The 72,089-nt window shown below is 34.9% G+C and overlaps 4 protein-coding genes across 7 annotated transcripts; 3 read left to right on the top strand and 1 right to left on the bottom strand.

Annotated features, from left to right (window-relative positions):
* Positions 1–15,575: 15,575 nt before the first annotated feature.
* Positions 15,576–33,219, top strand: LOC112771099 (alpha-N-acetylglucosaminidase). 2 transcript variants are annotated; one of them, XM_025815717.3, is made up of 19 exons: positions 15,576–16,024; positions 17,339–17,412; positions 18,142–18,353; positions 18,924–19,045; positions 20,013–20,098; positions 20,625–20,719; positions 20,870–20,951; positions 21,147–21,253; positions 21,345–21,375; positions 21,939–22,056; positions 22,518–22,568; positions 25,339–25,448; positions 25,542–25,644; positions 25,896–25,994; positions 29,717–29,827; positions 30,685–30,929; positions 31,165–31,402; positions 32,531–32,609; positions 32,751–33,219. In XM_025815717.3, exons 1-19 carry the CDS (start codon positions 15,809–15,811, stop codon positions 32,987–32,989), a joined length of 2,418 nt encoding a protein of 805 aa, XP_025671502.1. In that variant the 5' UTR covers positions 15,576–15,808; the 3' UTR covers positions 32,990–33,219. The 2 variants fall into 2 exon arrangements, with proteins under 2 accessions (XP_025671502.1, XP_025671503.1); XM_025815718.3 differs by having other exon boundaries at positions 15,596–16,024; positions 17,332–17,412.
* Positions 33,220–39,756: 6,537 nt separating this feature from the next.
* On the top strand, positions 39,757–46,253 carry LOC112771296 (peptidyl-prolyl cis-trans isomerase CYP22). Its single transcript, XM_025815989.2, has 7 exons — positions 39,757–40,167; positions 40,764–40,787; positions 41,926–42,013; positions 43,947–44,039; positions 44,826–44,858; positions 44,965–45,021; positions 45,856–46,253. Exons 1-7 carry the CDS (start codon positions 39,989–39,991, stop codon positions 45,964–45,966), a joined length of 585 nt encoding a protein of 194 aa, XP_025671774.1. The 5' UTR covers positions 39,757–39,988; the 3' UTR covers positions 45,967–46,253.
* A 997-nt stretch (positions 46,254–47,250) lies between these two features.
* Positions 47,251–52,451, top strand: LOC112772649 (NADH dehydrogenase [ubiquinone] 1 alpha subcomplex subunit 6). The gene is made up of 2 exons (XM_025817616.2): positions 47,251–47,763; positions 52,112–52,451. Exons 1-2 carry the CDS (start codon positions 47,551–47,553, stop codon positions 52,295–52,297), a joined length of 399 nt encoding a protein of 132 aa, XP_025673401.1. The 5' UTR covers positions 47,251–47,550; the 3' UTR covers positions 52,298–52,451.
* Positions 52,452–54,125: 1,674 nt separating this feature from the next.
* LOC112772646 (transcription factor TGAL1) lies at positions 54,126–62,864 on the bottom strand. 3 transcript variants are annotated; one of them, XM_025817612.3, is made up of 10 exons: positions 62,290–62,864; positions 61,531–61,607; positions 61,225–61,423; positions 60,914–60,985; positions 60,747–60,806; positions 59,521–59,598; positions 59,342–59,393; positions 56,954–57,225; positions 55,027–55,275; positions 54,126–54,560 (listed from the first exon to the last, which is right to left on the bottom strand). In XM_025817612.3, exons 3-10 carry the CDS (start codon positions 61,288–61,290, stop codon positions 54,414–54,416), a joined length of 996 nt encoding a protein of 331 aa, XP_025673397.1. In that variant the 5' UTR covers positions 61,291–61,423; positions 61,531–61,607; positions 62,290–62,864; the 3' UTR covers positions 54,126–54,413. The 3 variants fall into 3 exon arrangements, with proteins under 3 accessions (XP_025673397.1, XP_025673398.1, XP_025673399.1); XM_025817613.2 differs by having other exon boundaries at positions 61,531–61,589; positions 62,290–62,827; XM_025817614.3 differs by having other exon boundaries at positions 61,531–61,601; positions 62,290–62,740.
* Positions 62,865–72,089: the final 9,225 nt, after the last annotated feature.

Raw genomic sequence — 72,089 nt, 5'->3', positions numbered from 1 at the left:
CTTGATAACTGAACACCAAGTGTTTGAGAAAATGCACGAATGCCATTTTGGTTTATTTTAATCATGTACCTTCAATTTGGTGCTTCTTCCTCACTCACTTGCTTTCTTCTAAATGTATTGAGTCTACTTTGCTTGCTTAGAGTGTATGCTTGCTAATTAGATACTTATTGAACATGACTTGCTCTTTGTCATGGATGCTTGAGATCATTCTTCTCATGCCATATTGCATGCTTTACTCCCTCTTGTATCCTATGCGAAGTGTTGTGACCCATGTCTCTATGATCACCTTGTTGCACTATTTCTTTTGAGCACTACCTTTCACTTGCATGTTTTTGTTGAGATGATTCTTTGGGTTTAATGCTTTCCTTCTTTCCCTTCCTTTTTCAGGATGGCCACCAAGAAAGGCAAGGAGAAAGCTTCAAGGAAACCAGCCGCAAAGAGGGCACCCCAAAAGTCAAACTCTAAGGCACACTCTTCATTAGGAGCCAAACCCCTATCTAAGAAGGCGAATGCACCCGCTCCTATTGATGAAAAAGAGAAGAGCAAACCGGCAAAGGATTCTTCAAGGTTCCCCAACCGCTTCTGTGAACTTGTGTTCCCCGCCATGGTTGAAAGGAACTATCATGCCGAGCATCTACTCGCCCCACCGGACAAGGTTGTAATGACCAAAAAAAAAAGAAAAAGGAAAGGAAAGCACGTGGGGGGCACATGCCCCCACTTAAATTTCTTTCCCTATTTCCCCTCCCCTCCTTCGAAGACCCCGTCCCCCGTCCCCCTTTCTTTCTTTCACTTTCTTTTATTTCCTTCCAACAAAACCTAAAACCTTCTCTTCTTCTTCCATTCTCATTCAACTTTTCCATCTTCTCATCTCTTCTTGCAATTTCACACCATTATCAAACTCATCTTCATCATCTTACTTTCCTTTCTTTTTCTACTCTATCTCTATTCATTCAAAATCTCATTTTCTCAAAATCCTAAATCATGGAATGTCAACTTAATGAGTGAAAGAAGCATTCAACTTTGAGTTCCAATTATTATTGAGGCTTCAAGGTAACTCTTTGACTCAATAATTAGCCATATCCCTAATTTTTGTCATCTCTATATTTATGGGTATATATAAATCCGAATTTAGGATTATTAGGATTAGGAAATTTGGGACTTTTGGTCAAGATGAGTTAGATTATGTTAATTGACAATGTTAGCAGCTCACAAACATCATTATTGTCATATTTTTAGAGTTGTAGAGTTATTGGACATCATTTGGTAGCTCGTTGGCGCGCTCAGAGTTGCTTCCGATTCTTTGAAATCAAGTTGTGAGTGGATATTATATCTATAATTGTTTTTAAATATATTATTATCAATATTTTGTTGAATCATTAATTTTGGAGTTTGAAAATATTTTACTATTGTGATTTTTGAATTCTTGAAATAAATAATGATTCATGAAACTCACAATTTTATAAAAATACACACGAGACGATATTTATATATTTTGTAAAGCATACATGTTTTTTTTATTTGACTTTATTAAATTTTAATTAAATTTTAGTATGCATTCTTAATATATTTTTGATTTAATATGACAATTTAGTAATATGTTATAATTGTTAGAGATTTGTTATAAATGATTTCGTTTGGATTGGTTTGGGAGACTCTGACTAGAAAACCGTAGTTAACAGCGGTTATGACGTTAACTTAGATGCATCTAACTCAGACCTCAGCTAGCAGGGGCGTTGCTAGCCCAACGTGTAGGCCACACGTTGGATCTGTTATACCGTACGGGCACACTAGAGGAAAGGGCTACCCTTAGAGGTGAAGCCGCCCTAAGTGTGTAATATTTGATTTGATTTGACTTCTGGAATGAGAACTCCCATTTCAGTTCATCCGCTTAACTACCTATCTTTTTGTTTGCATAATTAATTAATATAAATTTCTCATCTCTGAAAGGAAATATAATTTTCAAGATAAACTCTGTATTGTCTCGTGTGGGTTATAGATGTAATGTTTGCTCACTGAGTTGTAAAACTCACCCTATTATATTCCCATATTTTTCAGATACAGGAGTCATTCCCGATTCTATTCCACCTACCCCTCAGTAGATCTTAGTCATTTTGGTGAGCCCTTCTTCTTTCCAAGGGCTAAGTAATTATGTAATGGAACCTTTACTCAAAATTTAGATTATGTCAATGCTCCATATATCACAGGCAGGATCCTCGTGTGGGTTATGTTATTTTGAATCTTGAACTGTTTAGGTAGTAATTATGATTTGGTTATGTATGACTTATAAATTTAACCATATACTCTAGTTATCAACTTGATATATATATATATATATATATATGATGCGTATTTTTGATATACTTGATGGTGGATATGATTGGAATGTGTTGTTGTTGTTGTCCTTGGAAATGGATGTTTATTATTGATACAGGGAGTTAATATTTATGTTGGTAAGGTCCTAGAAATATAGGAGATTCTGTCTGTTTTTCTAAAAATTTGGTCGTTTGGCTTGCTGAGGGATTTATCCCTTGAGCGTCAGTCATGGCTTGGTCCGAGCCTTGACAAAGTGGTATCAGAGCCTTAGGTTTTCCTGTGTAATATGGAGCAAGTGTTCTTTAGTAAGATCACAATTGTGTAAATGGAAGCCGGCCCATTTTCACAAAGTGTGATGTTACTAGAGGCCTATAGAAAGTTGTCCTCAATCTTTTGGTCTCATAATTCTTTCTGTCTGTCCTATTGTTTTTTAACTCCATATACATATGTCGTTGGTGATCCAATCGCTTTATTTACTCAATAGGTAGAAGATGCCACCTAAGAAAAGACGTGGTGGAGCTGTTAATGCTCCTGATACTGCTGAGTCCAATAGGGCAGTTTTTTCGCCACTTGGAGCGCTTCGACAAAGGCCAAGGAGCCAAAGGATAGCTGATAGGCGCGAAAGAGAGAACCCCGCAGTAAGAGAGGCTCAACCGGACTTAGCGGCTGAATTAAGGGGAATGAATCAAACCCTTAATGCGGTATTACAGGCCCTAACAAATCAAAATAGGGGCGGAGCAGGCATTCCTAGTATGCCAAATCCTCAGCCTCATAGAGTTCATCAATTGTTTGGGGATCAAGAGCCACCAATTGAGAAGTATTTAAAGTTGAATTCGTCCACTTTCAATGAAGATTCATTGGATGAAGATCCACAACAATATCTAGAGGACGCAAAGAAAGCTATTCGAGCTCTCAAGTGCACCAAGGAATGGGCTGTTGAGTTAGTATCCTACAACTTGCGTGGTTCGGCAAGATATTGGTATGAGTCTCTTCTTGAGAGCAAAGAAGCAACCGGACTTCCTCCTCCTTCTTGGGAAGAGTTCACTGAAGAGTTTCTCGCTCGATTTTATCCAGCTAACAAGCAAGCAGAAGATGCAATTGCCTTTGAAAGATTAAGGCAAGAGAATATGACAGTGACTGAGTATGCTAAGGAGTTTACTAGACTTTCTAAGAGTGCTCCATACTTGGTGAATTCAGAAGAGATGAAAGTTCGTCGTTTCGTTCATGGATTGGCAGAACCTATGTTCACTACTCTTATGCCTGAAGTCAGACGCATGTCTTTTAAGGATGTCCTAAACTCTGCTTATGGAATTGAAGCTGGGATAGCGGAGAGAAATGCTTTTAAGGATGTTGGTAAGAAGCCTAAGATGAAGGGACAATTTTCTGGTGGAGCTAGTTCAGGAGGATTTCAGTCTCATCATGGTCAGACTAATCAGCAAGGTTATTCGGGGTATCGAGCTCGTCCTCAAACATCTTTCGGTGGGGTTGCTTCTTCTGGATCTGTTCCTATGAGTGTTTCGAGTCCAAGACCTTTTGTTGGGGGCACCCTTCAATCTAGCGGACATGGTTTTAATCAGACAAGACCAACTAAATCTTACTGCCAGAAGTGTGGGATCTACCATTCTGGTATATGTTTCAAGGCTACTGGTGCATGTTTTGGTTGTGGTCAATCTGGTCATCTTAGGAGGGATTGTCCAAATCCTAGAGGAGGCTTTGCTCCAGGTATTGCACGTCCTACAACACCAATGCCATCATCTTTAGCTATGTCTATTGGAAATTCTTTTGGTCCTAGTGGCAGCGGAGCAGGTGGCAAGGGTCAGACTTATAACAGAGGAGAGAGCCAAAGAGGAAGAGGTCAGGCACGTGTGTACGCTTTAACACATCAAGATGCTCAAGCTTCTAATGCTGTGGTGGCAGGTACTTTACAAGTTTGTTCTTTAGATGCTCGAGTGCTATTTGATACGGGTTCTCATTATTCATATGTATCTCCACATCTTGCATCTCATTTCAATAAACAACCTGAACTGTTATCCCACCCATTTCATGTTGGCACTCCACTTGGAGTCTCCACGGTGGTTCGAGTCGTGTTTCGGTCTTGTGTTGTTAAAATTAATACGGTTGAAACCTTAGCTGATTTGATTCTTTTAGAACCAATGAAAGATATTGATGTCATCTTAGGCATGGATTGGTTAGCAGCTTGTCATGCTGATGTGGGCTGTTACTCCAAAACTGTGAAGTTTGACATACCGGGTATCTCACCTTTTGTTTTTAAGAGTGATGACTGTCCCACTTTAGCTAGCATCATCTCATCTATGAGTGCTATGCAATTGATGGATAAGGGAAACCAAGGATTTCTAGCAGTTGTTAGGGATGTTGATGCCAAAGTGCCTAGTCTTGATCAGGTTCCTATTGTTAGAGAATTCCCTGACGTGTTCCCTGATGAGCTACTGGGGATGCTGCCTGACCGTGAAGTTGAGTTTTCCATAGATTTGGCTTCGGGAGTCCAACCTGTGTCCATTCCTCCCTATCGTATGGCTCCAACTGAGTTACGAGAATTAAAAGTTCAATTGGAAGATATGCTAGAGACAGGATTCATTCGTCCTAGTACTTCTCCGTGGGGAGCTCCTGCTCTATTTGTAAAGAAGAAGGATGGAACGATGCGACTATGTGTGGATTATCGTCAGCTCAATAAGATAACTGTTCGCAACAAGTATCCATTGCCAAGGATTGATGATTTGTTTGATCAACTTCAAGGAGCTACCTGTTTCTCAAAAATCGACCTGCGTTCAGGGTACCATCAATTGAAGATAAAAGAGGAAGACATTCCAAAAACTGCTTTTCGTACTCGCTATAGGCACTATGAGTTCTTAGTAATGTCCTTTGGTTTGACGAATGCGCCTGCAGCTTTCATGGACTTAATGAATCGAGTCTTCAAACCTTTCTTAGATCGCTTTGTTATCGTCTTCATCGATGATATCTTGGTGTATTCGAAAAATGCTACGGAGCATGAGTATCATTTGAGGATTGTGTTACAAACCTTAAGGGATCACAAGCTTTATGCTAAGTTTTCTAAATGTGAGTTTTGGCTTGATCAAGTGACATTTTTGGGGCATGTGGTATCAAAAGATGGAATCATGGTGGATCCAAAGAAAGTGGAAGCCATTCAGAAGTGGCCAATGCCTACTACAGTGACGGAAATTCGTAGCTTTCTAGGATTGGCCGGTTACTATCGGCGATTCATCAAGGACTTCTCGAGAATTTCGGCACCATTAACCAAGTTAACTCAGAAAAATGTGAAGTTTCAATGGTCAGAAGCTTGTGAGGAAAGTTTTCAGACACTTAAGGCTTGTCTAACCTCAGTACCAGTTCTTGTTTTACCTTCTGGGTCTGGGGGATTCTCAGTCTTTTGTGATGCATCTCGGATAGGACTGGGTTGTGTATTGATGCAGCATGGCTGCGTTATTGCCTATGCCTCACGAAAACTCAAGAGGCATAAGCAGAATTATCCAACTCATGACCTGAAAATGGCAGCAGTCATTTTTGCTTTGAAGATTTGGAGACACTACCTTTATGGTGAGACCTGTGAGATCTATACAGATCACAAGAGTTTGAAGTATATATTTCAACAAAAAGATTTAAATTTGAGACAACGGAGATGGATGGAGTTGCTAAAAGATTACGATTGTACTATTTTGTATCATCCTGGAAAGGCAAATGTTGTAGCAGATGCCCTCAGTAGAAAATCTATGGGTAGCTTGGCCCATATCACTCTTGCAAGGAGACCAATTGTTGAAGAAGTCCATCAATTGGAGGCTGGTGAAATTCAATTTGACCTTGGAGAATCAGGAGTTTTCTTAGCACATGTTCGAGCCCAATCTTCCCTAATAGAACAGATCAAGGCTGCACAACGTGATGACCCAAAACTAAGAAAGCTTATAGAAGATGTTCGCAATGGGAGGAACTCAAACTTTTCTCTTGATCAAGATGTCTTGCGTTGTGGTCAACGCTTATGTGTGCCAGATAACCATGACTTGAAGAAAGCTATTTTGGAGGAGGCTCACAATTCTAAGTATACCGTTCATCTAGGCTCCAATAAGATGTATCAAGATTTGAAACAATTGTTTTGGTGGGAAGGCATGAAAAAAGACATAGGAGTTTTTGTTTCTCATTGCTTAACTTGCCAACAGGTTAAAGCTAAACATCAAAGACCTGCTGGGTTATTGCAACAAATTGAGATACCTGAATGGAAGTGGGAAAGGATTACGATGGATTTTGTAACAGGTTTACCTCGTAGCTTTAAAGGTTTTGATTCAATTTGGGTAATTGTGGATAGAATGACAAAGTCAGCTCACTTTCTTCCGGTAAAAATAACTTTTAGTGCAGCTCGATATGCTCAACTTTATGTTGATGAGATAGTTAAGCTACATGGAATTCCAGTGTCCATTATTTCAGATTGCGGGCCCCAGTTTACCTCTCATTTTTGGAAATCTTTTCAAAAAGCGTTAGGAACTCGTCTGGATCTTAGCACAGCTTTTCACCCTCAAACCGATGGACAATCAGAGAGGACGATCCAGATATTGGAAGACATATTAAGGTGTTGTGTTCTAGATTTTGGTGAAAATTGGGACAGCTATCTACCTTTGATCAAGTTCTCTCATAATAATAGTTATCAAGCCAGCATTCAAATGGCACCTTTTGAGGCTCTTTATGGGAGAAGATGCAGGTCACCTGTTGGGTGGTTTGAGGTTGGTGAGGTTAAGCTTTTGGGGCCAAATTTGGTACAAGATGCAGTTGAGAAGGTTCGCATAATAAGAGAACGTTTATTAGCAACTCAGAGTAGGCAGAAGGCTTATGTTGATAATAGAAGGCGTAACTTAGAGTTTTCAGTGGGTGATCAGGTATTTCTTAGAGTGTCGCCTATGAAGGGAGTGATGAGGTTTGGGAAAAGAGGCAAGCTTAGTCCTTGATACATTGGTCCATTTGAGATACTGGACAGAATAGGTGCAGTTGCTTACCGCTTGGCATTGCCGCCTGAGTTATCTATGATTCATCCAGTCTTTCACGTATCAATGTTGCGCAAATACCTTCATGACTCATCTCATGTGCTTGCACCACAAGCCATAGAGCTTAAGGAAGATTTATCATTTGAAGAGGAACCAGTGGCTATAGTTGATCGCCAAGTAAAGAAACTACGTTCTAATGAGATAGCGTCTGTGAAGGTTGTTTGGAAGAATCATTAGGTAGAAGAAGCAACTTGGGAAGTAGAGGACGCTATGCGCAACAAATATCCGTATTTGTTTGAGTCCGAAGGTAACTATCACACTTATCACCATATATGAATTCGAAATTCGGGGACCGAATTTCTTAAGGGGGAGAGAATGTAATGACCAAAAAAAAAAAGAAAAAGGAAAGGAAAGCACGTGGGGGGCACATGCCCCCACTTAAATTTCTTTCCCTATTTCCCCTCCCCTCCTTCGAAGACCCCGTCCCCCGTCCCCCTTTCTTTCTTTCACTTTCTTTTATTTCCTTCCAACAAAACCTAAAACCTTCTCTTCTTCTTCCCTTCTCATTCAACTCTTCCATCTTCTCATCTCTTCTTGTAATTTCACACTATTATCAAACTCATCTTCATCATCTTACCTTTCTTTCTTTTTCTATTCTATCTCTATTCATTCAAAATCTCATTTTCTCAAAATCCCAAATCATGGAATGTTAACTTAATGAGTGAAAGAAGCATTCAACTTTGAGTTCCAATTATTATTGAGGCTTCAAGGTAACTCTTTGACTCAATAATTAGCCATATCTCCAATTTTTGTCATCTCTATATTTATGGGTATATATAAATCCGAATTTAGGGTTATTAGGATTAGGAAATTTGGGACTTTTGGTCAAGATGAGTTAGATTATGTTAATTGACAATGTTAGCAGCTCACAAACATCATTATTGTCATATTTTTAGAGTTGTAGAGTTATTGGACATCATTTGGTAGCTCGTTGGCGCGCTCAGAGTTGCTTCCGATTCTTTGAAATCAAGTTGTGAGTGGATATTATATCTATAATTGTTTTTAAATATATTATTATCAATATTTTGTTGAATCATTAATTTTGGAGTTTGAAAATATTTTACTATTGTGATTTTTGAATTCTTGAAATAAATAATGATTCATGAAACTCACAATTTTATAAAAATACACACGAGACGATATTTATATATTTTGTAAAGCATACATGTTTTTTTTATTTGACTTTATTAAATTTTAATTAAATTTTAGTATGCATTCTTAATATATTTTTGATTTAATATGACAATTTAGTAATATGTTATAATTATTAGAGATTTGTTATAAATGATTTGGTTTGGATTGGTTTGGGAGACTCTGACTAGAAAACCGTAGTTAACGGCGGTTATGACGTTAACTTAGATGCATCTAACTCAGACCTCAGCTAGCAGGGGCGTTGCTAGCCCAACGTGTAGGCCACACGTTGGATCTGTTATACCGTACGGGAACACTAGAGGAAAGGGCTACCCTTAGAGGTGGAGCCGCCCTAAGTGTGTAATATTTGATTTGATTTGACTTCTGGAATGAGAACTCCCATTTCAGTTCATCCGCTTAACTACCTATCTTTTTGTTTGCATAATTAATTAATATAAATTTCTCATCTCTGAAAGGAAATATAATTTTCAAGGTAAACTCTGTATTGTCTCGTGTGGGTTATAGATGTAATGTTTGCTCACTGAGTTGTAAAACTCACCCTATTATATTCCCATATTTTTCAGATACAGGAGTCATTCCCGGTTCCATTCCACCTGCCCCTCAGTAGATCTTAGTCATTTTGGTGAGCCCTTCTTCTTTCCAAGGGCTAAGTAATTATGTAATGGAACCTTTACTCAAAATTTAGATTATGTCAATGCTCCATATATCACAGGCAGGATCCTCGTGTGGGTTATGTTATTTTGAATCTTGAACTGTTTAGGTAGTAATTATGATTTGGTTATGTATGACTTATAAATTTAACCATATACTCTAGTTATCAACTTGATATATATATATGATGCGTATTTTGGATATACTTGATGGTGGATATGATTGGAATGTGTTGTTGTTGTTGTCCTTGGAAATGGATGTTTATTATTGATACAGGGAGTTAATATTTATGTTGGTAAGGTCCTAGAAATATAGGAGATTCTGTCTGTTTTTCTGAAAATTTGGTCGTTTGGCTTGCTGAGGGACTTGTCCCTTGAGCGTCAGTCATGGCTTGGTCCGAGCCTTGACAAAGTTGGCTCCTTGCATTCTACCCCGCATTGAACGGCGAGGATGGGAGTTTCTTCTGAGAAAACCATAGGAGGTCAACCTCTCATGGGTGGTAGAATTCTACACTAACTACCATCTTCCCTTTCTTCAATCGGTATACATGCGCCGGAAGCAAGTCTCAGTTTCAGAAGAGGCTATCCAGCAAGTACTTAATGTCTTACCAGTACCAAGTGACATGGATGGCTACTAAGAGGTCTTACATCAGTGAGAAAAGTTTGGATTTGATTGGGACTCGATCCTCTGAGTCATTGCTGAACCAGAGACATTTTGGACCCATGGTCGACTCCGGATGCGGCCCAAGTGCATTGATGCACGTTTCCTCACTGTAGAAGCTAGAGTTTAGGCCCAGATCCTATCCCACTATGTGTTACCTAGCACCCACAAGTCGTCCTTCACGGCGGATCTCGCCTTGCTTGTTTGGTGCGTTCTCACGGAGAGACCGGTGAGCATTCCGCTTCTTATCAAGCAAGCGATGGGTCAAGTCCACGCCTGGGGTAATTTGCCATTTTCAGCATTGGTATCTGATTTAGTTGCTGTTGCGGGTGTTCCTTGGGAAGCCATGGACACGAAGGCTATAATTCCAGCTAAGGGCGATGTGGTCCCAAGCGGGAAATACTTACAGCTTCCTATGAACAACCCAAGCCTTGATATATCCCTCCCATCTACTATTCCTTCCACCTCATCATCACCACCACGACAAAGATCCATCCATCAAAGGATAGAAGATCTACACTGGAAGATTGATAGATATGAGCAGCGCAACCAACGCCGATACACTTACATCAAGAAGCTGCTGCGTTGTGTTACCCCTAGCATGGAGGAATACGAAATATTCACATCCATCCCAAACCCAAGTGATGGGAGCTCTGATGAAGGGGATAGTGAAGGTTCTGATCCCGACCGTCCTTTGCGCATTGTTGATAGCACAGAGGACCGTGCTAAATTCTAAGTGTGGGGAGGTCGTTCGACCGATCTCCATGGGTAACAATCTCTTCCTTTCAACACCCATGGATTTATCTTTTGCTTAGTAGTTAGTACATTGCATCTGTAGTTAGTGTTGCATGTAAATACCCTTTGCATGATAGTTAGTCTCTATAGAGTTACTTGGTCAAAATAATGACTTCTTCCCCAAGAAACTATAATTTCAGGGTACCCTACCAATTTTGAAAAAAAATTTTGCGGTGAACTTGCTTCAAGAATGTATTTTGGAACATACTGATTGAGCTAAGAACACAAGCATGTGAGGTTTGAGCCTATTGTGTGGTTATATCTTCTAACCACTATTTCCCATTCTTGTGTGCATTATTTTCTCTCTATGATTGCAATCCTTGCTTTGTCTGATTCTATATGTCCATTACTTTGTGTATGAATGCATTTACATGATTGAGGCCATCATTTCAATAGTCACTTTTTCCAAACGGTCTTAACCCTTTTATCTACCATTGCTAACCAATTTTGAGCCCATGATAAACCCTTTTTGTTCTTAATAGAGTACATCAACAATCCTAAGTGAAAAACAATGAATGTCCCTAGATTTGGATCATTGATTAGCTTAGGTAAGTGAAGGTATGTATCATTCAAATGGGAGGGTGTACTTGGAAACTTGGGTAGATATAAAGGTGTGTATTTGTAGTTGTAATCGGAGATTTTGGGAATTGGGAACATACTCATGTATTGAATGATTGAACCATATGCATTGAAACTTTTGTACATGAAACCCCAAGAAAAAGGGGACAAAAAAAAATTATTTTGTGTATATATGAGAATGTAAGAAAAAGAAATAGAAAAAAAAATAGAAGAAACAAAAATATGAAAAAAAAGAGAAAGCAATGAAAGGGGACAAAAATGCCCCAAGACAAAGTAATAATAACAATGCATATGGGATGTGAATTGAAAAGAATGCATGAGTATGCAAAAAAGTGAAACGCATGGGTAGCTAGGTATTGTATTATAGTTGTATAGGTTGTTCTATGTGTCTAGTGGGATCTTAGGTTAATCAAGGATTCAAATTTTAAGCTCACTTGACCATATACATCCTTACCTTCACCCTAACCCCATTACAACCCATGAATAAGATCTCATGATACTTGTAAGCATGCATTAAGTAATTATTGATTGTTAGATGAAAGACAAATCTTGGAAAGCATGATTAGGAAAGGATTGAGTGACGAACCCTATACACTCGAGCGAATAGAGCGGATACACTTCCGGTGAGGGTTCGATGCTCAACTCCTTGTTCCCAGCTTTCACAAGCATTCATCTAGCAAGTTATATGCACTTCATAGTAATGTTCAAATTGGTAGGATTTATGCACTATATATCATTTTCACCCCGTATGCTCATATGTGTTCTTGGAGGATAGATTTACCCTTGACCAAGTAGATAGATGATTTTACATTAGTTGCATGCATTCATTTAGGAAATTCGCACTTCATAAACCCTTTCTTACCATGATCTTTGGTCTTTTTATTTTTTAAGCATGAGGACATGCTTGGTTTAAGTGTGGGAGATTTGATAAACCCCAATTTTGTGGTTTATATTGTGTAGAATTTGGGGGTTTTGTCAATATTTTTCACACTTATCCACAAGAATTGCATGATGTTGTGTTCTCTTCCTAATATTGCTCCATGATGGAAAATACGCTTCTTTTGCCTTAGAATTGCTATATTTTGATCTTCTTTTATTACCATTCGATGTCGTGACGTGTTTGTTGAGTGATTTCAGAATTTATAGGGCAAGAATGGCCTATAAGAGAGAAAGAAAGCATGCATAAGAGGAAGGAACATGAAGATTTAGATTTTTAGGAACTTCAGCATGGGCGCGCACGTGCACCTCGCGTGCACGCGTGGGTATGGACAGCTGGAAGCGCGCGCGCAAAGATCGGCGCATCCGCGCAGATTAGGAAAATCCACACCGGCGCGCACGCGTACATGGCGCGCACGCATGGATAACAAAATCAATCGGCGCGCACGCACGCATGGCGCGTACGCGCGACAAGCTGCACGTGACCTCATTAAAGGAAATCGTACATGGCGATTTCTGAGGCTCAAGAGGCCCGAATTCAAGCTGGTTCTGTATGGAAAAGACCCAAGGATGCTAGGGAAAAAGGGGGGATCATTCATTGACACTTAGACATAATTTTTAGCTAGTTTTTTGTTTTTGTTATTCTAGAGAGAGAACTCTTGTTCCTCTCTAGATCTAGTTTGATTTGATCTTCCCTTGTTGAATTCTGAATTGGATCTTGTTAATTACTAGTTTTGATTGCTTAATTTGAATTCTTTAGCATAATTTTGTTTAGATCTTGTGTTAGTTTTATGTTTTCTTGTCAATTGTCATTTTATACCCATTTCATGAATCTTGTGAATTTTGGATTGTTAATGTTACATTGATTATTTTCATGGTTAATTGTGTTGTTTGAGTGATTATATGTTGATAATTGTTAGTGGGTACTTGTTAATTTCAATTTAATTGCAATTTGAATATGTCTTTTAGTAATGCTTACCATGTGTTTGATGAAATGTTTCCTTTGATTATGGAGTAGTTCTCTTTACTCTTGGTCTAGGTTAAGGGAATTGAATAAACTTGAGTCATTGGGTCTAATGGATTTGATGATTTGGGAACCCTTAGTGGTCAATTTGATAGCCATTGATACTAGCCTACTACTAAGTCAATTAGTAGCTAGGTTGGACCTTATGGGTTGATGTTGACTAAACCATTTAACGTACTTCAAGTATAGAAGTAGACTTAATGAGTTTGGTTCCTCATAATTGTCAAGATATGGTTATTAGACAAGGATAGTGATCCCAATTCCCATGTCTAGCCAAGAGTTGCTTTATTATTCATATTTGAAAACTCCAAAAATCCTAATTGCTTTGTCTTGGTCATAGTTATTTGGTTAGTCTTAGAGTAGAATTATATTGGATGTTATCTTATTAGTTTGGAATTGCTCACATATTGCTTTAGTTGTTTGAATTAGTTTCTTGCACTTCAAGATTACTTGCTTGTTAGGATTCTTAGTTTAATTTCTTGCTCATGACTTGCAACCCCGGAATTCTAACCAATGTTAAAGCATATGTTTGCCCATTCCTTGTGAGACGACCCGAGGTTTGAATACTTCGGTTATTTTTATTGGGGTTGAACTTGTGACAACCAATTCCTTCGAAATTTGATTCGCGGATTATTTGCCGGTTGAGGGCTATACTTGCAATGTGAAAATCTTGTGAAATTCCTTACCGACGGTATTCCGTGGCCATCAACGACCCAATATATCATTTGCAGTGAATTTACTAGCAAGGTATAGTTTCTCTCCAACCAGAAGACATTGGAATGGAATCAAACAAATCTTTCGATATCTTCATAGAACGATTGATATGGGATTGTGTTATCCATATGAATCCAAGTCACAATTAGTTGGCTATGCAGATGTTGGATACTTGTCTGATCCACAAAAAGGGAGATCTCAAACAGGATATTTGTTCACACATGGTGGTACAGCTATATCATGGAGATCCACGAAACAGACAATTGTAGCAATATCCTCTAATCATGCTGAAATACTAGCGATTCATGAAGCAAGTCGCGAATGTTTTTGGCTTAGGAGTTTGATCCAATATATTCTGTCATCAAGTGGACTGGTTGATCATAAGATAGCTCCAACTATCTGTTTGAAGATAATACAGCATGCATTGCTCAACTTAAGGGTGGATACATCAAAGGTGATAGAACAAAGCATATTTCTTCCAAATTCTTCTCCACTCATGATTAGGGGTGTCCGCGGATCGGATCGGATCGGATATGGCCGAAAATTCGATTCGATCCGCATAATTTCCATCGGATCGGATCAGATATGATATCCGCATTTTTTAGTGCCGGATCCGATCCGATCCTATCCGCACATTTGCGGATCGGATCGGATCGGATATCGGATATATCCGCATAATTAAATCTTTTCTTTTTAATTATATTTCTATGTAAAAGAATTCGATAAAAATATTTCTTTCATACTTTTAAACTTATTTATTCCTAAAATATTTTTAATCAAACTCTCTCTAAATAACAAAATTAAAATAATACAATATATGAATAATAATTACTAACTAAAACATACAAACAAGTAAATATAATACCAAACATATATATTTTTTTATTTTTTAATTATTATAGTGAGGATCTGCGGATCCGCGGATCGGATCCGATCCGATCCGATCAATTTGCGGATCGGATCGTATCCGCAATTTTCGGATCGGATGCAGATATTTACCGCAGATCTGCGGATACGATCCGATCCATGGACACCCCTACTCATGATCTTCAGAATCAAGGAACAATTGATGTCCAACAGATCTACTTAAATGACAATTTGGCAGATTTATTCACAAAGTTACTCCCAAAATCCTCCTTTGAAAGATTGATACATGAGATTGGGATGCGCCGATTTCGAGATATTAAATGATGTCGACAAGAAGGGGAGACTGTACTCTTTTTTCCTTGGTTAGGTTTTTTTCCATTGGATTTTTCTTGACAAGGTTTTTAATGAGACAGTCCCCATCACAAAGAATTTTGTATTCTTTTTCCTTCACTAAAGTTTTTTTTTCTATTTGGTTTTTCTTTAGTAAGGTTTTAACGAGACATAATCCTAAATGGACATCCAAGGGGAGTGTTGTGATAAGATTAGTGACGTAGATGCCTATTTATGATGGACGGTTCAGTATTCTCAAGAAATAGTACATTTAATAAGAATTTGATGTACGTATATAAATAGAGGCTTAAGTCTATGATAGTTACACACAATCAATAAAAACACCTTTCTCTCTCTTTATTCTCTACTAAATTACTAATAGTTTCTCTCTCTCTCTTTCTTTTGTTACTACTTATAAATATATGAATAATTTTTATTGAGATAATTAATACTAGAGTCTTCTATTTACACATCTTTATTTTATATTTAGTATATCTTTTATTTATTTTACAACACCAATCATGCTTTATTTTCATTATCAAATAGTCAAAATACCAAAGCAATCAGCTCTAAGTGTTGACTTGTTGCGACTTTCTCTCTTCCCGTCGCTGCCCCTGTCCGTTGCCGCCGTGTCCGCCTGCGTCGCCTTCGTCCTTCACCCTTCTTGCCGTCTCCGTCGTGTCACCTCTCGCCGTCTCTGTGGCGCCGCCATCGCAGAAAAAAAATGTTCAACGAGTTCAATTTTCTGTTTCTGATTTTGGTTCCATCATTTCTGCTGCTTCCTCTGTCACTGTCCGAGTTTGACTCCATAGGACCTCTGCTCCAGCGCTTGGACTTCAAAAGGGCGCCTCCATCTGTTCAAGAAGCTGCTGCTAAAGGTGTTTTGAGTAGATTGCTTCCTACTCATTTGTCCAGTTTCGAGTTCAAAATTGTGTCTAAGGTGATCTCTCTTTTCCCCTCGGAGTTTCCATGTCTTAATTTCAATGTTGGTTGAGTTTGTGAGTGGTAGTAATTTATTTATTTATTTTAGTGATCAGTGGTACGGTATCTTCTTGTTAAACCATCAATTGATATTTTGTTAAATCATAAATGTAAAAGTTGATACTAATTTCTTTATGCAGATTTTTCTTTTTTAATTTTAACTTTTTAGGTAAAGAAAAAAGGTTGCAATACTTTTAACATTTCTTTTAAAAGCTAGGTTATGTTCTTATTGAGAGCTGCATGAAGTGATATTCAAATTACTGCTGTTTATTGAAAGAGAAAGTGTAGATTATCAACAACTTTTTAGCCAACAATCTCATTTCACCTTCCCACAAGAGAGAGAGAGAGAGAGCAGAGAGCATAGAGCATAGAGCATACTTGTATAGTTGATTTTTTGGTTGTTCTTTATATCTGGCTAGATATTTGGCTATAAAACTGTTGGCCATACAGCATGACTCTTCTTAAAATTTAGAGGCTAATATAATCCAAAAGGTTAATGCTGACTTTAGTTCCTGTAGGTATATTCATGAGTCGTTTAACTTGACTTATGTTTACTACTTAGAGGGACATTTTGATTCATTGAAACTTACAGGGACCAAAAATGATTTACACATGTATCTACTCAACCAAAGTGAGCATTAACCCATAATTCTTAAATTTGAATAGAAGACTAACTTATCAATTTTTTTTTATTAGTGACACAGGAAGTAAAATTCTGTTTTAGATAACGGTAACGTTATAAATACTACTCTTGTGATTTTTGCTTATTAAAAGCAATGTTTTTATAAGATTACCAAACAATGCTGACCATGATGCTTTGAGAGTTTTGAAAGAGCTCAGTAGCTCTTTATAAAGGCATCTACCAAATCAAGCCTTTTACTACAGATTTATTGTTTAGAAGTTTCATTGTTGACAACATGGTACTTGTTTTTTACTCCATAGTTCATTAAATAAAGTGAGCTTTTATTTTATTTCATTTTTTTGTCGCCCCTTTTGGCCTTGTTTACCTGGAATTTTGTTTACATGTATCCTAAGATGTATACTTCTCTTTGCCTCCTGACCTTTTGTACAAAGATGTATTATAATTCAATCAGTCATTTATGTGAGAATTTTGTTTGAAGCAACAAGGACTAGATTTATTTATTTAGTTCCAATTTTCTAATGGATGTTTTCACTTAATATATGATATCCTTATACTAACCTTCAGAATTAGTTAGGATCTGCATCTACTCTTATATGATTTGATGTGAAATATGGTTTCCATAGTTTTCAGGATGCATGTGGTGGAGACAGTTGTTTTCTGATAAATAATTACAATCAGTTGAGACAGAGCGGGCCTGAGATAATGTATGTCAACTGAAATTTATGCTGACAATGCTTTCTTTTTCTTTACCTACAAGTTTACAGCTTGTCTTATTTCTTATTCTGTTATTTTTTATGCCTTAGATCTTTATTTCCTTTTAAAAAATGCTATTGAACTTCTTCACATTGTTGTTTGAAAATATTAAATTGGTCAAATTTCAGTATATAATCTGTATATAAAGTGTAATGAAAATTCTACCATTTGTAGTTCACTGATGGTGTGGTTAAATGTAGTTACAATTATATAAGATTCTGAAGTTTCCAGTTTTTCAATGTCATTAGTTGTCTGCTCTTGAATGAGATCAGGTGATCTATAGTAGGACAGAAATATAGAATGATAGGTGCCAAGAAGAGAAGGAAGTTCCATAATGTATTACTGAGATTTCATTTAACCTTATTTAATTTCACTATTACCCGCTTTGCTGGTTACTTGATCTCATGCTTTCTTTAGTATCCAAGTACATGCATGCCTCAGTGGCAGAATGGAACTCATCTGCTGTTGAAGATGTGATTTGGAAAATACATGACATCAGCTTAATTAGATCTCATTTTCTTTTTTACTTTTCAGGCAGAAAATTATTCTTATAACATTTTCCTTGAGTTACTGCTATTGTATTAGATTATGACACAAAGTATTGAATATTTTGATATGGTATGGGGCAAAGAAAGGTTTTTTTCCTACATTCTAACATTGTTAATGTGTATATTTCTCAGTATTAGAGGAACCACAGCTGTTGAGATTGCATCTGGCCTTCATTGGTATCTAAAGTATTGGTGTGGAGCTCACATCTCATGGGCAAAGACAGGTGGAATTCAGATAGCTTCAGTCCCAAAGCCAGGATCACTTCCCCTTTTGAAAGATGAGGGACTAATAGTTAAACGCCCAGTTCCATGGAACTATTACCAAAATGTTGTGACTTCAAGCTGTGAGTACTGAAATCAGCTTTCCATCGAATTACACATTTTCCTGAAACTTTTTGTACTGAGCCACTTATTGAGAATGTGAACCGACGTTAGTTCAGTCGATGGCTAGTGTGGATGGTTAAAACTTTGATCTCTGTCAAAATATAGATACTCTTTAGTCACTTATTCCAAAGAAGTTGAATTAATAAACATTTGTATGCATAACCTATACAAAGTCAGTTAGAAGGTACTAGTGTTCCTCTATCCCAAAATTTAAAAAAAAAAAAGCAGTAATTGATCTTCTAGGACTTTATAAAATTTATGAGAAGCAAATATTTTATTAATGGCTAGCGGTACGTAGTCCAATACAAATAAACACTTAAGTCCTATTGCCAAACGTAATACTATCGAGTTGAGTGAGTTTTCTCAAGTCATTCTGGTCAGGAAGTGTTGAACTTTGGGGTTCCTATCTTATCACATTCAAGGATCATAAGGTTACTGTTAGGAACAATGCATAGTTGCAGAACAAATACACAACCACTGGTTCCTTGTTCAAGGGTATACAATATCACATTCTTTGTGATTCCTTGTAGATTCGTATGTTTGGTGGGACTGGGAAAAGTGGGAAAAGGAGGTAGACTGGATGGCACTTCAGGGGGTGAACTTACCCTTGGCATTCACTGGGCAAGAAGCAATATGGCAAAAGGTTTTTAAGGTAAGGTGCGGTTTAAGACGAACCTTAGTCTAAGTAAAGATATTTCTCGTGTTGAGGGAATTACCTCTGAAAATCAGTGCACAGAAACAAGTTTTTCACTAGAAGATCATTACTTCAGTGATGGTGTTACTTCTTCAGAATGCAAAGTTTGTCATCATGTTTTTATTATTTTTGTTTCTTTCTATCAGCCATTCTTTCAAACTTACGCTGCTCGAAGTAAAGTGTGCATAATGTTTCTATTTGGATTATGTTAATAACTGTTCTGCATATTATTGGCTATGCTAGATATGTTTATACTTTGACAGATATAAGGCCTGGGTATTTCATTTTATGCCTTTTGATTAATGAATATTTGGTGGTTTAAATGGAGATATTTGGTGTCTTATTGCTTCCATAGGCAAAAATGTCAATGCACTCAAATCATTGGGTTTATAACCATTTATAAAATGCTAGAAGTTCCAAGTATTCACTTATTTGGATAAAGTCCTGTTAGCATTTTAGTGGTAGTCATCTAGCATAGTGACTATTTTAGACGGTCTTTCTTGATTGATATGTTAGAGAGATCTGGATGCATTGCTCAATTGTTATGCTTTTTCTCTTTATTTTAGAGGGGTAGCAATGGTGAAGTTTTTTTTGAAACAAACACAAGATATCTTCTTATCGGTTTCTCCTAGGCTTACTTTATGTCTACTCTAACCTAATGAAGACTTTTTCTTATACATTTTAAAGTAGTCTATAATCTACATGCTATATTTATACCACATTGGAATTATATGACATCATTCTGGGCATTTGCCAATGTTTAGATGCATGTGGCTCTGTGATGGGCTTGAAGATGACAACATGTTGTTTTAGCTACCAATGTTAGATGCACTTTTCATTCTTATTGATGTCATTTTATACTCATTAATTAAACATAATGTATTTTCTCTCTCCATAGTGATTTGACTAGTATTTTCATTTGTAGGATTTTAACATTAGTTCGGAAGATCTGAATAATTTCTTTGGTGGACCTGCTTTTCTTGCATGGGCTCGCATGGGAAATTTACATGGGTAGGTAAAGTAAATATTTAAACCCTATCGTTGATTTTTTGTGCTTATAAAGCCATGGAGATGGCATTGTTAGTTGGGTAATCATGTGGTCTGTGTACTTTTGTACTTCTGAAAGTCGAGGCACCCATGTTGGATAATTGATATAATGAGAATATTTTCTGATTATTTTATGAATAATCCTTTATTGTGATGGAATTTTGGTATTATCTCTTTTGCTTTTCACCTGTCTTCTTGATTTACAGCATGGAGGTGAGGGTACAGTTGCAACATTCTTAGTGTCTATGATGTGTAGTCATGGATTCACATTGCAATATGTTAAAATATATTCCGTACATAGTCCACATGGTGGTGGTGCTAGTAGTAATAATAACTTTTTTCATCCTTCTCTATCCATTTTTTCATGATACTAAGGGTGTATCTTTGGTACTATAGAGGCTTTTTGTTGCATTCACTGGTTATTTCAAATAAAAGGTAACTGTTATCATAGCATGTTCTCTGGTATAAAATGAGATCTATCATTTCACAGATGGGGTGGCCCTTTATCTCAAAATTGGCTAGATCATCAATTGGCCTTGCAGAAACAGATTATCACTCGAATGTTGGAGCTAGGCATGACCCCAGGTAAACTTGCATGATTATATAGATTTTATTTGAGTGTCATATTGTTTGATGTCGGTACCTATGTCAGTACCTGTATTTAATTCTCAAATTTGTATGCTACATTTCGTAAAACCAGTGCTGTCATGTAACATTTGATCTTTTATATTCTAGTGTTACCATCCTTCTCGGGGAATGCTCCAGCTTCTTTGACAAAGATATTCCCTTCAGCAAAAATAACTAGACTTGGTGACTGGTATTTCTCTTCCCTTTTATGGTGATACTTTTGTGTACCTAATGCATGACTTTTTATAACCAAGGTGAAAAATTCCCTATCAAGTGGCATATCTTAGATTTGTGCTCATATTCCAGTTTCAAACTTCTTTTGAGCTTTAGAGCTTTGTGCTTCCATGTATGTATCATTGATGTGTTTAATTACTGTTCTGTATAGGAACACTGTTGATGGGGATCCTCGTTGGTGCTGTACATATCTTCTTGATCCCTCAGATCCTCTATTTGTTGAAATTGGGGAAGCTTTTATCAGGAAACAAATCAAAGGTGATTCTCCAAATTCTGAGTTATATTTCATTCTTTTAATCCTCACTATCTTTGTCAATTTTGCATATTATCTAATTTCTGCTTTTTACAGAATATGGGGATGTAACAGACATCTATAACTGGTATGTTTATTTGTACTCCATATGTTATATTCTTTATTTTCCTGCTGACTTTTCCTTGCAAAGTGATGATATAGTCTAGCAGTATGTCGAACCATTTTTCTCGTGTGAGGATTTTCCATTTTATGAAACAGTCATATTTGAGTGAGCATGTTCACTTGTTGATATCTATTGGTTTGAGTCTTGTACATATGTTATTGTGATTTGATTGGAGTGGTTTTTTAAGCTTGATTACTATTAGTTCTGGCATACATATTGTATTTCTATTCTCATGAATCATATCTTCCAAAGGCCTTGTTTGTTAGATAGAGGGTCATAAATGATTTTATATCTAACCCACTATAGTCGTACTGCCCATTGAGCTTGAAGAATTATACTTGAGTCTAGTTTAGCATTTGCTCAAATTAACTTTTTCTCTATAGAAGGATGGACACGTCGTCTAAATTCTTGATCTTTTGGTTATAAGTACTTTGCTATTATGTCATAAACCAACTCTTTTAAAAGTTTAACTTGTTAGATAAAGGCACATAAATGATTTTATGTCTAACATATACCATTGACTGTAGTGACACATTTAATGAAAACTCCCCACCTACCGGTGATCCAGAATATATCTCAAATCTTGGAGCCTCTATATTTAAAGCAATGTCGAAAGGTGACAAGGATGCTGTGTGGCTTATGCAAGTATGTTTCAAATGACTCTGGATCTTTCCATCAGTTTTTACTCCTCCTATATCAAAATTATCTACAATATCTTCTCTAATTATAAGCATCTGAATCCCTATAGATAATCTTTTTGAAATGTATATTATGCATTAGTTTCTTGTAAGTATTTGTTGTCATCTTCTTATATTCTTTAGTCAAATTCACTCTGAGCCATGGATAGTCTCCTTGGTGTATAGTTTCCTCAATATTTTATTTATTTTTCACCCCCTTCTTTGTGTATTTTGTCCTATGTTTTCAAATGTAGAAAAATATGTTTCCAGTAACACCTTACTTCTATCATTGAGTTTGGTCTGCTGTGAATTCTTTTTCCTTGTTGCTTTTCATTGTTAGCGAGTTCCATTTACCTATTTCTTCTAGTATTTTGATGCCATTTGTAATGCATACTGATTTGTAGATGACAAATATCAATGAATCTGCAGGGTTGGCTCTTCTACTCTGACTCATCATTCTGGAAGCCACCTCAAATGAAAGTATGTAAAGTCAAAACAGGCTAAACATCATGTCTTTTTGAGGATTTGCATTTTTTATTTTTTGAATTTTATTATTATTGTTTATTTTCATTTTTCATCCACTGGTTAGACTATGAAACCACATAGAGATCCTCCCTTTTTTGTCAAAATGATTCTTTGAAAAAGAATTAGATAATGCCTTTTTTTCTTGCAGTTGACAACCTTAGCTTAATAAGCTTTCAAGGTTCTCATTTGTGTAGTCTCAAACAGATGGCTTTGTCTAGTTCTTAATGAATATATTAGCAGAATCAATATACCTCTTATCGTTGTGTTAGGATTTTGGCTTCATGGATTATATCAGTGCTATTATGGAAACTAGAGCCTTTTCTTATGTCAGGATTTTGGCTTCTAAGAAAGTCAGTTGCTAATGTTCATTTTTTTCCCTGTATGATCTATATGTATTGTAACAAGCTCCAGGGATTATTGTAGATTATCTACTTCCATGAATTTAGTCAGAGATTATTATGGATTTCTTAAATGATTTTTACTTCCTACAAGTTTGAAATAGTAATTGCTTCATATGTTTGACTGAATTCATGTTTTGTAGCCTATGACATTGCAATTTTTTCCTTTTTCCTTTCTTTTCTTTCTTTTTATTATTTTTTATTTATGTTTGTAGTTCTAACTGGGGTATATAGTATAATAGGGAAGGAAAGGTTGGGGAAATGGTTAGAAAGTTCTGGGCATGGACTGGACGAGAAGTTAGTGATCTGTCAACTGACCTGTGTTATCTTTTCTTTTCTTTCTCCTTTCGCTTAGCTTTTATTTTCTAGTTTAGCCTATAGGAGGTTTCTTGCAAGATATTCAATAAAATCAGATATTCAGTAGGAGTTTCCAATCACATACCAATGAAAAAGCTTGGATGTTCTGATTTTTGGTTTTGCCCATGATAATATCTTGTTCCTTCGATCATGGAATCGAATTCTTCTCTGTGCTCACGGATATTTTATTGTTTAGTTTCTTGAGCCGCTTTCATCTTTCTTGGCTTCCTTCCAGAACTAGAGCACCTCTATTCCCTTATGCTTCCTGAAGTCCTGATCACCACCTGACCTTAATGTTTAGATTGCACTGCTGCTCCAAGTCTGAAATTGTAGATCCCTTGTTCAGTTGTTTGTACATTATTAATGTTTATATTTGCTAAAGCAATTTGAAAAAGTGATTTTAGATATCTAATTGTGATAGTTCTGGAGTTGTATGAAGATCTCAGACAAAACAACAACAACAAAGTCCTGTCTCACTATCTCACTAGGTGGGGTCGGCTACATGGATCAAATGATGCCATTGAGTTTTATCATGTATCATGTCTACAGAGAGATTGTTTACATGTAGATCTCATTTGACCACCTCATGGATGGTCTTCTTCTGTCTTTCACCCCTTGTCCATCTTCCATCTCATCCACCCATCTGACTGGGTGCTTTGTTGGTCTTCTTCTCACATGTCCAAACCACCCGAGACGTAATTCTACCATCCACAATAGGTGCTACTTCAACTCTTTCTCTCTTATATCTTCGTTCCTTATTCTATCTAATCACGTATGACCACTTATCCATCTCATCATCTTTATCTCTGTCACACGTAACTTATGTTTGTGCTCTCCTTTAGTCGCCCAACACTCTGTACCATAAAACATAGACGGTCTGATAGCAGTGCGATATAATTTACCTTTAAGTTTTAAAGGTACTTTTTTGTCACATATAAAACTAGATGCGCTTCGCCATTTGGACCAACCTGTTTAGATCCTATGATTTACATCCTATTTAATCTCTCCATTATCCTGTATGATGTACCTAAGATATATAAAACTTTCAATTTTTTGTAGGTTGTTTTCTCCAATCTTCACCTTTGTATTAGGACTTTCCCCTCGGCGGCCGAACTTATATTCCATATATTCCGTCTTGCTATGACTTATGCGCATAGCATACACTTCTAGAGCTTCTCTCTATAAATCCAACTACTTATTTAGGCCTTCATTGACTCTCCCATAAGAACGATATCATCAGCAAAAAGCATGCACCATGACACAGGCTTTTGGATATGTTCTGTGAGTACTTCCAAGACTAATGTGAAAAAGGTATGGACTTAAGGATGATCCTTGGTGTAATCATATACCAATAGAAAATTTCTCTGTCACACCACATTGAGTCTTCACATTAGTTGTAACCCCATCATACATGTCTTTAATTGCACGAATATATGCGATCCTTGCTCTCTTCCTTTCCAAAACCTTTCCATAAGACCTCCCTTGGCACTCTATCGTACGCTTTTTCCAAATCAATAAACACCATATGTAAATATCTTTTATTACTATGATACCTTTCTATCATCCTTCTTAACAGGTATGTAGCTTCAGTGGTGGATCTGTCTGACATAAAACCAAATTGGTTCTTTGTTACTTGTGTCTCTTGTCTCAGCCTCCGTTCTATCACTCTTTCCCATAACTTCATAGTTTGGCTCATGAGCTTGATCCCTGATATAGTTTTCGCAACTCTGTATATCCCCCCTTATTCTTGTAGATAGGTACTAAGATGTTCTTTCTCGACTCATCTGGCATACCTTAAAACACTGAAATAAAATTCTTTAGCATTATGGGTCTTTGTTATGCAACTTTAGTCCTGCAATGGTGTATGAGCTAAAGCTAGTTCAGTTTAATGCAAATGCTGCTTCTTTGTATTGATGTTTTCTTTTAATATATATTTTTCCTTTCCGGACTATGCATGTCAATAATTGCAGGCACTTCTACAATCAGTTCCATCTGGGAAGATGATTGTTCTTGATCTGTTTGCTGATGTTAAACCAATATGGAAATCTTCCTTTCAGTTTTATGGTACTCCTTATATCTGGTAATTATCTTTTTGGTAGCTCATATTACTAGTTTTGAAAAACTTTGATATTGTCAATAGCAATTATTCTTTCTCACTCTTACTCTGCTTCAGGTGCATGCTACATAATTTTGGTGGTAATATTGAAATGTATGGTATTTTGGATGCAATTTCTTCGGGGCCTGTTGAGGCTCATATCAGTGCAAACTCAACAATGGTACCACAAATTTTCACATATTGCATATTGCCAATTATGATACATAAGTTAGAAGTTTTTATTTCTTAGAAGCCTACATCGCACCTGCTTCATTCAACTTTGATCATATGCGGCTGATGTTTTATCTATTCTTCGTTTTGTTGGAAAATAAGTATTGATAGCATTAAATTAAAGATAATTATTTAGTAAATTTTTTAATTTATAGCTTCTGCATTCTAGTTTTTAAACTTATGCAGCTAAATTTTTTGTAGGTTGGTGTTGGTATGTGCATGGAAGGAATAGAGCAGAATCCTGTTGTTTACGAACTAATGTCTGAAATGGCATTTCGGGAGAAAAAAGTGCAAGTTCCGGTAATGTTGTTCAAAAGCGTATTGCTTATACAATTATTGACACTTGTTTTTACTTGTTTGTTTTAACGTTCTTCTCATCTAATTTTTAATTCTGGTGTTAAGCTTAATTTTAAATTCAAATTTCACAAATCTAACTTCTCATTTAAATTTTCCCTTGATTCTCCCATAGTTGATCTTTTGATAATCCACTTGAAACTTTTTCAACCCTCTTTATTTTACAAGTAGAATTTTCACATATATATATTGAAGCATCTTACGAATAACAAGTGTTGCACAAAACATATATCAAGAATGCTCTAATATTTCAAAAGAGGCTTAGAAAGTAGTTAATATTGATAGCTTAAAATGTACGAGTTGTAAGTAGATCTTAATATGCATGCAATGACCATGTGCAACAAATTAAGAATTCAGTTCTATTCTTGTAAGGGTTTATGTTTAATAATATCTCAATTAATATTGCATTATAGGGACATTATGCCCTCTATATCACGTGATTAGAATATCATATTGTCATGTCAGGGTATAGCGCTCTTTAAATTATGTATTAGAAGTGCCACGATACTTATAAATATGACCATGATATCCTTTATAAGTGTTTGACTATCCTCACCAATTGAGCTAGCTTTTGGTATTGGAGCCTGTCCTATGTTTGTTAGTTGGCCCTCTGTATATGTCCGGTAATCAGGTAAGAGGGTATTATAAAAGTCTCACATTTATTGGGGATATGACCATGATAGTCTTTATAAGTGCTTGCCAATCCTCACATCTTGAGCTAGTTTTTCGGATTGAGTTAGGCCTACTCAACTCTAATATCATGAAATGTGGTAAGTATTGTAAGTGCTAGTCTGTCTAAAAACTTGTTAAGGGGATTCATACCTCTAATGAAGAATAAATTACCATTTGTACCCATAAAAAAATACAGATGCTGACAAATGTACCTACATAAAAAACGTTATATAAACTAGATTTATTCCTCTAATGAATATAAACTAGATTAAGACGCGATGCGCGGAGAACTAAATTAATTATATTATATAGTATAAATTAAAATGTTATATATATTGCTTAGGGATATATTAGATCATATGTAAATTAATATTAAACTTAGAAGTTAATTTGTAAAAAATATTGTTCATTATATTTATTTAATTTGGCAATTTATATATGATTTAATAATATTATTATTCAACAAAAAAGAAATACAAAGAAAAAATATACCGTTTTAATATAGATAATAATTGTGCTTAATCATTACTTTGTAATTCAAATGAATATGGATTAAATTTAATTGATTAAGAAGTTTAAAATTTTGTTTAGTAGCATATCAAAATTAATTTAAATTTTATAACGGTTCATGATAAATGACAATTTAAAATTAAAAAATACATTCAAAATTTAATAATTATAAAAAATAAAATTATACATAAATTAGACTATAAGTAATAAAAACATTGAAGTTTATTCACTATAATTATTTTTTATTTTTATTTTTTAAATAGTTACTTTTGTTAGGTTATATTTAAATACTATGGTACAATAATGAAACTATTAGATAAAATACAAATATGAATATTATTAATGTTTTGATAATTAAAAACGAACGTTCAATTTTCTAATTTTATTTTTCATGAATCATGACAACATGTGTTTTCAACAATATTATTACAACTAAATGATATTTAAAAAATGTAAATTGTTGAAAAAAAAAAGGGATATATATACGATTTAGACACTATATAACTCATGAATACAATTACACAAAGAAATAGAAAAATTAATGAATGCAATCACACAATACGTTTAGCAAATTAAAAAAAAACTATGGTCATCAACCAAATTCTAGTTGTGCAAAAAATTAGCAAGAATGGAGAGGGAGAAAGAGAAAGAAGTATGAAATTATGTTAGAGGAGATAAAGAAAATGTGTAAAGTGAATATTGATTTATATAGTAAATATTATTAATGTTTTGATAATTAAAAACGAGATTTAATTTTCTAATTTTAATTTTAATGAATTATGACAACATGTATTTTCAACAATATTATTACAACTAAATGATTTTAAAAAAATGTAAATTGTTGAAAGGAAAAAGAAGTGATATATAAGCGACAAAGACACTATATAACTCATGAATACAATTAAACAAAGAAATAGAAAAATTAATGAATACAATCACAAAATTACTTAATACATACGTTTAGCAAATTAAAAAGATAAAAATAAAATCTATGGTCATTAACCAAATTCCAGTTGTGCAAAAAATTAGTAAGAATGGAGAGGGAGAAGGAGAAAGAGAAAGAGATATGAGATTATGTGAGATGAGATAAAGAAAATATGTGAAGTGAATATTGATTTATATAGTAAATATAAGAATGGGTATGAAAGGAGAAGAGAAGAAATTAGATTTTAATTAGATTTATACCTATTTAAAAGAATTAACATTAACATTGAAAGCAATAGTGTAATAACCTACATAAAAATAAAGGGTAAGAGAATATGAAAAGTTAAGGTTAAAGAAGAATCTTTTAACATTATATAAAAATAGGTTTTATAAGGAGATAAAAATACAATGAGAATCCTATAGCATAATGCAAAGATAGAAGATTGTGCTCTAGTTGTGTGAATTAGCCACTTAAGCTGAGGTGGCACAATAGTAAAAAGCTAACAATGCATCTAGAGACTACCTTGAGCTCTAGATAGATTCGTTATACATGACCTAGTTCATTATGGTTGAATGACATGTTCAGAAGAAAAGAGAAGAGAAAGTGAAACAACCTTGCGTATAGAAAAATAGTAAATGGATTCTAAGAAATTGGGTTATCCCTACACCAAAGCAAAGCTAACAAAAGAAAATTTAATCTAAAAAACATTGCTTTCCAATCTCTCGATAAGTTTGAGAAGGAAAATTCCTGGAAAATATTATGAACTTTACACCAAATAGATTCTAGGAGTCTAATAAAACATGCTTGTTAGAGAATCTGCTTTGAAAATACATGGATTTCGCTCCAACCAAATAGTCCAAAAAGTGAAAGAAGGAATTCAGCTAAAACTACCAGAGGAGTCAAGAAATCACAAAAGGTCTAAGAGCATATAGTAGTCAAAGAGAAATCATCAGGAGGTTAAGAGCATCAAGAACTGAGTGGCTTTCCTATCCTTAAGGTTACAAAGAAGGTGAAGATTCCAAGATGGAGAAGAACCCTGTGCAATACAAAAGGATTGAATAGGAGAATTATTCAAGGAAGGTAAGTGGTATAGACTAGGAAAAGCTAGGTCAAATGAAGTATCTCCTATCTAGTAGTCTTATTAAAAGTTAAAACGAGACCTTCACCTACCTTCGAAGAAATCAATGGTTGAAAGTACTACAACCTTGAGATATTAATCACAGGGCAGCTACACATTCCTTTGGCAAGCACCTCCATGACATGATAGCTACACATTCTAATTTCTGATGGCACATGTACATGCATAATTTTAATTCCTGAAACCAAGATTTCAACTCCATTTTCAATGCATGATTCAGTACTCTGAAGAGAGTACTTTTTGTTAACATCTGACGTTCATGCATTTCATGATCAGTCCTTTCTTTCCTCCTCCTATTTTCCTGTGGGTGTGAATCAGACTACAATATGATAGTAAAGTTGTGTATCTAGAATCTTTGATATCATCAAAACCTCGATCCAATGGGTTGTACTTTATTTTATTTATTTATTTATTTTTTTGCAGGAATGGATCAAGAGTTATTCCCATAGGCGATATGGTAAAGCAGTTCATCAAGTTGAGGAGGCCTGGGAGATACTGTATCACACAATTTACAATTGTACCGATGGAATTGCTGTATGTATTTTGATACATTGAATTCGTTGGATATTTATGATAATATATTTTACGCCATACTAGTTTCTGTGTGGCTTTTCTTTTTTCAATTTAAATAGGGATCTTTATACCTAAACAACCACACCGAGTGAGAGTCACTCTTCTTTCTCTATTACTTAGTCTTTTAACAGAGTGGACAGGAACTCTGGACACTAGGAGTATGTATTGTTTTCATTTGATAGGTATGATGACAATACACTATCCTTATTTAGAATTATTGGTCATCCTAAATAAGCAATTAAATCATGAAATACAGGGAGATGAGACGTTATTTTAACAGATTGTGTACAATAAGGTATTTTAAGACATGATTAGGATAATATCAGAACCTCAAAAACTTACTAAGATTTAAATTTGGCACTAATAAACTTTTATGCTTAACTATACCAAAATATAAAGTCAACTCCTTGAAACTTGGCTGGTAATATAAATCAAGCATGATGTTGATTTTGACTAAAGAGTTGGGTTGATTGGTTGAATGTTGCAAAAGAAGAAGAGATTCCACTAAAATGATTGACAGTGACAACAAGGTTTGAACAATGCCATGGTGTCTTGAAAATCATGTCCATGTTTAAACTATTGGAATTCAAATCTCTGTTAATGGTTTTACCTATATTTTTTCTATATCTCTATATATTGGACTACCTCCATTTCATTAACTCTCATTACTGGTTTTATGATCTTGTCCTTGATCATATATGATTTCGGCTGATTATTAGTAAATTTTGGTCTAGTTGCTTTGCAAGATCTATTGTTGATATAATTGTTGAAACCTGGGTACTGATTTGGAAAACTTTGTGAATTACCAATCACCGCAGGACCATAACCATGATTTTATTGTAATGTTTCCTGATTGGGACCCATCAACAAATTTTGGATCCAGTGTGGCGAACGATCAGAAGAAAATTTACTTCTTGCCACCTGGAAATAGAAGATACTTGTCCCAGGAAACAAACTCCGATATGCCACAGGCACATTTGTGGTATCGTCCCAATGATGTAATCAAGGCATTGCAACTATTCGTTGCTGGTGGAAAGGATCTTGCTGGAAGTCTCACATATAGGTAACCTGTTGAGTTTGGTATATCCAAAATTTTTTTCCTGTATCACTCACTTTCCATTTCCATAGAGCATACTATTCTTCTTAAATTGTTCTTTCACTTGGTTTTGGGTTAGCCCAATGGTGCTCTTCCAAGTCGATCCTTATACGGACATGTTAGATAATAGCAAATGGACAGTGTACCGAATTGATTAGGGGGAAAAAATTGTTAATCAAAAGTGCCATTTTCTTTTTGACAGGTATGACCTGGTTGACTTAACACGTCAGGTATTGTCGAAGTTGGCAAATGAAGAATACATCAAGGCGGTTACTTCTTTTCAGAAGAAGGATATTGATGCCTTGCACTTTCATAGCAATAAGTTCCTTCAATTGATTAAGGATATTGAAATATTGCTGGCATCCGATGACAACTTTCTTCTTGGAACATGGCTTGAGAGTGCTAAGAAACTTGCAAGTAATCCAAGTGAGAAGAAGCAGGTAACTAGTTAACTATATATATATATATATTGCTCACAGCATGATCTGTGATCCGATATTGCTGCTGCTAACAAACATATGCATATTAACAGAATTAATATTACTTGTAATATGATTAATTATTTATGGCAACTAATAAGTGGTATATATTTTTAGGGTAAAAGTTATTGAAAAATAGTTTTTCACATTTTCAATACGTTGGATACATAAAAAATTTAGAAAATTTTTATTATTATACTCTTATAGCTAAATCCATATTTTTAATATGTTTTATCTATGATGCATAGACACTGACATGGACACGGGACACGACACGACACGGGACACGTCGACACGCGAATTTTAAAATCTTACATGACACGGGGACACGCATTCATATAAAATATAAAGTATTTTTTAGATAAATCGTAATGATATTTTGATATTTTATTGATATTAAAATATAAATTAAAATTTTTAATTATTTTTAATGTCTTATTTTAATTATATCAAGTATTTAAAATATTTTTTTGTTTTAATAAATAATAATATATACTATATCTAAATTTATTTTAAAAATATATGTTAAGAATAAAACAGGACACGCTGACACGTGATGGTATTTAGGTGTGTCTAGGTGTGTCGGGAGAAGAATTTTTTATTAAGACACGGTCGGACACAGCAGACACGCGTGTCGGACGAGTGTCGGTGAGTGTCGTGTCCAAATTGTGTCCGACACGCGGACACGACAACTCAACGAAGTGTCCGTGCTTCATAGTGTTTTATGCATGTATAACTCATCTTTCTTTTCTTCTCTGCATATAGTTTATTGTTTTACAGTAATGGTATCTTTGGCCGTTGAAACAAATTTATAATATATCATATGCCTTTATAATTCATCGTTTATACGGTTATGTGATAATTGTATCCTTGGGCCAGTGGGATGAAATTGATATGAAACCTGTCATGTGGTTCGCAAAATGTTTTTACATTCTTAGAGATTTTATATTAGAAATGTCATATTCAAATGTTTTTCCAAGGTAAAATTCCCAGAAATTTGAAAACATTCAGGCGAGTCACACGTCAATGGAACCTACAAATACACCATAATTAGATGATTTAATGCCATTTTTACCTTTATATGGCCAGTATGAATGGAATGCTAGGACACAAGTGACCATGTGGTATGATACGAATGAAACTACACAGAGCAAGCTCCATGATTATGGTAAAATACGTTAATAAACTTTGATTTTTTTTTATCTTTTTTGGTGTCTTATTTAACTTTGATATGCCTATTTCATATCAAATTTTGCTATACAATAGCAATTGTGTTGAAGTTTTCTGTTTTACCATGCTTCTTGATCAGCTAACAAATTTTGGAGTGGTCTCTTTGAAAGCTACTATCTCCCACGAGCTTCAACCTATTTCAGCTATTTGTCTGAAAGCTTGAGGAGGAATGAGAAGTTCAAGTTGATTGAGTGGCGAAAACAATGGATTTTGCAGTCAAACAAGTGGCAAGAAGGCAATGAGCTCTACCCAGTAAAGGCCAACGGAAATTCTCTTGCCATCTCCCAAGCTCTCTATGAAAAGTATTTTGCAAAATAATTTGGTTGACAAACCCTAAGATTTGATGTCAGAAATGCAGAGAATAATAAGTAATATACATTATTGCTTTTTATTTATACTCAAGTAATATACGTTATTGCTTTTTATTTATTTTTGTTCTATGAAGGCTTGTTGCTTTTCAGCTGAACTATCTCTAATCATTTGATACTACCCTTGTATTTTTCTTTCTCTTTCTTTTTGATGGTTAAGAAATGTTTAATTCTAAGAAATGAGAAGTTACATAATCACAAAGACTTCAAATGAAAAATAACACACAAGGCAAGAAACAGAAGAAAGAAGCATCCAAAGCAGGAAGGCATATCAAATAAATCTCATCATTCATCACAATCATAATTATCTTTATCATACATGTGATTATTGCATTTTTATTCTCCATTCACCGGGTGATAGTAATTTAAATAAAAAAATAAGTCTTTGATCTTTTATGTCGGTACAAATAAGTTTAATATCTTTGTTACTTTGTCTCTCAAATAACAACCGGAAGCCATTGACGAGATTCTTAGAATGATGATTTGTCCGTTAGATGCCAAGCTGGAGGTGCAAAATAGTAGTTAGACAAGTTAGTCCTCCACCCTCACAAAAATGACATATTTAGTGTTTGTTTTGAGATACTAAGACAGAGACTGAGAGACTGAAATTCAATATCATGTTTGTTAGTTCAGAGGTTGGTACTAAAATTTCTATCTCTGTCTCTAAAATTTCAATATTTCAGTACCTCTAAAAAGTAGAGATACATGGGACTAAAATTTTTAGAGATGGAGATTGAAATTTTAATAACATTTTATATCTAAAATATCTTCATTTCAATTAATTAATTTTAATTTTACCTTTTGTACAAATTAAATTAGAGTTTCATTCTTATTTCAATTTCTGTCTTCTACTTTATAGCAAACAGAATAATGAGATTTATTTCAATCTCTGTCTCTTAGTCTCTGTCTCTCAGTCAGTCTTTCCGTCTCTATCTCTCCACCAAATGCTACCTTAAAGTTAGCAGTCCTAGTTCTTAAAAGAAGATGAAGCTATACCAAGAAGCTCATGTTGTTTGCAGATTTGTGTACGCTCCAAACATGGCTAGTGATGAAAGCTCTTCAAGCACTACATAGATTCGGAATTATTGGAATAAATTTTTACAATAGTCCCGAAATTTATGCAATTATTCAAAATGATCCTCAAGATCTAAATTTCCCTATAATGGTCCCTCATATAGAGCTCTGGACACCATAATGGCCCCTAAATAATTTCTAGTGCTGAGTCAGTTGTTGGAATGCTGATGTGGCTATATTTTGCCACGCTAGATAGTCCCGACGGTTAGGTGATAAAGAGAATTTATCGTTGATCTAAATTTTCACAAAATAGAATTCCGTCGTTGAAAGTATAGTCTAGACCAACAATTAATTCCCAAATCAAATGTTAAATTCAAATCAAAACAAATAAACCGAGAGTCTTTCAACCTCGAGTCGTTCTCCCTAGGACGCAATTGAAGTGTTGCTCTTTCGGTTGTTAGGGGGACAAAAGGGGTTTTGTAATCAAAGAACTAAATATTAAAAGAACTAAGAAATTAAATAACCAAGAAATGATCAAAATTAAAAGTAATGCAAGCAACAAGGAATAAGATCAAAACTAGTGAAAATGCTATAAATGCAATAAAAGGGGCTTGGCTTGGGAATGAAGATCCAAGGAATCCTATCATCGCCATAACCACAACTATGGTAATTATGATGAGTCAATCTCGTCTAGTCAACCCCAACCATCGAGGAGTAAGTCAAGCAAGTATAATTGACCTTAATCCATAAGTCCTAACCAGCTTACCAAACTAGTTGATAAAAGGCTAGCGTTAATGGAAACAAGAGTCAACTAACTACCCAAGAATTACCACTAAGGCTGCGTTTGTTTACAGAGACAGGACACTGGGACAGGGACACAAAGACACAAAATCGTATTTGACAGAGAAGACATGGACAGAAATAATGTGTCCAGAGACACAAAATTAGTGTATTTTGTGTCCATCCTGACAGGAAGAACACGGAGACACTAACAAGGGACACAACTTATTTTTCATTTTTTCTTTCATTATTCTTGTTATTTTTTTCTAATTATATTTTTTATTATTATATTTTTCATCTCAAATTTTTTGAATGAAAAAAAATGAGAATAAATTGGATTTTCATAATTTGTTCTAGTTTATCACCAAACAGAATATAAGAACACAAAATTTTGTGTCTCTGTCCATCAGTGTCTTGTCCTATCCTGTTCTCAGTGTCTTGTCCTGTCCTGTTCTCAGAAACAAACGCAGCCTAAATGTCGGACATTATGACTCTAGTATCCTAGGAACTCAAACCACAAGCCAAGGTGGGAAGATCTACTCAAAATTCATAATTGGCATTTTCACAAACACCTTGTGTGCATAAAAATAAAACATAAAAAATTGCAAGAGAAATGAGAAGCAATAACCAACTATGCACAAAATCAACAATAAACATCCAATCAAGCATAAAGAAAGCATAAAACATTAAATTCATCTATCAAAATTCCAAGGTACCAAAATTGCAATTATAAACAAGTAACTTGAATCAAGGCAAATGAAAGTAAATGTGCTATAATTAAAGAGGAAATTGAGAGTACTTACAATAAAGATGAGCAAAATCAAAGATCAAAGCTTCTATAAAATGCTACAATTGAGATTGATAAACCCTAATTAAAACCCTAAGAGAGCATTTTCTACTCTACTCCTACTCCTACTCCTAATGCATTCTATACCTAATCTAACCTAATGGAAGCCTCTCATTCATATGTGTTGAATTCCCCTTATATAGCACTCCAAAATCAGCATCCAAGCCTTCTAAAATGGGCCAAAAGGCCTCAGAAAACGCACAGCACGCGTTTCATTAATAAAATCACATGCAGGGACCTGTGCGGACGCGTCGCACACTTGGCTGAATGTTGACCTGTGCGTACGCACAGGTGTTCGTGCGCACGCACACTTCGTTGTGTGTGCTTTTCATTGTTTTCTTTATGTTTTCTCTCTTGTACATGCTTTCTTCCACTTTTGGCTATTCATTCTTGCCGCCAAGGCCTGAAATCACTCAGCAAGTATGTCATGGCATCAAATGGAATAAAAGTGGAATTAAATTGCTCATTTCAAGCACAAAATTGCATATTTTCACATTTAGGTTTAATTTAGGGGCAAAACACAAAAGTATGCTATTTTGGTGCTTAAGTGTAAGTTCATGTGCTAGAATCCATCCAAATTAAGTCAAAATATATCATCAAACACGGACTCATCACTAGGCATGTGTTTCATCTCCTTCGTTTCTTTTTTTTTTTTTTCTTATTCTCCATCTCTTTAGTTCAGGTACTCACCCTTGTACTAGTTGCTCTTTTAAGCTGCTTCATAAACCCCTAGCTGCCAATCACTAACTCACTATTTGTTTCCGATTTATTTGTATGTTCCCCTTCATTTGTCTCTATTGGAATATTTTTTCCATCTACTTCTGTTTTTTTGGTGACTACCATCTACTTCTGTTGCATGTTGCGTTGGGCTTACTTCAATTTGTGAGTTGAGCTTTCAAATTGGACTCGCTTTATTTTATTTTATTTATTTCAATTCCTGGCTTCCGAATTGATTTATTTGTGAACATGAGCTATCGTTTAGTTCTTCATATCGTTTGGTTGCAATGCTGCAATGCTGCAATGCTATGAGATGCATTGAAAATGTTGTTCACTTCTATTAAGGATGTCTCTAGTAGTTTCGAATTGATTTAACGGAAAAATGTTATTTAATTAGAACTATACATTTGCTATGTAAATAAAAAGAGATGGAGAAGAAGAAAAAAAAAATGAAAAAGATGAAAAATGTACTCTGCACATTTGGGATTAGGGTTATAAAATGGGAAAGAGATCAAATTGGGTCCAAATTATAATGAATTTACGTCACCTAGCGGTTGGGACTGTTTAGCGTGGCAAAAATGGCTACATCAGCACTTCAACAATTGACTTAACGCTAAAAATGACGCAGGGACCACTATAGTACCCAAGGCTCTATCTAAGAGACCGCTATAGAAAAATTTGAATCTCAATGACCATTTTGAATAACAGTCCTGCTATACATAGAAGTTTTATTGGTAACCAAGTCCAATAAAGTTGGCTCAAACCCAACAAAAACCAACCTTAGATTAGAGTGCGTGTAAACAAGCGCTCATGCAACTATTCAATAGCGCGAACGTTATTATGAAAAACGGTTCTTCTTCCTCGATCAAAATTGCAACTCTCAAAATTCAAATGATGTTTAAAATCTCTCAAAAATAGCTCAAAATCATCGCGAAAACTAAACAAAATTTGAAAGTTAAGTTCGAAATCTTCACCAATAAACACAGAAAGAAAAGAAAAAAGATTATTGAAGGTACTGTTCACTCGTCTAGTTTTTTCACTTTTTTGTCTAATAGTTTCAAATTGATTTAACTAAACAATGTTATTCAATTGGAACTATACATTCACTATGTAGAAAAAATGAGATGGAAAAGAAGAAAAAAAAGAGATAAACAAGAAGATGAAAAGCACGCTCTGCACATTTGGGAGTTATAAAATGGGGAAGAGACCAAATTAGGTTCAAATTGGAATGAATCCACGTCACCTGACCGTTGGGACTGTCCAGTGTGGCAAAAATGGCTACTTCAGCCCTCCAACATCTGACTTAGCGCTAAAAATGACGCAGAGACCACTATAGTGCTTGGGGCTCTATCTAAGAGACCGCTATAGAAAAATTTGGATCTTGAAGCCCATTTTGAATAACAATCCTGCTACACATATAAATTTTTTTGGTAATCGAGTCTAACTAAGTTGGTCCAAATCCAACAAAAACTAACCTTAGATTAGAGTGTGTGTGAGCACGCGCTCACACAACTGTTTAATAGTGCGAAAATTGAAGGAAATCTGGAAGTTAAGTTCGAAATCTTCACCAACAAACACAAAAAAAGATGAAAAGGGATTATTGAAGGTACTGTTCACTAATCGTCCAGTTTTCTCACTTTTCTGTTTCTCATTTCGATCGCGAAACACTAGATAGTGATATTTCTGTTTATTTAGAGATTCATTTTGTGTTCTTGCGTTAAAGTACATATTACTGTTCTCATTACTGTTCATTTGGTGATAATTGTGTTAGGTCGGTGTAAGGATGTTACATAGTATTTCTTGTATAGTTTTACCTATATTTACATGTGTTTGAAGGATTTGAATGTATTTTTGTGCATGTTTGAGCGTTTTCATGTTCTGAACTGAGTTTGTCTGTAGTAATCAGAAATAAATTTTGGTGTATTTTATGTGAATTGAGGTATATTTGGTGCGCTTGTCTTCTTTTTGCTGTAATTAGAAAACAGAATATTGTTCTTGTACTTCTGATGTTATTTTTTACATATTTGAATGATTTACATCAGTTTCTGTCTATTTTTCAGGAATTTTGTTCATGAATTTGTTTTAACTACCCATAGAATTTTGTTGTAGTGCTTTTGGTGTCATTTTATGCATGTTTGATTGAGTTGCATGTCTTTTTGAACACACATTATATGATGTAATCAAAACATAATTACGATGTATTTGGTTTGTCTTTTGGTGTCTTTCTTTTGAATTGAGGTGCACTTGGTGTTTTTGTCCTATTTTTGTTGTAACTAACCTATAGAATTTGTTATAGTGCTACTTGTGTCATTTTATGCATCACCAATAACACTAACATTTTGCTAACATATTTCTTAGCTCTGATTTTCTCTGATGCTATCATTAAATAATTTCACTTGATGCAACTAATAAGTATTGACCAAATTTTTTATTCTTTAAGTAATTGCGGTTCATTTTTTAGTTTAATTGAGGTTTATTTGGATCCAAAAATAAATTCGATATATTTTTGTTAATGACTAAGCCTCTTTAACTGTTTGTTCAAATCTGAACTAATTTCGGTTCATTTATATGCTAATTAAGGTTCATTTACTGCTAACCTGCTGTTGATATGTATTGACCAAATTTTTTAACAAAGAAGAATGAAATTATTCATTATTACTTTATTCAATGGTATTAGATTCCACTCCATTCCATTCAATTAGTTCAGTTTTGAACAAACTTCAAAAAGACTCAATCATCAACAAAAACACATCAAATTTATTTTTGGATCCAAATGAACCTCAAATAAACTAATAAATGAACCAAAATTACTTAAGAAATAAAAAACTTAGTCAAAACGTAACAGTAGCATCAACTGAACTTCAATTAACACGCAAATGAACTGAAATTAGTTCAGTTTTGAATAAGCAGTAAAAAAGACTCAATCATCAACAAAAACACATACAATTTATTTCTAGATCCGAATGAACATCAATTAAACTAAGAAATGAACCGAAATTACTTAACAAATAAAAAATTTGGTCAATACTTATTAGCAGCATCAAGTAAATCTCAATTAATTCACAAATGAACCGAAATTAGTTCAATTTTGAACAAATAGTCCAAAAGACTCAATTATCAACAAAAGCACATCGAATTCATTTCTTGATCCAAATGAACCTCACTTAAAAGAAGGAAAAAAATGCAGCAACAACAGCAACAATAAAAGAATGATGATTGAAAGAAAATGCAAAGAAGAAGACCCGAAGAAGAAGAAGGAGGAGGAAAGCGAATAAGGTGAAAAGCAAAAAAGAAAGAAAGAAAGAATGCGAAAACGAAGAAGCATTATTGAAATATGCATGTGTACACCCTAGTAGAATGAAAATAATTTTTGTTAAATTTGAGTCTACTTAATTAGACTAAAATACCAAAAATGCTTAGACGTGTAGTTGAGGGTTGATCTAATGGGCTAAAAATACCGCCAGATACAAAAAAAGAAAACTAACTAGAAGCAAGTATTACACTTCCACGTATAAAGTACACCCAAGCAAGAACACAAGCAGCAGCAGCTCAACTAAGTGTGCTGTGTGCTTCACTCGTGCGAGGTTCGAAATGGGTTCTTCAGTTGGAGGAGGCAACAGCAACAACGCAGGCGTGGAGTGGCACGTGCGCCCTTCCAACCCTAAGAACCCCATCGTTTTTTTCGATGTCACCATCGGTAACATACCTGCTGGCAGGATCAAGATGGAGCTTTTCGCTGATATTACCCCCAAAACCGCTGAGAATTTCAGGTTCTTTCCACTTTTCGCTTCACTTATTTATTTATTTCTTTATCTATTTGTCTGGTTTTGAAATTGAAATATAGGAATAGGAGTAAGATGCTTGGGAAGTTTATAATTCTGAAATGTTGTACTGTTGCTTTGGAGTCTAACCTAAAAGTACTACGGGATTCTTCAAGTTTCCTCTGCAATTTTTTTTTATTTTGTTTTTTAAAAAGATTCCTTTGTATCCTTTAGTTGAGAGCAAAATGACAATGGTAATAACAGTAATGATGAGAATCAATGAGGAAGTTAATATATAGTAGTTGAGTTGGTATGACCTTCTAGGAACTAGAGAACCCAGATATATAATATAAAATAGAATTATTCATGATCGTTCTTTTGAAACCGAAAAGAACTTATTAACCTATATGAAGTTACTCTTTTCTGGCGGAAGTATTTCCTTAGTTTCTACAGTCTTGATCATCTTTGTATGTTTAAACTTGATGCTATTGGTAAATGATTCTTGGTAGTGGATTCAGTATGTTAATTGATGTCGCTTTATGTGGTTTCATAATTAATTTTATTTCTCCTTCTATTTGAGGGATTTGACTTTTACTATTTTGCAGGCAGTTCTGCACTGGGGAGTACAGGTAGTGAAATGATCTTTTCCATCTGATCCATTCTCATCGGCACCATTATCATTTATACTACTGAGTGGCAATATAAGCTTAATCATTTTAATTTTTGAGTTTTCAATCTGTTCTTGCCATTTTCTGCTTTCAAACTCTGTTGATAGTTATTGGTATTTTGATGTTTAGTTAATGCATTCTATGGTATCAGCAGTTATTCTTTTGCAATTGGCACGATGATAAATTGAAGATGATGATCATTCTATGCTAGTGTTGACTCTGGGATGATAACTTGATCATTTAGACCATAAAACTTATTCGGACTTTTGTTTCCGATATGGGATATGGTTGTCAAAATTGTGATTCTACTTGCGAAGCACAATTCTGCAAGTTTGTAAGGCTGGTTAGTGATCCTGATCACCTTGCAAAACATCTTGGATGGTATCTTAGGACATATAAGCAGCTAGATAGTATGATCATACTGATCCCTTGTCACTGTCTGGTCTAGGATGAGCAGCATAAAATCAGAAAATATGCAGATCCCAGCATGAAACAACTCAACCAAAAATCACTCCACTACAATCTTGTGGCTGAAATGTGTGATTTGAATATGGAATTTGAAACTAACCCATCCCATTGGTGCAACTAAAATCTGAATTTCTTTGCCTCCTTGCAACTACAATTGCTGCTTGCTCCATGCAATTGCATATGCTGCAAGTCGATCTCATTGCTTCTGCCAACCCCCTTTTTCTCTGATTGCTGTGTTGTAGATGCTTCAAATTGGTTAATTGCAACTGTCCCTGTTCCATCGATTCTGTGCTGCATTTGGGGGTGCAAGTGATGATGGAAAGTTATAATATCCAATAATATTTAATATCTAGAAACAGGGAAAAGAAAATGTAGAAATCTAATACAAGACAACACTTACGTATTTTCAATTGAAAGTTTATTTAGATGCCAGTTGGGATTTTAAAGGTAGCTAGCTTATATGTTGTTTGTATGAGTTTTCTTTTCCACTTTTCTTGCACATGAGTTAATTGAGCTCTGAATCAATTGCAAAGTGAAAGCTAAATTTTCAAATAGCTACTTGATCAGAATGAAATATTGTTTCGTTTTCTGTTGATGAGGTGACTAACACTTTAGCTTATTCATTTGCCAGGAAAGCAGGACTACCTGTCGGCTACAAGGGTAGTCAATTTCATAGAGTTATTAAGGATTTTATGATTCAGGCTGGTGATTTCGTTAAGGTATCGTTGTAGCTACTGTAACTTTGACTATAATATAACTGTTTTACATCATATGCAAGAGGAGGCCCTTTTATAACCTAAATTATTAAGCTGATTACACATTTATCTGTATGTATAACTTGGTATTATCTGAAACATAGAACATGAGGAGCATCTTAGGTATATAGTCGGTGTTTCCTATCCAATATGGTTAAGAACAAAGTGCATAATATTTTCAGATAAAGAAGATATTCATATGAAGAGAAGATGATCAGGAAAGGGTTAGGAGGATAAGGAACCTGCTAAGGAAGTTTAAATAGAGGACAAACAAAAAAACAAAAAGAGAGAAAACGGGGGTGGGGGGTGGGGGTGGGGGGGAGTGATGAATGAATCAACCACTTCCACAACATGATAGTATTTAAATGTAGATTCATTTTGCTTTACCCTGGAATTCTTAAATGACAACTACTTTATATTTCATCACTTTGAAGTCTTTTTCTTTTATTATTGTAGCTTTCACTTGTCAACTCAATTTTAGTCAGGGCTAGATATAGCAGTGTTTCCTTTATTCCTTCAATTTATCTCCAAAGACATATTAACTTAGTAGTGTGAATGTGATATCAGATGAGTTTAGGACATGGTACTTCCATTTAACCTTTTAGAAAATTCTCCCTCAACACTTGGCTTTTGAAAGAGCCTTTCCCCCTTTCTTCTACATCATGCGGTATGCTGGTATCAAGGTTCGGTTTGTCAAATCCCAATGTCGTTGAAGTGCACTTCCTCACCTTTTGTTTTTGGGTTAGATTTAGATGTATGAATCCTATACTGAATTATTGATTTGGTGTGAGATAGAATTCTCATTGAAACCATGTTTTTCCCTCTTAACATCCTGGTTTTTAGAAGTGGTTTTTCCTTTATATCCCTTTTTTTTTTATATATATTATAATTTATGCTACTTGGTTTTTTTTGTAACCTGATTGGAACTGGAGTAGCTAATTGGAATCCTATCAAAATAGAGGAAACTAAAACAGATTAAAGAAAGAAAGAATTGGAAAAAGGACAGACAAAGTAGTCCCCTCGTCAGCATGCTCTCCAACCTATCCCAGATGTACTCAATTCTTACATCACTTCTCCAATCTCCAATTATAGGCTTTATCTCATTTTCTATTACAGATTTGCACTCTTTCTCTCTCCACTTTTGCTGCCATAAAATTTTCTCCTTTATCTCGTGTTCAAATGTCCTGCCTTTGTTCTTATGTCAATTAAAGTGCATCCCATTCTCATCCTTCCTCCTCCTTTACCCTTGGGCTAAGGTTGTTTCATATTCCATTTCTCGTCGTTGAAACCATTTTACACATCATTTGTGGTTAGGGAATTCAATGTCAAACATTATGTGGTCATTATGTATTTATCTTTCATAAATGAAGAAGCATTATTAAATACAAAGGAAACAATATTAAGTAGATGTGGAGGATAAGACATTCTCAATACGAATAGTAATATACAAACAAACAAAAGGGAGAAACTCTATAATCTCCATGCATATCAAAGATAGATCCCGCTAAACAGGTTATGCACCTTGCAACAGGTAGATAGATGAAAGATGCGTGATCCAACCAAGTGGTCATATTAATTAATTCTATTAATTAGTTTATCTTCATTGTAGGCTATCTGTACAGCTTTTTTCTTTTCTTTTTTTTGTCAGTGAATGACACAATCTATCTTCTTAGTGCATCATTTTTATTCTAAATTATTATATTTGCACTAACTTTTTATGCTATCATTATAATATCACAAATAATGAGATGTATGGGTTCAAATTCAATTTCATATGTATAGTAAACTGCATTCGATTTGACTTCAGAGGATTTGGTTATACTGCTGTACAAATGTTACAAATCTAGAAATCTATCATGTTGTAATGTGAATTGACTAGTATAATATTCCTTGGCAGGGTGATGGCAGTGGATGTGTCTCTATCTATGGACACAAGTTTGATGATGAAAATTTTATTGCCAAGCATACTGGCCCTGGTCTTCTTTCAATGGTATGTTATTATTGCTTCATCTTGCATTAATTTTGGGTTATTTCAAAACAGGGTGACTATTGATGGTATTTTGTGTCTAAACCATGCTGCAAAGGGTACAATTATATCAGTACAATATTACAGTTATAAATGTGATAGTATCATTGTAATCAATTTTTGTAATAACTCTTTAATTGTAGCAATAATTGACTGTATGCATATATGAAAATGACATATCTACAAGATATTGATGTTTGGAACTCATTACAAATTTTAAGTTTTAGTAAGCTTATTATTATTATTATTATTATTTGTACATCTACACCTCTATACCTATATATAAGGAGGATTGAGTGACTTTGTGTATCTCACATTGTTTTTGTAAAATAATTATTGTGAAGGCTTGAACTTGGTATTTTTAGGTTATGCTTCATATGCACTCTTTAACCACCGAGTTAGTTATATTGTTTTTTCTGTTTATTATATATATATATATATATATATAATTTTACTTTCTTAATTTAATAAATTGTATTAATATCTAAAATATAAAAAGGTTGGCCAACATACGCTAGTCAAAATTAATGGAATCATGGAAATTCTAAAATTAAATAACTTATTTGATTTTCAACATTCTAATCAGTAACTATATTCACAAATCAAGGCAATCCCCCTTTTTCCCAAGTGCTTTGAAGTTTTTGTTATGTTCTATTACTAAAACTGCTAATTGATTCAATTTGATTGTGTTAATTATGCTTTTACTGATTGCCATGTCAAATGCTAAGTCTGGTTACTCTTAATCTGCAGGCAAACAGTGGAGTTAACACCAATGGTTGTCAGGTAAAATTTCATCGGTCACTACACTACCTTTCTCTTCCCATTTCTCAGTGACATGAAATTGGTGAAGCTCTATTTCTACTGATAAATTGTCTTTTTTTTGGCTCAGTTCTTCATAACTTGTTCAAAATGTGACTGGCTTGACAACAAGCATGTGGTTTTTGGGGTATGCTTCAATTTCTTTGGTTGCCTATCTTTATTTTCCTTCAAACCGCCCATATGGAGTTTGGTGTAGTTAGAAGAATGTTTTTACATTCTTGGGAATTTTAAGCTTAAATCCTTACGTCGGAATGATTTTACAATTTTAAGGAATTTGAAAACTTTTCACTAACCCCATCCCTCCTTAAGATCTGTTATTATTGACCTTTTCCTCAAGCCTTGAGAGTTCTTGCAAAGCATGAGAAAATCTTGGCTAACTGAGTAACTGGTACTCATATAAGGTTTATTCATTGTAACCAAAAGAAAACAACAACACAAACTATTTATTTTCCTTAAACCCTTAACTTGGACTCTAATTGATATCTATTGCTCAAATAATAATATAAGTTCCCATATTGTTCATCATAGATCATGTTCTAATGAAGCTCATTTATTATAAAAAATTTCCAAATAATTTTATCAATTTTGTTGACTTCAGGTTAGGCCGTTAGGTATTTTGGCGTTGATGCTGGACAAATCAAAGCCACCTAAATTTAAGCCTAGGCATATGAACAACTTACTTTTACTGTTTGTTAATAATACAGATACTGAAAATAAACACAATATCTTCTTATCCTTTATCCCTGTTTATTGTTATTTTGCAAAGATTATGCACTACTGCGGTCGAGAGAACTGGCTTTGTTGTGTCCTTTCCCTTGACACTCCATCCTCACTGCTCATTTATTGTGCTTGCCTCTTCAAATATTTCATTTCATATGCATCCTTGAATAGGTTGCATTGTTTGAATTATTTTGCCAAACCTATCCAATTTTGGTCATTTTCCTGTCTTCCTTTCATGCAGAGAGTGCTTGGAGATGGTCTTTTGGTTGTCCGGAAGATCGAGAATGTCGCAACTGGACCCAATAACCGGCCGAAATTAGCTTGTGTCATTGCTGAATGTGGTGAAATGTAAATTTCATGCAAATTCTCTTTTTGACTCAGAACAGAACAAGTAACTTCTCTAACAAACGATGGTGCTGCTTTGGTTGAATCCTCTATAGCCACTATCAATCACTATACAGAATGACGCCTTGTATGCAAACTATCTTTGTGAACATCGAAACTAAATATTATTATAATATCGGAAAATTTATCGCTGGATTGTTGAATGATGCAACTGTGTAGTTTTCCTCGGTTGCTAAATGGAGATACTAATCAAACCATTCTTAGTCATCTCATTGAAACACTTTTTTTGAGCCATATCTACTTGTCTAATAGCATATTATATGATAGTTAAAGTTTCACATTAGTATTTCGAACTGATCAGCTGATGGAGGAATTAACTTGATCGATAATTTAACATTGTGAGATTAACTTGATCAATTTAATTTTAAACCCTAAGGACTAATTGATTATTGCATGAAAAGTCAGAAATGTCAATACATGAAGTTAATTTAAAATAGAGAGTAAATTGTTACTAGGGGTGGCAATGGGTAGGGTAGGGTAGGGTTTGGAGTCAACCCTAACCCTACCCGCAGGTTGAGATTTTTATATAAACTCAACCCTACCCTACCCACGAGTTGAGAATATCGCAACCTTAACCCTACCCGCGGGTTACAAAAAAAAATGCAACGTTATTATATAACTTGATGATAATTTAAAATAGAACTGACTTTTATGTAAAAAAAAGTTTATTAAATTATCAATTAATGATTTTCTTTTAATAACTAAGGATCATTGTATTTAGTGAGAAGTCTTTAGTTGAACATCCACTTAAAATATATTTTTATATAAGTATATAACATATACATATATAGGATGTGGGTTGGTCGAATAGGGTTGAGACTCAACCCGTATCCTACCCGACCCGCACAAAAACCCTACCCTATCCGTTGCGGATCGGGTTGGCAACTCTACCCGACCGGGTGGGGTCGGGTTGGGTACCCGCGAGTAGGGTACATATTGCCACCCCTAATTGTTACTCTTTTAAATTTTTTATATTTTTATTTTCATAAACGGCAAATAATTTATATATTTGATCTAATTTAATGTGGTAAATTGGTAATATTTGAATAATTATTTAAAAAATATAAATTGAGACAAAATTTGGTCTTTAAACCGCTTTCTTGATTTTTTGCCCATTCGTAAAATCATGGAATTTTAAGGATGGAAGATCTAAATTTTTGAAACAGGTTCACCGTTCACCAATAAGTATATCTCTATAATATATTTTGTTGGAGATAATTTTTCAGATACCAAAATTCATTTTCTTCTCAAATTTATTTTATTAAATATTAGTTTCTTTATTAACACCAAAATGGTCATCTGCTCAAGAATAAAAACAAACGTTTGTAAATGAAAAATTAATTAAAACAAAAAAGGGTAAAAGTAAAAGAAAAACAGTGAAAATTCACGAAGCGTTGATACTTGATAGTCCTCGAGCTCCAGGGCAGATAGTCGTAGGCTCATAATCTATTTATTTTTCATCGCCACATTCCAGAGTTGTGAATTCAGAAGAAAACAGAAAGAACGTAGGTAGTGAGTGAGTAAGTGAAAGATGTCGAACGCACTTAAGAGCGTGAAAGTGGCTCCCAACTCTGCGACTCTGGAGGAGGCCAGACACCGCGTCTTCGATTTCTTCAAGACCGCCTGCCGATCCCTCCCCACTGTCATGCAAATCTACAATCTTGATGACGTCGCTTCCATCTCCGAGCTTCGCTCCACCGTCGCTTCCGAGATCCGCAAGAACTCCCACGTCACCAATCCCAAGGTCCCATTTCCCCCTTTTTCTCTTGTTATTTTAAATTATTCAATTGAAATTCTCTGGAGCTGTTTATTCATTGGTGAAATTTGCCAAAATTTTATTATTTTTGGATTTTAGTGAAATTCACATTTTTCTTTTTTAATTTTCGGGTTGTTATTCGTGCTCGACTGCTCGCTACTTGAACACCTTAACGAATATAGATTTAATTTTATTTGTCTGATGTTGCTAATCTGTTCCATGCTCCGCACCATTCTCTTTGTAATAGTGAAGTTCTGGAAATTTTTGGAGAGAGGTTTTATCTGTGTCCCAAGATTCATTGTTTGGGCATTGGACCTGAACTTTATCTTTTGCTAAAGGCAATTTGTATGTATTCGTAGAAGATATGGTGTGTCCTGACACTTGTACAGTGCTGGTTATTGGCTTTCATTTTATCATTCTTAGGAATTTAGAATGGCTGTGAGATAGGATTGGAAATTTAGTGCCATATGCAGAATTGTTTGTTTAAATCATAAGGATGAAACCGATAACCGAGTTTTCTCCCATGTTACCAGATTAAGTGACATCATTGAACTCTGTTTAAAACCAAATTTTCAATTAATCTAGCTATAGAGAAATATATTGTGACCGCTACATGCATTTCCGCATTTCTGGAAAATTAATTTTCCATTCTTTTCATAGAGGATAACTAGTTAGAACTTGACTGATCTGCCTGAGTTTGATAATCAATGAACATCGGGTGAGAACCAAACTGTCACATTGCACAGGAAAATGTTGGAATTTAGACTACTTCTGTGTCCCTTGAGTTTTGAGTAGTTATCAGATTTTATGACTGACATGCCCTAAAATATGATCATGGCAATTGTTGATTAATAGCCTCTAGTTTCCGCACAAGTTTTCTCTCATTTAGGTTTAAATGCATCACCAAATTTGGGAGTTGACACTAGTTTCAACATAAGGTTTTTGTGAAAACAAGATGGATAATTCATTTGATAATTTCAAATTAGATTTGGAGCCAACTTGTTTGATATATCTTGCAACTTTGAAGATCTATTCTGAAAGAAAAAGATTCTGTGGACGAGTATGAATGATATATTTTGCTAGATATTCTTAGCTTACCTATACAAGAAAGCTATGTATGTTAATGTAGCACGTTGAAGTTATACCCGATCTTCTGGAAGTTTAAACCTGCTGCATAAATATTCTTTTTTACGTTAGTTGTTTCTCTAATTGTTGAATTTGTTTTGTGAAAGTGAGTGGTTCTAAGATTATTTTCAGACACAATATCAGTGGGTATTTAGGTTTCTAGCTTTTTCTTAGTGGCAATAAATCATGTTTCTTAAATACTGGCATATTGCTTGATTGAACACATGGAAATGCAAACATATATGATTGGTAGTTAAGCTTAGTGAAATTTCCTTTCTAATAATGTCCGAATTCCAGTTTTCCAACTCATCAATATGGTGTTTTTCCTAGGCTGAGTTTAGGTGGTAATTTTCCAAGTATATTATAATTTGCATTAAATTTGGTTGGGTAAATTACACTCAACTCCCTTAAAGTTTAGTGTAATTACATTAGAGACCCTTCATTTTAAAACGAAACATCGTGGTCTTTGAGTTTTTTAGCACTGCACCAAGTCACCAACCACTGTTGCTGTTAATGTGATGTAAAACAGGCCCAACAGAAAATAAAATAAAGTAATAAACCTTTTCCTAGTCATATGATAAATAATGGAACTTATGAAATTTTTGGTGTTATTTAATGTGCACTGAAATGGATACTTTTAAATATTAAGTTATAAAACAGCACTTAATTATCCCAACATATATTTCCAATGTTTGGTTGTGCCATCAAAGCATCAAACCACCACCACCACTGCCACCTGCCAAATCATCACTTAAATTTCTGTGCTCCCAGCTAGTAGTTGTACTGATCTACAGACTACAACCACTACCGATTCACAACTGAAGTTTTGTTGGAGTCCTACATCACCCGGAAATAAAGTCTAGATAGAAGTATAAGAACTTGGGGTGTCCTTTATCTCACAAGTTAGCTTTTGGAGTTGACTTTGACCTACTCAATTCTAATATGATATTAAAGCCAATGGTTGCTAATAGACCACTTGCAATTGTCCAATCCTACAAACTTCATGTTTCAGATGTCTAATATTGCAAACTTGATACTCCATATATCTCGTCTTGGGCATGACGGGTGTGGGTTAAAGCCTTATATTGCCTTGAATTAATGCCTAGGTAGTTTTTATAAGAGATTGAACATCTCTCTTCTCATAAGCTAGCTTTTGAGGTGGAGTTAGATCATCTAAATTCTTTTAAAATTAAACACCCTAATCTCACCACTTACACCGTGGTCACTTCCATGAATTGTCACGGTTTCCATTTTCTAGATGGAATAGATTGAGACATTAATTTGTTTACACTTACTATCAGCAAACAATGGCTTTCTTTTCCCATTAGGGTGTGGGTTAAAGCCTTATATTGCCTTGAATTAATGCCTAGGTAGTTTTTATAAGAGATTGAACATCTCTCTTCTCATAAGCTAGCTTTTGAGGTGGAGTTAGATCATCTAAATTCTTTTAAAATTAAACACCCTAATCTCACCACTTACACCGTGGTCACTTCCATGAATTGTCACGGTTTCCATTTTCTAGATGGAATAGATTGAGACATTAATTTGTTTACACTTACTATCAGCAAACAATGGCTTTCTTTTCCCATTAGGGTGTGGGTTAAAGCCTTATATTGCCTTGAATTAATGCCTAGGTAGTTTTTATAAGAGATTGAACATCTCTCTTCTCATAAGCTAGCTTTTGAGGTGGAGTTAGATCATCTAAATTCTTTTAAAATTAAACACCCTAATCTCACCACTTACACCGTGGCCACTTCCATGAATTGTCACGGTTTCCATTTTCTAGATGGAATAGATTGAGACATTAATTTGTTTACACTTACTATCAGCAAACAATGGCTTTCTTTTCCCATTAACAAGGTAGATGGAACAAGAAACAACTGCCAAATCACACCAGACATAGATTCAAGTTCAGTTTTCCAGCTAACATTAGTGCAACTAGGAAGAAAATTTACAAGAAAAGGTCAATCATCAACATGAGATTATAACAACTTAAAAATTAGGCAAGTTAAAATAGCATTCCAGGAAGATCAACTCCCTTTTCATTTCATAGTTGGGAGTATACACAGAATAACGTTGTGAGTTTAGACAGTTTAGGTTTGAGACCAGTGTTCTGTTGCCCTTGCCAACCGTGGCGCATCATCATTTCATTGCTGCTTGCAATTGAACCCACCTTGTCTGGGTCTCTGCAGCTGCCCTTATGCTGCCCCTAATCCACCATTTTCTTGCCAAGTGAACCATTACATGTTTTCACCATCTTCTTGTGTCTTGTGGAGCAGGTGAGGATGATGTTCAAGGCTTAGCAACCAACCAAGGTGGATTTCCCTTGGATGTAGTCCTTTTGTTGTTAGCCAGAGTTTCAAACTAAACAGTATTGAAAAGAATCCGTGGAGAGGGAGGCACAGATGGCATTGTTGGTGGGCTTTAGGAAAAAGACGTAAGAAACAAGGTGAAGGGTTGTCGTGTGTAATTACACTAAACTGGTGGTGAGTGTAATTTACACAAACATAAGTTTACTGTGGCCAAAGTGAGGATGTTTAGATGGATGGGTGATCATACGAAAATAAACAAAACAAGGATTAAGGAATGAGAACATAAGATGGTGGAGTATCGTCTTTAAGTGGTTTGGACATGTAGAGAGAAGACATCTTGTGGGGAAGGTAGATCAGATGGAAGATATACTAGTGGTTAGGGTAAAGAAAGAAGACTTTGAATCAGGTGGCCAAGAGACTTGTAAGCATGCATGGTCTTATTGCAGACATGGTACATGATAGGGGATACTGGTGTTGTTTGATCCATATAGCCAATGCCCCCTAGTAGGATGAATCTTCCATGTCATTGTTCATAAATCCTACAAGGTTGGACAACTTCGATCTGAAGTAACTTTCAAACTCCCAAGTTTGGGGTGTGTCATACTCTTAAATGTATCCACGTGATGGCAGAAAGATACGAGAGTATGTATAGGCTTTTGAGATCTAGTTACATCAACAATAAATGACTTCCATTGGCCATTGCTTTTGAAATCTCCTCACATTGCATTATGAATCTTGTCCTTGCATATGCATCAAAGCTTATAATTCTTCAGAACATCGAATGATATTTATCAATTTATCAACTACAAAAGAAAATGTATCAATTTATGCTTCAGTCAAAGAATCTTATCTATGAGAAAAGATTGTACTGTTATCGCTAATATCTTGTAGGCATTCAGGTGATTGATATGCTGCTGTTCAAGGCGTTCGAAGAGCTGAAGAATGTTGTGGATCATGCAAAGCAGAGGCATCACATCATTGGTCAGTATGTTGTTGGTAAGGAAGGGCTTGTGCATGATAAGGCCACGAAAGACCAGGGCATCTCACCTTTCCTAAAGAATTTCTACAACAGCAACTACTCTTGAATTTCGGTCATGAGTTGTTCTGTGTTTTCCCAAACTCAAATAAGAATTGTCTGACTGTTTTATATGTCAACACTCGATAAAGACTGTTTTTGGATCAACCCGCTGTACTAGTTATTCCTTGGTAAATTTGAGGAAGTAATGTTTTGCTGATTGATGTGCACCATTGCATACTGCCGAAAGTATTGTCATTTATTACAATTTAGCATTATCTCAGACGGTAAAAATTCTTCCAAGTGAGTCTATTAGCAAAGTAGTATGCCAATGCCATGGTGTTAGGTTCTTACAATTTGTAGTTAATTATTTGGAATACATTCTTGGAATTACATTTCCTTGATTGCTATTGAGATCTGCAATTTCTAGTAATTTCATTGGGTGGCAGCATTGAAGCAGCAGGCCCTTGGTAAACATGGAATCTGCAATAACATTATATATATTGGCACAATTAACGGTAAGAACCATGATTCATGGTTGGTGAGTTTCCGTCGTTGGCTGGATAAGATTAAATTGACGTAACTTAATTGGTGTTTTTCACTTTCTGTGTTACTTTAGGTGCACACTATAGTATAGATTAAGTTTGTGTAGATTTACAGATTTTTTAGTTAAGGCCTCTGGGACTTTCAGGTGGTATTTGCTGTGAAGCAGGACATGACAGGCGACCAGGCTTTATCTTGTTAATGATCTGTAATTAATGGGCTAAGAATTTTACTGTTTGCACAAGTGTAAACGGTAATTAGTTATAGGCTTAGACGCAGCCGTAGGCTCTGTTTGGTTAATGTATGATTAATGTATAGGATGAGAAATAGACAGAGACATATATGACCGTGAATCTGACAAGGGACAATAATGTTCATGAGGTTTTGACAAACCCTCAGCAAAATGCCTTAGTTTTTGTCCACACAGCAGTGACGTGTACAAATATCTACTCAATGGAAAAAATGTATTAGATTTAATGAGGCTACCTTGTTGAGAATAAATTTTAACCCACTTTGGACTTCAATGGCGTCAATTTCTTCAACATTTTAGGTGATATGCGCTGCATAATCTTATCCGATTAGTCACAATTTAATATGCGATGCCCAAGAGGTATAATTACATCCATCAAGCTTGTTAGTGGTAAGAGGTATACTAACATAACTATTTAAAGTAGGGTTTTTTAGTCTTGCAAATACCAATAGTAGCACCAGTCATGGAGATAGAAAGATAGAAGAGCGACAATAGATAGAGATCAGAAACAATAGGCTACGGATATTGGGTAAGAACAAAAGCGCAAAGTTTACAGAAAGCAAAATGCAAAATGGCCAAATAAGAAAAATATGACCACTAGTATTGAGTGTTGACAGTGTTGAGTGTTCTTTAAGTCTTGAACAATGTGAATCCAATAGTATGATCTGCAAGCGAATTGGAAGACAGTAGGCAACGACAGCGGGACCAGAACAACATGAATGGCAACTGTACAAGTATTTATGGGCTGCAAAAGTGATAACACAACAGAGGACATTCCATCTGCTGAGAGGACACACAATTTTTGAGGAAACAAGAAAACAAAATTCTTTGGAGGACTGAGGATTCTGTTGTTCGAAGTGAGTTTTCTCCTTGAAGATCTAAATATCATGTTGAATTAGACGAGTAACTCGTGTTTATTTATCATGGGTTATTTTTATACAAGCAATGAAGCAAACCACTAAATTCCACCTAACAACCTAACCAATATACCATGTCCAAAAAAAAAAAAAAAACTAACCAATATACTATCACACCTAACTCAACAAAACTACAAAAGAATAAACTCTATTTCTATGAGCCACAAAGTTCTATAAATTCAGGTCCATGTGAAAAGTGAAAACTATGCCATTTAAATGTATCATCTTGTACAACTATCTGTTAAAATTAAAATAAAAGTCTTCAACAACAATTACAATGTACAATATTAGTAATTAATAAAATACACACTTCCTGTCACCCGCCTCGGTTTCTAGACTGACTCTGAAGCAATAGCATATGTGATAAGAAAGGCTTGTAATACAACATAAGAAAACTTGTAAGAACCTAGAAGGCCAAGCCATGGCAAGTGAAGGATCCAGGAAAACTAATTTGACAGACTATTTTACCACGCCCGTTAATCTCTTGGGCGGGCCAGCCAGAGTGAACTAAGGGCACGCAGCCGGGAAAAGTAGTCATGTATTGCAAGGAGTGCACGAGCTGATTGGCGAGTTGTTAGAATACGATGCATTTGCTGTAGAGTTTGCTGGCGCAGATTGTCAGCCTTATAACCACCACAGAAATGTAGCCAATAGTAAGATACTTTAACAGAAGATATATTAACATGACTGGTATTAAGATAACATGATATGAAATCCAGTTTACGAGAACACTTTCATGGTTCTTTTTTCTAGGGGTGAGGGGTAATACATGGAATCTAAATGAGAGAAGCAAGGTATGCAAATGATTTTTTGCAACAATGCTATGAAGCTAAAAAGACATCAATAGATCTCAAACCAACACAGAGATTTGAATTCCAATGTAAATGAATCTCTACAGTTCTGTTAATTCACTATCTTATCATCGTCCACCTAAAAAGCATTCATGGGAGGGAAGCATTTCCATATGATTTTGGGCAAGATAGTCATCAATTATAAATAATACTGGAAACAGTTGGAGTAGAAGTGATTCCTCAATTATTCAGCAAGATGTTTATAGGTTTATTTACATAAAAGGGTGGGGAAATTTACCTGTCGAATAAACCCCTCAAGTGTCCCTAGCTTACCCATGGCCATTGCCATTTGACCCATGTAATTTGCCACATTCCCTGAGGAACCAGATGAATTTTGTGAGCCGGTGGACAATGTCTCAGCAAGGGATTGTTGCAATGCTTCCATGCCTTGAGATAATGCATCTTCTGCTTGCTGAGAGGACTCCTGCAAGTTTGTAATACCCAATAGCTGCTGCTCTGTGAGAGGTTCCAATTGACTTACCAGGAGCTGCAACCAAATTCATGGCATTTGTCAAGGGTAAGAAAATGGAAACAAAAATTAAGTTGTCACATTTATGAGAGATATGTATATAGCTCAAGACAAACACATAAATCATGTGGTGTAAACGGAGAATGAAGCATCTCTGATTATAAGGATACTACGGTTCGACCTCAGCAACACACAATAATTTAGAGAGTCAGGACAACTTAGAGATGATGCGAGTATATTCTCTTCAATGTTTATAAAAATATCTTCCAATTAAGAGAGTGGGAGTTCAATTGATTTTGACCCACTAGAGTACTAGCAGCGCTTATTATTTTTACTGTGCTCCATCTGAGTGTGTATCACAAAAAGATGAGCCATAGAATGTGATTTCCACTGCTATGGCCTTTAGGAAATTGGAGGCACCGATTTCTTTTTTCTTTGTACGGTGGTATCTATAAATCATACCGTCCAATTTACATTGTTTAACTTTTTTTAGAAAAATTACACAAATCGGAGTGTCCAATTTGCGTTTTTTGAAAATAAAAAAATTTACATTAGAACCAGACCCTCCGATTTTTATTTTCAAAAATAAAATTTAAAGTACAAATAGGACCCTCCGATTTGTAGCTTATTTTCCTTCTTCAAACAAATCGGTCCGTCCGATTTGATTAATATCAATTAAAAAAAAATAACGTCATATCAAAGAAAAACACCCAAACTTCCAATAACAACGTATTACACACATATTTAATCAATATAAAAAAATTACCCTACTGACAGAAGGCAGAATTTACCCAATTTTGAAAAATCAAGCAAAATGAGTGTCATCAAAAGGCAATATAAAAATGTTCAAATTGTAGCTATATCTGCAAAGCAATCATGTTGAGGAACAGGCGAGCAGCAGAAAAAGATTATCACAGAATTGGTTATAAACTTGAGAAAATTGGTTACAAAAGATTATTGTTCATTTCTTGTCAGCCATCACCAAATACTGAGTAACTGTAGGAGCAGTGTTAACTAGTGAAATGCTAGCTTTCATATTATAGTCACAATAGGTAATCTGCACCTTGTCTTCACTTGGTTTTCAAATCTGGTATCTTATCTTCTTCTATTTGCCCCAATTCAGTTCCTTATACTTCAAATCCTTTTCAATTTGATCCCTTACCTTTTATTTTTGTCAATTCGGTCGGTTATGTTTTAAACCAATTTTAATTTGGTTACACCATTGAATAACTCACCAAAAATGCATAAGTGGCACATATGTAGATCAGAAGTCACCATCTTTTGTCGGTTATTTAATAGCATAACTAAATTGGAAATAATTTGAAACAAAGACAAAAATTGACAACTGCCATAGATAAATGATGACATTGAAAAAATATCAAACATAAATGATATCAAACAAATCAAGTAAATAAGGAAAAACAAAACCAAAAAAGAATTGTATCCAGCCCATATTATAATTAAGCCAAATTATTCCATAGTTGAAAGATGAATGATGTACGGGAAAATGATTTCCAAGTGTGTCTCAGTTTGAAAGTGCATGGGTGGTAAATTGTGCTGAACAAAACTGAATTCAGTTTTAATTAATTGAACCACATTTATCTGTCAAGTGCCAACAACATAACTGCTCAGGCGCATCCCTTATATTTTTCTTTAAACCATAAATGTCAAAAGAAAAGGGTAAGCATAAGATCACCTTGAGGAGTTCAGATGACCGAAAACCACCAAGCCACAAAAAGCACCTCTCAGCAGGTGTTTTCCACATCCCAGACAGCAAGTGGAAAACATCAGCCTTAGCTGCAATGCCTTTCAGCCTAAAAATTTCATCATAATGTGCCATTACACCATCAACAATCATTCGAAGTTCAGTATCGCCTGCATGCGAATTTACAGCTGCTCTAAGCTCATTAACTTGTCGATTCTGCTCTTCCAGCCACCTAGCATATTCAGCATCGAACTGCATTGCTCCTGTAAAGAAAATTGAACAATGATTATGGATAACCTGTTGTAACACTGGAGGAATTAAATATCCACTGAAATAATTTAATACAGTTGACAAAATAAGAAAAATTACACAACTATTACAATAAGAAGCCTTGTCCCACCAGGTGGACTTGGTCACATTCATCAAACATTACAGCATTGTTGTCAAATTCACGAGTTAACTCGTACGAGTCTACGAGTTTAGGTAGTGGAATCAAGTTAACTTGGACACAAACTGGTTTTTGGGTAGACTCGGCTAGACTCACATAAACTCGGTCAAACTCGCGAGTTTGAGCTCGAGTTAGCGAGTTTGATTTGGGTGCCTGTTTTGGCCAAAATACGGTGTCGTTTTGGCCCAAATAAAAGAAAAAAAACCCTAATGGCTCGTCACTCACTCCTTTCCCTCGCCAGTCTCGGCCGTCCTCTCACTCTCACTCTCACTCTCACTCTCATTGTTGTGACTTGTGACCTCTGTCCGTCTGCCGTCCGCCTTTCACCGCCGATCTCTTGCGCTTCCAAACTGCCGCTGTCACTCTCTACTCTTTGATGAATCTGCTCTGCTTCTCCTTACTCTCGCTCTCTGTTCTGTTCGGGTTCTCTTCAAGTGGAGCATCTTTTGTCCGCCGTGCTGTCGTCGTTCATTGCGCGTTGCCACCGTTTGTCGTGTCCTTTGCCTCCGCGCGCCGCCATCGTTCGTTCGCGCACAGCCACCGCCTGTCTCTCTGCACAACTGCGCCTAGTTTCTCTGCTCCATTCAGGTATGTTTCAAAAAAGAAAAATCATAATTTCATAGTATCTCTGATGTTTCTAAAGCTTGAGAACTTAATTACTTCGATTTTTTACTTGTTCTGTCTTCTGTGATAGTTGTTACTTGTTACTAAATGTCTAAATTTTGCAATAGTTGTTAATTCATGGTTAAACTTAATTCTGTGATAGGCTGATAGTTCATAGTTGTTCTGTGATAGTTGTTACTGCATTTTTTATGTTAGTTGTTACTGAATGTCTGAATTCTGAATTTGTGACCATTGTTATTTCATTTTTAGGGACAAAATGTCTGAGAATGTTGGATCAGGGGTGAGGGAGGTGAGTGTGAGTTCATTGGGGAAACAACTCAATTTAATTGAAGAACAGAAACATGTGAATGATAATGATCTTGTTGGACATATCGAACCTAAACCTCAAAGAAATGATGTTTCTGATGAAGATGGTGAAGATGACGATATCAATGCCATGGAAGATGAAGATATTGGAAGATTTCAGTTTTAGATTGAGTTTATTAGAACATTTAATTGTTGCTTTAGTTTTTTTTTTTCGGTTGTTATATGAAGATTTCCTTGTGTGTGTTTTTTGTTGAACTAGATGCATTATCATGAAGGATTTGAATGTATGTTCTAAACTACTTGTTGTCATTATTGTACTGATGTACTATTTTAATTTATTACGTATTTTGAGGTTAAAAAATTGTTAACTTTGAATGCCTATATTTGAGTAAGTATATATATGTGTGTGTGTGTGTGTGTTTTTAAAAAATCCATAACAGGTATACTTAGACTCGCGAGTTTGACAACCTTGCATTACAGTATACTACTACTATCATAGTCCATGTCTGTAGCAACCCTTTAAAGTTAAAATCTTTTCTTAATGGTTTCAGCTGTAGGTTTTTTTTTTCTTGTCTATGTTTACCTCTCTTATTGGGCTGCTCCACATATCATTCACACTCTTTACCAGGGGTTTTTATCTGCCTTTGCCCATGGAAAACCAGACAACCAATGGTAAAATTGTACTAATTTTTCCAAAATAAATGGTTCTTCAATTTTCTCTCATGCAATCATTCCTAATCTTATTTGTCTAGTGTGTCCAATAATTCAGTACAACATCTTTATGTCCAGAAGAACGAGCTTATTTTCTTAGTGGGCTTGTCATGGCCTCACATTCTATTCCATACAATATCATAAATATTATAGATGTAAAATATGGTTTTTGCTTGAGTGGTACTTTTATATTTCAAATAATACCCAAAGCATTTGTCATTTCAGGACTATGATATAAAGTACTTCCATATCCAAACTTTCAGAATGAGTATATTTTAAAAACAAGATACCATTGCCACTCATTGAATGCGCTTGATCACCCGAGCTTGATATGAAGATTCCCTACAGGAAGAAGCAGAGATTAAGCTTTAGAATTGAAGATGACTGCAAGGAAATGTAACAGCAAAACTGAAGACAGAAAGAGTAGATAGTTAAGGCAATCAAATTGCAAGCGTTAACTGAATTTCACCTGTTGCCTGGCTCGCTGAAGCTCTTGCTCTAGCTGGGTCAGCTTCAAACGACTACTTTCCAGCTGTTGCACATAGGCCTATGTATAAAAGCATCAAGTGCACTAAGAATATGAGCTTACAGCATCATGCCATGCATTAATATGACCAAGAGGTAAATATTAACATATTTATTATTTCTTACAACTATCATTAGAAAAGGCCATGTTGAAATATTACAAGGGAATAATTGGATTCCATTGCATAGCATGGATTTTGGATTTTGTTTACTTATTTATTTTGGATTTTGGCTATTATTTCATTGCTTTTGCTTTTGGATCATGTATGGATTACATGATTCCAACCTTAATGTATGGGAGATTTCCTTTAATGTTTGCAGTCTCCTGGTAGTTGTTTGTTGATTCCAGTATTATTTAGCATTTATATTGATCCCAACTGCTCTGGTCCCTATCTGTATCTGATTTTGCTTTCAGCTGTCCCAGTGTAACTCTGGTTTGTGCCAGGCCATGGTGGGTTTCCAAGCATCCCACTCTAGCTGAGTTTGTTCTCAACAGTAACAGGCCCAATTTGTTTTCACCAGTCCCAGGCACATAAGTGTTTCAACAAGTTCAACTTATATTTTCTTATTACCAAGAAAGATTTACATGCAACTGCCTAAGCTTTGAAAGTTTCTACTTAAGGGGGAACATCAGAATATATGAGAACATCCCATATTATATACTAGATTATCATAGAGCATCTCAGATCATATCTTATAGTGCTAAAAGAATATGTTGGATAGTCTCCTATGATTGGTTCCTATATTTTCTAATATTATTTGTTCCTCCATTGAATGATGATTAGTATAATACTATTATCATAATTTATAGGGATTGGTGTTTGTCTTTGGTATCAAATCATAACATATCACACCAATATAATGTGCTATATTTGTATTCCTTACTCTTTATTTTCCTTTTCATATCAAAATCCTATAATATGAACAGTCATAGTAAAGGCAGTCTTGCTGCAACTTTGAGCATTTTCATGTTCCTTCTTGTATCTAAAACTGTCTTATTCTATTTTTCAATACAAAAACGTTATATATAACCACATAGATGACAATATACGACAGACATTATTAACTAGACTAGATGTTCTCCATATATCAATATTATGAAGCCACACAAGAAATGCACACTTTTAAGAATAGTATTCACAAAAATAAATAAGTAAATATGATTCATACTTTTTTTCTCAGCCGGCTTTTTCTGGCAGCCTCACGATTTTGAGCAAGCCTGCGAAGACTCTGCAGTAATACATTTATGAAAAAAGAAAATGCTATGAAACAATTGCCCTCTGGAATTAGAATATTAGAAATTATTGAAACAATAAATTTTTGAAAGTATGTTCAACCTTCTGATCGGTTTTATCCTTTGATCTGTCACTTGAGTCAGAAGCCACAGGAACCAGGGCACCTCTATCAGACTGCAAATATACCATGTATCAAAATATTAGATTGGTTAAGGCTACTAATCGTATTTTATGAGCCTGCCTAGAAAGGCTTATTCCCATGCATTGTGTTTAGATACTATTTTTATTTTCAATTAATCATATAGTCTGATAGTCATATCCCAGTACTCACTTCCCAATGCAGAACTAGAACTTGTCATGTCATGAATGGAATGATAAGGGAAACAATAGCAAGAATGGTAAAGAAAGATCACCCGCTGATTTTTGTCATCAGTGTCAACATCTGTAGAGATATCAGTCCTAGGACTGGCGTCAGCCATAGCTGGCTCTTCTTGATTATCTTTATTACCAATTAATATAGTAACAGGACTTGATGATTGAACCTTCTTTAGTTGTAACCTGTTCGGCTCTGGTTGGTTTGTCAGTAGGCCTTTTATCGGGAGAAGTTGACAGCTAAATTAAACAGCCAGAAAAATATAAGTTAATAACAAGAAATTAGCCTTATTAACGAAAGCTGGAAGTTCAGAAGAAACAGAATAAAAGGGCTATAAAAAGCTCACCTTATCCAAATTATCAATGTGAACAGAACCAGGAGAAATTGTTTGATTACTTACTTTAACTGAAATAAAAGCTGAATCTGAATTATATATCAGCAGAAAAACCACAAGAGAAGGACAGGTCAGAAAAGTCTATACTTGTTAACAATAATTTAGAAACAAGTTAATCAGATTTATATTTTGTAACTCATAAACATAGATATATCTAACTGATTTGGATATTATGTGCATTGTGTATTGTGTATTGTGTCTCTGTCAGTGCAAATATTCCCTTTACTTAGTAGCAAAATACTAGTTAGTTTTGAACTGACATACTGCAAAAACAGCAGCTATTGCATAAACTAGTGCCCCAATGAATGAGGCTGCTACCATGACCTGTAGGTCACAGGACAGCTGCGTGGTTATCAAGCTCTCGAGTTAACTATGAAGTTTCTACGAGTTGGGATTTCCAAGGAAAGGGGAAGGAAAAGTTTGCACCCTTCCCCTCTCTTTCCTTCCAAAACCCCAAATTACAAACAAACCTAAAGAATTGAGAAGTTTAGGTCCCAATTGAGTTTACTATTTTAAAACAAACTCTGGAGCTGAAGTTGAGCTTTACAATTTAAAATCTTAAATTGACCTAGAATGCTTCACAAGCCTAAACTCTCGAGTTCGATTACGAAAGCAACTATTGCATAGTTTCAGAAATTTAACTAGGTTGAATAAAAATGTATATGAAAGCATGGGTACAAAGCCAAGTGAACCAGCAGAACCAACACAAACCTTTCTCTTCACCGTTCTTCTCCAACTGCTCGCCACCGGCAACGACGACAATGACAACTGCAACAACGACGGCGGCAACCCACCAACAGAACTTGAAGCAGATCGCAGTTTATGTTCATGATGATGGAAAAATTCACGGCTTTTTACGCCCTGTCGATGCTGCCGTCTCCGATCGCCGGAGTTTTCATGGCTCCTCCGCTCACGGTTGCTTTTTGTTAGGTATCTTCCTCGCTGTTTTCCCAAATCTCTCTTTCTCTCTCACTGTGTTTAGGGGGAAATGAATCTGGCACTACAACTCGTGATACAGTCAAAATAGTCAAACAGATGAAACCTTGAGCTTCTGTATTGACTTAGGAAAGGAAAGGAGAGGAAAAGAAACACTGTTTTCCCACCTTTTTTTTATATATTTTTGTTCTCTGTGTTCTGTTTTATGGCTTTTTGGTCAACACTTACAAAATACAAACTACAATGCCCTAACTACTTGGATCTCACGCCTTTCTTTAGTAGCTAACTTTCGTCTATTAGGCCGCATTTGCTTGTCAGAATAGGATACCATGAACAAGATATAAAATATAGAAATATTAAATTTAGTATTTTTATATTTTATTTGATAATAAAATAAAATAAATTATAAAAATTTAATTTTTTTATTTTTTTATTTAAAAAATTTAAAAAAAATATATAATAATAAAAAATATAATTATAAAAAATTAACAAATAAAATATTTAAATAAATTAAAGTCAATCTTAAATTACACAAATCACCTAAATAAAAAATATTACATAAATCTTCTTAATATAGAATTTTATGTAAATCGAATGAGTCTTAATCGATTTATATACGTTGGTAGTAATCGAATGACATTGAATTGATTTATTAGGATTTCATGCAAATCAAAGTGGGCTGATTCGATTTATGCATGCATGTTGTGAATCTTAGTAAATTGAATGAGTATAATTCGATTTATCCATGATTTCTGGCAGCTAGTAATTCGAATCTGTGTGCTTCGAATTAGGCAAGTTCGTTGTGCATAGTAAATCGAAACAGTCCAATTTGATTTACTATGTATTGAGTTATATGTATAAATAGAATTTCCCAAATTCGATTTAGAGTGAAAGCAACGTCTATAAATATGATCTAAACGTGAATTTCTTATGATAGTGAAACACAATGAATACTGAGGATAATTTTTTAGTATTGCTGCATTATAGAGGGTCGATTAAGAAGAAAACGTATTTCGAAATTAAGTTTACTGATAAGGATCCCTTAGTGTTTTTCCAAAACCTTCAACGAGCTTCACCAAGTTCCTGAATTCTATAATCTAAAAACTAGGGTTGCAAGATGTGAAACAGGTTGAGAAGTTATTCTATAGAATTCCGATTTCAATCTTGCGGGATGATGTGAGATACGATTCGTTCGTCATAAAAAGTGACGAAGATTTGCAAGTACTATTCCATTGTCGTCGGCAATTTCTCGAGGTCAGGACCCCTAAGATGTTGGCCAAGCTTGTAGATGTGGTCTCCAACTCAGGAGGTTCAAACTGGAATCCCCAACCCCCAACAACGGCAACATGTTCTAGTTCAAGGCCTGTTGGTGCCTCTTCATCTGTGTCTGTGATTGCACCTGAGGCAATGTTAGTTGCCTCCCTATCCTTCGCAACTGATTTAAACAGCAGTCGTGACGAAGAAATAGGTGATACTACGATTGTCGGATTTACTAATATGGCACTGGTTCCATTACATAATGGAGCATCGGATGGTGTGGACGACGTACTGTGGGATGATGATGACGATGATGATGTGGAGCCTGAGACAATTGTTGATGATAGTGGTGATGACATAGCAGGGAGTAATCCAGCTGAAGGTGGTGGAGCGTTTAGTTCAAGTACTCAGCAGTATCCCCCGCACTTTTCAACTTTAAACTTGGATGCCATGAGACAGCAGGGGGTACCTAGCGTACCTGTTAGATTGGGGCCAGAGATACATAGGATACTAGAGGATTAGCAGAGTTTCAAGTTTGGTCAGCATTTTCAGGATAAAGAGGAGGTCGTGTTAAGCATGAAGACCTATAGCATCCGACGTGGGGTTTAGTACAAAGTGGTGGAGTCCGATTATCGCAAGTACTATGGGAAGTATAAGGAATTTGGCAACGAGTGCACGTGGTTGATTCGGACCAGTCTCTGCCAGTGCAGAGGTATTTGGGAGGTAAAACGGTACAATAGACCTCATACTTGTCTAGCCATATCGATATTGAGTGATCACATGAGTCTTGATTATCATGTGATCTCGGCATTCATACTGCCTATGATTAGAGCTGATGCTGCCATGTGTATCAAAGTACTGCTGAATGCGACAGAGGCACATTTTGGTTTTAGACCGACTTACAGGAGGGTTTGGTTGGCTTAGCAGAAGACCGTGGCACAGATTTATGGAGATTGGGATGAGTCATACAATGAGTTGCCGTGATGGGTATTAGGTGTGCAGACGACAATGCCGGGTAGTGGGACGGGCCTGGGTTTGGAACAATATCAAACCGAATGACACGACTCGCCCTGTCAGTCCGATCCAATGGAGGTACCAAAACTGCAAGGTGTGTGGGAACCACCGATCACCACCTCTGCCATCCTTCGCCATCAAGAAATCAATATCGAGTGCGGCTCGTGGTCAAGGCTGTACTCCCCCAAACTGTAGAAAAATCCGATCTACCTGATGCCACTCTATGACAGCAAAATAGATCAATGCTGTCACAAACATCCACAACGCTGTATGCCAAGGCTCCAGTTTCTCTGGATGCACCACCTGAACTACATCATGAGAGCTATACGGCATCCAAGTGAACTGTGAATAGAAACAGTTATGAAACATCATCATTAAATGTACAGGTTGCCAAGCTAGCATCGACGTTAACTATTTTGATTTACGAAATACTCATATTCCCAACATGTAAGAGATCTCCTGAGCCTCCAATGTGCAACTCGAGGTCCTTTCTCGCTTGAGGTCGGGATGTGACCTGACCACCTACACCCAAAACACACGTTATCACTAGATGAAAATAACACCAAAAAATTGTGACAAACATAGCATATAAATATAACACTACCTCGAGGCCAAAGACCAACCAAAGGCGCCATATCCATCGGGCCTTAAACCAGGGAACCGCCAGAAGATCCATGGCTAAAGCAGCTGCAATGGACCAGCTAACTTTACAACGTTCCTGTTCGTCACGCGGCACATGCACCAGTATAAGCATGAGAGAGCAGCTGATCCCCAAATGTACCCACCCATGTTCTCAAGTTTGGCTACATATTGTAGCTACCAAATGTGAAGGAAAATACCGGACTTGTCGCCGAATAGCTGAGTCCCCAAAAGCATAATGATATACGCCCGAGCATACCTCCTAACAGTGGCATCGTCGGCGCCATGAGGAAGCTTACCGGATGTCTCTTGCATCCAACTGCATTTCACCGTGAACTTGTCGATGCAGTTCGCAGGAGGTAAAACACCCTGCAGCTCCTCGAACCGCACTCAAGCTGGGCAACTACCCTTGATGTATCGCTCAAAATCCGTCAGGCATCCACTTATATAATTTCCATCAATCGGTAGTCCTAATTGGTACGCCATGTCCTGCAGTGTAATCGTGCACTTCCCGAACTGCATATGAAACGTGTGCGTCTCCGGACGTCATCGCTCCATGAATGCACTCACTAATGGCTCATCCGACCTAAACCAAGTCTCGTTCAGCCTCGCGAGATGATATAAACCGACCATATGTAAGTACGAAACGATCTTCTCATTCAGGCGCATACCCTGCTGCCATCTCATGCTCGTGATACATCGGTAGGGCTGTATAAACAAGATAACCAATTGTCTCTTAGGATCACATCAAAACATATTTCTATAACAATATCAATTAATGCATCTGTTAATCTAAAGAATACCATAAACGCAACCAAATAATCTTACGGGTTCAAACACAAAATAAAATCATATATTCATCAAACTAGGACTAATAAAATAAGTTTAATATTAATACAAAAATTGATTTAATGTACAGGATCGCACAATCTTGGATCACTAACAAGTTCATCGCTAGCAACCTTGGCATCACATGAATTCTAAGTAAAACAGCATGTCACTACCCATACTTTCTTTAAAAACAACCCAAATCACAACATAGACTCCAATCACTATTCTTACTCTAACCAAATTTCACTACCCATTATCTTCACTACTCATAATTTTCTAGTTATTTGTAATCACTATCCAAATTAGAAATTGCCCCGTCAAACCTCTAGAAACTAATAAGTCACTACTCTAACCATTCTATCTAGTTTAAAAATTGTAAATTATGACTAACGTTAAAAGAGACAAAAAATAAGTAAAACATCTAATCGTATTTTCGAAGAAAAAAATGTATGCATTAACCTCTTCATTGATGACACCAGCAATATGGGCAATTTCGTCCAAGCGATAAAGACGATCCGGGTTATCCGTCATCAGTAGAATATCCTAATGTTGGAGTATTTGGGTTGAGGTTTCTTTGGGGTTTGGTGGGGTTGGATTTTTGAATTGTAGTTTGAATGAGCTCAATTTGAATTCTATTTATAGGGAAATGCTTAATAAATCGACTCAGTCAAAGTCGAATTACCATGGGCACATATTGTATGTAATTCGAATCAGCCTAATTTGAATTACTATGGGAACAAAACCAAGGCTAAATCAAAACAGCTTGTTTTATGGTGGGAATCACGTGCATGCATAAATCAAATTGGAGTAATTCGATTTACTACATCGACAACATGCATGCATAAATCGAATCAGAGTGATTCGATTTACTACATCGACAACATGCATGCATAAATCGAATCAGAGTGATTCGATTTACATCTTACCTTAGTGATTCGAGTTATACTGATTTGATTCAGCAGGAAAATTGCTAAATCGAATCTAGCTCATTCGATTTACATAGAAACGTCCATTAGGGAGATCCATGTAACGTTTTTCTCGTTTGGGTGATTTGTGTAATTTGGGATTGACTTTGGTTTATTTAAGCATTTTACCCAAAATTAACAAGAATAATAAAAGAAAAAATAAAAAATAAATTCTGTTCTTTGTTAGTGTCTGTATCATTCCTGTCAGAATGGACACAATATATATTAATTTAATGTCTCCAAATACAATGTCTTTGTCCATGTCTCATTTATAAAATATGATTTTGTGTCTCTGCGTCCCTGTCTCAGTGTCTCGTCCGTGCAAACAAGCACAGTTAGGCCTTTTGTAGGGGCTGTTCAAGACTTATTCCGACCCAAAATCCAATCTAAATTTGAATTGTTTGGATTTTTTTTATGTAGTGTTATTTTTAAATTAGATTCGGATTGTGCTTTAAGTCATTTGATCCTGTTCAAAACTTCTTTTGTAATAAAAATATATATTTTAGAATAAAATTAATAATGTCATATTATATTTTTATATTTTAATTAATATTTTTATATTATATGATATTATTTTGACATAAATATAATATAATATTTATTGAATTTAATTTTTAGAAGTAAAATTTTATTACTTTAATATATAAATTCACAAATTTATATATACTAATTTTACATCAAATCGATCCAGTTTAACCCGATTTATTTTGATTCACTTTCATCTTGGGTTAAAATAGACCCAATCTTAAACTTGTCTGGACTTAACTCATGAACACCCCAACCTTTTGGCCTTGCACCACTATGTTTTCATTTTTTAGTAAAGCCGAATAAACCTGACCAAAACTAACAAAGACTAGCAACAAACACTTTATTATTGTGGCTGAGATTGTGTTCTAATAACAAAATTGTTTCTCTCTAAAAGTGTCCCATCGAGCTCAATCCCTAACTTTTGTGATTAAAGAGCCATATATTATATGTGGAGTTAAATCTCAAAGTGGTCTCTAAACTTGTAATCAAACCTCTAACTCGTCCTTAAACTTAAAATTTTTTCAAATTTGTCCCTGAATTTAACAACGGTCGTACCTGAAGTATATTCCGGCGAATATTCACAAAATGAGTGATGACGTGTGTCAGAGAATGCCACAGTGGACAACAACGGCTATATTACGTGGCTCATATAAGTTTTAAACTCAATTTGGTCCCTATTAGGTTAAAAACCCTAATCTCAAATTATCTTCACCAAATTTTCTTCCTTACTAAAAACCCTAATCTCAAATTATCTTCACCAGATTGACAGATTCTCTTCCTCACTCTCTTTTTCTTCTTCTTTAACTCCATTCTCTACTTTCACTCTTCCAAATCCAATCATCAGCAACAACAACATCATAAAAAAGATCAAAGATTTGGTCCCACTCCTTCACGCCTTGGTGCAATGCAGTCCCACTCCTAAGATTTGGTCTTCCTCTCCTTTTGTGAATGCTATAGTACGAAATGGAACCATGGAGTTTGCAGTTTGGTGGCAAATGGCAAGTAAAAGCACTGGAAGAAGACAATCTTCTATGGTCCTCCTTGCATCTCTGTGTTGGGCGTTTTGGAAGGCGAAAAATTTGGAGGTATTTGGAGGTGAGAAGCTGGCGATAACAGTGATTGGGGAAATAGCAAAGAAGCTCTAGCAAGAAATGACTCAAGTTATAGAGTACCGTTCTTTGTGAATCCTCAATCTCTTTTGCTAGTTTTCCTTTTGCTAGTATTTAGTGTTTACCGAAGTAGGAGATCCCCTTTTTCTTTTGTCTTTGTCCCTATAATGGACAGTGTTTTTTTTTTTTTTTTTTTTTTTTTTACAAAGCAATGCAATTACATATCTTTGGAAAAAAAAAAAGAAATGTAGTTGAATTATCGCCAAAAAAGTGAAGTTGTTTCTACTATTATTACATCAACACCAACATCTTCAATATGTGAGGTATCAAACATGAACACTTTAACTCATCAACAATTTAGCTCAAAGTCAAAGCGCTCACGACTTAGTCCTGAACAAATGGATGTATGTCATTTAGTAAGAGATCCTAGAATTCAACTAATGATTTGAAAGTTTCATCCAAATAAAAGAGATAAAAGTTATCAGGCTTATCTTAAAGCTGGAGCGAATCAACCAATACTTGATTATTATCCATTTTCTAGTGATACAAGTCATGATCGTCATTTTCAAACTTTTTGGTTTGAATTATACCTTTCATAGTATTATATTGAAGATGATGTTGTATATTGTTTATCATGTAATTTATTTGTTAAGGAATCTTCAATCAATACATATTCAAATGCCTTCAATGAAAATGACTTCAAGAATTGGAAAAAAGTAAATAGTGGAAACGATTATCTTTTTTTAAATTATATATATTGGTAAAGTCTTAACTTTTTGAGGTTGTGCGTATAGAGGCCGTGATGAAAGCTCAAGTTCAAAAAATCAAGGTGACTTTATTAAATTGTTAAAGTTTTTAGAGTTTTTCAATAGTAGTGTTCAAAAATTTGGTTTAAAAAATATTCTTAAATTTGTTAGATATACTTTAAGTGATGTTTAGAAGAAAATCCTACATGTTCTTACTACAATGATGAGAAACTCAACTAGAAATAATACTGGAGATACCAAATTTTATATCATTATTGATAAGGCTCGTAATGAATCTAAAAAAGAATAAATGACTATTTCTTTGAGATTTGTTGATATAAATGATTTTATTCGAAAACGCTTCTTTAATCCTGTACATGTTAATAACACTATTGTCGTGACTTTGAAAAAAGAATTGTTGTCTATGATTTCTATTTATAATCTCTAGCAGGATTATGATGTCAAACTAATAGGTCAAGATGCAAACTAATTGAGTACTTTGCAAAAGATTGAAAAGATAAGATGGAGTTCTTACTTTCATTCTAATTATGGCTTGATAAAAATATTTGTAGCTACTCGTTTTAATAATATTATTGATGAATGTATGACTTCTGCTCAAAGAGGTGAGGATTATGATATCAATAAAGTGCTATTCTTATTTGAATTTGTTTTTTTGTTACAATTGATGAAAAAAATAATGAGATTACTAATATTTTATGCCAAATATTACAACAAAAATTTTAAAATATTTTGAATGCAATACATGTTGTTTTCGCATAAAAATTACTTAAAAAATTGGGATAATGGTCGGTACAATTTACATGAGACTGTTAAAGAATTTTGTGAGAAGTATGAAATTGACATTCCTGGTATGAATACACAATATATACAATGTTGGAAGAGATGATCTTGTCAACTAAAGATAACAATTGAGCATCATTATCAAATAGATATTTTTGACAGCAATTGACTCTCAAATACAAGAGTCAAATAGTAGATTTAATAAAAAACTACAGAGCTTTTGACTTTAAATATAGTTTTGGATCCTAAAGATAGTTTTAAATTTAACATTCATAATATATGTAAGTTAGTTGAAAAATTTTATCCTTTTGATTTCTTCTAATCATGAAAGGATTATTTTGAATACTCAATTACAACATTATGAATTTGATATACCAAATCATTTAAAAAATACCAGTACATTTTTTGAGTTATGTCAAAGATTGAAAGAAATAAAAAAAATTATCATTTAATTGATAGATCGATTCGCAATGTCTTGACTCTTTTTGTATCTACAATAATAACAAAAAAAATTTTAGCAATAAAAATTGTTAAAACAAAACTTCAAAGTAAAATGGCAAATAAAATTTTTATGAATGATTTAATAATTTACAATGAGAAAAAAATTACAACTATTTTTTAGTATTGATTCAATAATAAATGATTTTGAATTATGAAAAATATCGAGCACAATTGTCTGTAGAAGTTGTAAATTTTAATTCATTTTAATTGTAATAATATTATTATTTTTTAGTACATAAGTTATAGTTTTGTTTTAAATTATTTACATAAATTATACATATATTTTCTTAACAATTACTTATAATTTTGTAGATTTTAAATTCAACGATCTATTTTTATAATATCTAAGGTTAATATTTGTGTTTAATTATTATAATATATAATATATTCAATTATCCTGTAAGAAGTAAATTTTAAAATTCTATTGATTGTTATATATATATATACAGTTTAACTAATTTTTTTGTTAAAATAAAAAACTCAAAAATTGTCTAACTTCACCTCTGATTTCAATCTATTTCTACATCAAAATTTGTTAGGACATAAATTAAGATGCACTCCAAAAAACTATAGTGATCTTATTAGAGAAAATTAAGATTTATTAGAAATAAAAATTCAAACTCTACAATTTCCATGTTGATCACATTTTATTATATGATCGTGCTTTCCCTCCTCGGATATGAAATATATGAAGCAGACAATTTGTATGCATCTTGTTATATACATTGTTCTTTATCGCAGTCCTCTAATTAATTGCCAATATATATAAATACAAATACTCACATATATAAACACATTTTAGAACTAGCTATAAGAAATAAAATAAAAATAATAAGAACATGAAGCATATAACAAAAAAATTTCTTGAACAATATAATCAAAGAACGATGGCTAAGGCATGATATCATCAAAGCTTAACAACTCATGATGAAATTGAAAGTGTTCGTTTAGTGGCTCCATCAAGGATCTTGAGAGAAATTCATTGTAATCAGGTTTCAACAAAGTGGATTCATCCATCCTCCATTGTTGATTTTGAGTTGACGAAACATTTTCTTCATAATCAGCACCATTATTGGTGATGAACGTATCCGCAACATTTGAGTCTTGTCCGGTGAGTTCTTGCACAAGAGCTCTAAAATTTGAAGCATTTGTCTTAACCTTCATTGGGCTTGAAATATATGTAA

Source organism: Arachis hypogaea, chromosome 18 (assembly GCF_003086295.3).
Source record: "Arachis hypogaea cultivar Tifrunner chromosome 18, arahy.Tifrunner.gnm2.J5K5, whole genome shotgun sequence".
Classification (NCBI taxonomy): domain Eukaryota; kingdom Viridiplantae; phylum Streptophyta; class Magnoliopsida; order Fabales; family Fabaceae; genus Arachis; species Arachis hypogaea.
This window is presented reverse-complemented; position numbering and strand designations above follow the sequence as displayed.

What these genes read in the sequence shown, in the direction of transcription:
- LOC112771099 (XM_025815717.3), top strand. Translation starts at nt 15,809, where the DNA reads ATGTTCAACGAGTTCAATTTTCTGTTTCTGATTTTGGTTCCATCATTT. An exon ending in GCTGGAAGTCTCACATATAG is followed by an intron (nt 30,930 to 31,164) that starts GTAACCTGTTGA and finishes TCTTTTTGACAG; the next exon opens with GTATGACCTGGTTGACTTAA. An exon ending in GAGCAAGCTCCATGATTATG is followed by an intron (nt 32,610 to 32,750) that starts GTAAAATACGTT and finishes CTTCTTGATCAG; the next exon opens with CTAACAAATTTTGGAGTGGT.
- LOC112771296 (XM_025815989.2), top strand. Translation starts at nt 39,989, where the DNA reads ATGGGTTCTTCAGTTGGAGGAGGCAACAGCAACAACGCAGGCGTGGAG. An exon ending in TTAACACCAATGGTTGTCAG is followed by an intron (nt 44,859 to 44,964) that starts GTAAAATTTCAT and finishes TTTTTGGCTCAG; the next exon opens with TTCTTCATAACTTGTTCAAA. An exon ending in ACAAGCATGTGGTTTTTGGG is followed by an intron (nt 45,022 to 45,855) that starts GTATGCTTCAAT and finishes CCTTTCATGCAG; the next exon opens with AGAGTGCTTGGAGATGGTCT.
- LOC112772649 (XM_025817616.2), top strand. Translation starts at nt 47,551, where the DNA reads ATGTCGAACGCACTTAAGAGCGTGAAAGTGGCTCCCAACTCTGCGACT. An exon ending in CCCACGTCACCAATCCCAAG is followed by an intron (nt 47,764 to 52,111) that starts GTCCCATTTCCC and finishes GTAGGCATTCAG; the next exon opens with GTGATTGATATGCTGCTGTT.
- LOC112772646 (XM_025817612.3), bottom strand. Translation starts at nt 61,290, where the DNA reads ATGGCTGACGCCAGTCCTAGGACTGATATCTCTACAGATGTTGACACT. An exon ending in AGGATAAAACCGATCAGAAG is followed by an intron (nt 60,807 to 60,913) that starts GTTGAACATACT and finishes GTATTACTGCAG; the next exon opens with AGTCTTCGCAGGCTTGCTCA. An exon ending in AAAGCCGGCTGAGAAAAAAA is followed by an intron (nt 59,599 to 60,746) that starts GTATGAATCATA and finishes TTTTATACATAG; the next exon opens with GCCTATGTGCAACAGCTGGA.